The sequence below is a fragment of the Lemur catta genome, chromosome 15, assembly GCF_020740605.2.
Source record: "Lemur catta isolate mLemCat1 chromosome 15, mLemCat1.pri, whole genome shotgun sequence".
Classification (NCBI taxonomy): Eukaryota; Metazoa; Chordata; class Mammalia; order Primates; family Lemuridae; genus Lemur; species Lemur catta.
This window is the reverse complement of record NC_059142.1, coordinates 1,052,793-1,124,233: the sequence shown is the minus strand read 5'-3', so window position 1 is coordinate 1,124,233 and position 71,441 is coordinate 1,052,793. Positions and strand designations below refer to the sequence as shown.

The 71,441-nt window shown below is 45.4% G+C and overlaps 2 protein-coding genes, 1 long non-coding RNA gene and 1 pseudogene across 3 annotated transcripts; 1 reads left to right on the top strand and 3 right to left on the bottom strand.

Moving 5' to 3' along the window:
- Positions 1-10,940: 10,940 nt before the first annotated feature.
- Positions 10,941-11,913, bottom strand: LOC123650560 (spermatogenesis-associated protein 31E1-like). Its single transcript, XM_045569419.1, has 2 exons — positions 11,791-11,913; positions 10,941-11,171 (listed from the first exon to the last, which is right to left on the bottom strand). The coding sequence occupies exons 1-2, from the start codon at positions 11,814-11,816 to the stop codon at positions 10,961-10,963; spliced, it is 237 nt and encodes a 78-aa protein (XP_045425375.1). The 5' UTR covers positions 11,817-11,913; the 3' UTR covers positions 10,941-10,960.
- Positions 11,914-22,194: 10,281 nt separating this feature from the next.
- Positions 22,195-57,931, top strand: LOC123650559. The gene is made up of 6 exons (XR_006739407.1): positions 22,195-22,294; positions 23,121-23,304; positions 31,488-31,619; positions 55,107-55,205; positions 55,946-56,233; positions 56,379-57,931. It is a non-coding gene; the product is annotated as an uncharacterized LOC123650559 (long non-coding RNA).
- A 385-nt stretch (positions 57,932-58,316) lies between these two features.
- Positions 58,317-61,767, bottom strand: LOC123620184 (olfactory receptor 1A1-like). Its single transcript, XM_045525194.1, is given in 5 exon segments — positions 58,317-58,363; positions 58,487-59,291; positions 59,293-59,500; positions 61,217-61,302; positions 61,741-61,767. Coding segments are annotated over 5 exon segments (1,173 nt in total).
- Positions 61,768-67,465: 5,698 nt separating this feature from the next.
- LOC123650558 lies at positions 67,466-68,424 on the bottom strand (annotated as a pseudogene).
- Between the last annotated feature and the right edge of the window lie 3,017 nt (positions 68,425-71,441).

The following is a 71,441-nucleotide window of genomic DNA, read 5'->3' as shown; positions in this document are numbered from 1 at the left end:
ATTAAGTGAGCCTGGGAGTTCAAGGTTGCCATGAGCTGCAATTGCATCACTGCACTCCAGCCTGGGCCACAAAGCCAGACTTTGTCTCAAAAACCAAGACCAAGACAAACAAACAGAAAAATTTGCTCTGCTATTCTTACAGGACAGAAGTACTAGAAAAAGACTTTGTATCTTTACTATAACCTCTATCTAGTTATGTCATAACTTGCAGACACTGTCCAGGAGCTAACCCCAGTTTGGATAGAGTTGCTACCTACAAGCAGGTAGACAATAATCAATTTCTAAGATAAACTGATACCTTTACCTAAACAGCTGACCTTATGCTCTGGGACACACGAGAGAAGCCTATGAAGAAGACACAGCCCACGTGTCTAGAAAGTGGTTTCCATTATCTAGATTCTAGACACTCAGCTAAGGACCAGGGAGGAGCTGCCAAATAAGAGGCTGCCAAGTCCATTCATAAAGAAGGTCCCCACCAGCCTCATTCACTGTTTGTTTATTTTTATTTTCTACATCATTGCAACAAACTCGGTCCCAATTGGTTTTGGTTTGGTTGGGGGGGGTTGTTTGTTTTTGTGCCCTTAGAAGATGAGAACCAGTGTGTTATTAGAAGGGGGAGGGGGTTCCTGCCACAGGCACACGTGGATGATTAGTAAATTACAAATGGGCGCTGAATCTGCTGGATCCGTTTAGGTGGCTTCAGCAGTAAGATTTGTCCTCTCACATATGAAGTCATCCAGAAGCAAGAGGGTTCCAGGGTGGCTCAGCAATGTCCCAAGTCCTCCCGTCTTTCTATGTGGCCGTTTGCATCGTATCAACATGCCTCCGCTCACGGTTACAAGTGACTGCAGCAGGTCCAGATGTCACACGCAGACACAACCGTGTACTGCCAAGAAGGGGGCTATTTTCCTCCTGCACATTGCTTTATATCCTGGAGAAAAAACAGAAGTCCCCAGCAGACTTGCTCAGGCCTCTTGCCCTGCATGGCTTACCACCCCCACCTCTACTACCTTCCCAACCGCTGAAGCTGCTAGATACCAGCTTTTGTGGTGAAGGTGACATTTGCCAGCAGAGTTGGGAATGCTATAGGTAGGAAAAAATGCTTATTTTATTTTGTTGTCTTGCAAAGCCTGTATGCTTTATACCCGACATGGACTTATATTTTGCTTCAATTACGTTAGTGAAGTAAGCTTAGGAGGTTGGCCTAGGCTGGGTCCTAGGTGTAGGACTGCTTGGGATACAGAGCAAGGAGAAGCATTTCAAGTCAAATCGATAGCAAAGTTTGACACGAGGTAGGTTAAGCAGAAGTAAACAAGGGAAAGCAGGTGAGAAAGACAGAATAAGCTCTGCTCTGTGGGTAGCACCTGGAAAACCGCCCCGCACCTGCAGAGGATCCACAGCAGAGCCTGGGGATGGGAAGAGGCTATTAGTGGCTCTAAGCTGGTGAAGACCGCTTTGGTGAGAAGAATCTCCATTAGGTTGCTAGTGTTAGATTGGCTCCATGCCTTGTCCATGAGCTCACTCATTCCCCCTGAGTTTCCTTTTTCATTTCAACATCTGCTTTAGTTACCTGCTTTTTTCCCCCAGTGGAAAAGGCAGCGAGTGGAGTTTAGGTGAGCCGTGAGAGAATTAGCATCGTCAGCATGTGCATCTCTTCCTGTTTGAACCTTCATGACGTCACACAGCAACATAAACTGTGAATGGTAGAGAGAGCTGACTTTAGAAGGCATCAGACGGCACAAAAACAATTTAGGTAACCAAAACGTTTGTACCCCCGTAATATTCTGAAATAAAAATATATATATATAAAATCAATAAATCTGCTACATACTTGCAATAAATCCTTATAAAATATGTCAAAAGTATTATTCACAATAAAAAAATAAAATGAACCAAAATAAACTTTGCAAGAACTATTTAGTACCCAGATGAAGAAAACTGTAAGAGGCCGGGCGCGGTGGCTCACGCCTGTAATCCCAGTACTCTGGGAGGCCGAGGCGGGTGGATCGCTCGAGGTCAGGAGTTCAAGACCAGCCTGAGCAAGAGCGAGACCCCGTCTCTACTAAAAATAGAAAGAAATTATATGGCCAACTAAAAATCTATATAGAAAAAATTAGCTGGGCATGGTGGCGCATGCCTGTAGTGCCAGCTACTTGGGAGGCTGAGGCAGTAGGATCGCTTAAGCCAAGGAGTCTGAGGTTGCTGTGAGCTAGGCTGACGCCACGGCACTCATTCTAGCCCGGGCAACAGAGCGAGACTCTGTCTTAAAAAAAAAAAACTATAAGATGTCCTATACTTTGACCTTGGGGCCAGGGTCGAGGCCAGGCAGCTGCCCTGGGCCTGGCCAGCACCTGGGCGTGGCGGCCGGAGTTGAAAGAGACCAGACATGCGGGGATCTCCCAGGTGTCAGCCATTTGGTTGCCTTCTGGGAGGGAAGAGTGTGCCCAGCCTTACCATAGAATAACCGGAGTCCTCCTGGCCACCCTCTGGGCTGCCTTCTGGACCCAGCACTCCCACTGAAGCTTTAGGTTTCACCTGGTGGGAGGCTGCAGAAGGAGTAGTAGCTAGAAGAAGGTGAGAGGAAGTGAAGTTTGCAAGGCTCGGTGCCCCTGTGACTGGTGCAGTGACCAGGACCTGGAGCCACAAGAGGGTCCCATGGCTGTGGCAGGGGTCAGGAAGCCTGCTTCGAATAAGAGCCCTCTTGGGGACTCCCAGGGGAACAGTAGAAATATGAACACTGGACACTAACAAAGGAAGTAAGAAGGAATGTAAAAGGAGTACAAAATACTCTGTGGTAGGCAGAGTAATCCACCCACCTCCCTCAAGATGTCTATGTCAAGACTGCAGATTAATTTATGGTTCCATTCAGCTGAACTTGAGGGAGGGAGATCATCCTTGATTATCTGGTGAGTCCACTGTACTCACAAGGTCCTTAGAAGTTAAAGGGCACAGAAGAGAGAGCCAGCCTGGTGTGATGTGAGAAATATAGGACTTGGAGTTGACTGCCGGCTTTAAAGGTGGAAGGGGACCAGGGGACAAAGAACATCAATCAGCCTCTTTACAGGCTAGAAAAGGCACGGAGAAGAATTGTCTGCTAGAACTTCCAAGGAGAGTACAGCCCAAAGGACACACTAACTTTTGGCCCAGTGATCCTCATCAGATATCTGACCTCTAAGTCTGTGAGATAGTAAATGGATTTTTTTTTTTTTTTTGGAGACAGAGTCTCACTCTGTTGCCCCAGCTAGAAGGCAGTGGTGTCATCATAGCTCAATGCAACCTCAAACTCCTGGGCTCAAGCGATCCTCCTGCCTCAGCCTCCCGAGTAGCTGGGACTACAGGGACACGCCACCATGCCCAGCTAATTTTTTCTATTTTTTTGGTAGAGATGGGATCTTACTCTTATTTAGGCTGGTCTCAAACTTTTCAAGTGATCCCCCCGTATCAGCCTCGCAAAGTGCTAGGATCACAGGTGTGAGCCACCATGCCTGGCCCAACTGATATTGTTTTAAGCCACTAAATTTGTCATAGCAGCTACAGGAAACTAACACAGACACCAACATATGTAGAAAGATGTTCACCCTCATTTACTATGAACAACCTGGAAACCTGAACAAAGACATCATTTTTTTTTCTTTTTAAACTATTAGATTAGCATCAATTAGTAATATTAAGACATGTGTTAATATACCTGAGCCACTGAGAGGAAGAAAACAAGACTGTGGTTCCTTATTGGTGAAAGAAAAAATTAGCTCAAACATTTAAGAGGAAGCTTTGGGAACATACACAACGATTTTATATGTAGATATCCTCTGATATAGATTAATGGCTAGGAATCCACTGTCCTGTATCTCCCCAAACATGCCAATGGTTTTATTTATAAAGCAACTTTATTGAGGTTGTAATCAGAATACAAAAAAATGCATTTATTCAGCGTGCAAAATTGGATAAAGTCAAATACCTCTTGAGACCATCACCAGAATCAAGAGTGTGAACTCGCTCATGACCCCACAGGTGTCCTCAAGCTCCAGAACATGAATGTCCATCTTCATTTGAATCTGTTAGTCCTGGCCTTCCCAGCAGGGCCACCAGGTCCAGCCGGAGGCAGCGGGGCGGGAGGAGCCGGGCCTGGGTCCTGGACGGTGGCAGGGATTGGGTGGGATGTGTCAGCCCCCCCAGGTGAGGTCTGGATGGGGATCCTGGGGGACCCTAGGACCTCAGTGAGCAGGGGGTGTGGCTCGTCCTGGGGTCTAGCACGTGGGGTGGAGGGGTCCCCAAGTGAGAGCTCCTGGGAGGCCCTGGCCCTGGTGACAGTGTCTTGGCCACAGCACGTTGGGAGGTGGGACGTGCCCCTTGGGGCAGCCCCAGATATACTGCGGTTCCCACAGGTCAGTTAAGGTGCGGGTCTGGGCGCCATCGGCATCTGTGAATTGTACAGACAACTCTGATTTGTCACTTAAAGTCACTTCTTTGCTCCTTTGCTTGCAAAGGGAACACCCCCGAGCCCCGCCCTGTCCCTGTCTGTCTTACTCAGGGGCACACCCCTGAGCTGGAAGAGTTTGCAGCTTTCCCCTGGCAAACCTTGTGAACCCGATCTTCATAGATGCCTTGGACTCAACATCCAGAGCCGAAAACAGAGCCTACAGACCGTCTTTCCACCCGAAGGAGTGGGGTCAACTGTCCCCAGACCTGCATGTTGGGAAGGTGACCCCACTCGACCGGGGAGCTTAGAAGTCCTGTCCCATCCCGATCACAGGGCAGCAGCCCAGGAACACATCTTAGGGGCGCTCCTGCCCACACATTTCCGTGGGTCGTCCCCTACGCTTTGGGAACTTCATTTACTTGTATTTTAACAACTAGAATTTTGAAACTCATGTTTATAGTTGAAAGGTTTTTTTAAAAAAATCAAACAAAAATTTTTAAATTGATTTAGTAAAAGTCAAATGGGGAAGGATGCGGAGGATTTGCCACACTGAGGACGTCAGGGAGTCTTTATCAGACGGTGTGCACCTGCGGCCTCCTCCCTGGGCATCGCCGGCCGCTCAGGACCCTGTGACATTGCAGGAAGGAAGCCACAGACTGGCCTTCTTGTTCCTTGTGGAAATGAAATGGAGAGGGCAAGTCCTCCTGCGTGTTTCATCAGAACTTACACTATCCCTGCGCCTTCCTCCCTCGGTGGGGACAGTAACCAGACTTTAGGCTCCGATTGTCATAATGGAATTTCCAGGGCTAGACTGTGTCACACTTGACTTACATTTAAACTTTGTAAAGCAAAACAAAACAAAAATGGAATAATTTAAAAACCCACAATTTTCCACAATGAGCTCTCCAGGGGACAAGAGGCAGCATATAACCCTGGAAGAGCAGGTCCCACTCTCAGTGCCTTGACTCTGGAGGACGTTTGTTCTTATCAGCAACAGCTGCACAGACATGTGAGGGTTTTGCCTTCTTTTCTGTAGGTTTTGCTTCAAGTAAGACTCTCTCTAAACTATCAGTGTCACATTTCTCCTACTTCTAGTGGAACTTGTGCATGTAACTGTGACAACTCCAGGAGAGAATCCCATGTGAGTGTTTATACCAGGGCTCCAGTGCACGAGGTCACGGCAGAGGGGAAGGCAGGTGGGCATGGGTAGGGGAGGGAGGGCGCTCCCCGCATCGAGGCTGAGCCCAGAGGGGTCAGCAGGGCCTGGCTCTGTCCCAGCCTTAGGTGGGCAGGGTCGTCTGTTCCCCACCACGTGATCCACGGGGGCAGATCTCTCCTGTCTCTGAACCGAGGGCCAGCGCCCCCACCCCCAGAACTTCCCGGCCCACTTGAGCATGTGAGGCTGTTTGGCTCCCACATTCCTGGAGCCCCAGGGCAATTTCAGCCCTAAGAAGCCTCTGTAAACCCATCCCCCACACTGCACAAATTCACTGCAGAGGGAAACCCCGGGAAAGAGAGGGGAGCCAGACCCCAGGGTGGGGTCTCCATTGGGTCTGAGAGTCCCGAAGACTGTCTGTAATGACCGGGTCATGAAAACAAGGTGCAGGGAGGGACCCTGGGGTGAGGGTGGGTCTGCAAGCCCCTGTCAGGCTCCTGCATGCCTGTCACTTCTAGGAGCCACACTCGGTGAGAGTGACACTGGCCCCTTACCTGTGCCCCGGCACCCCATAGACAAAAGCCACCTGCACTAATGAGAAAAAACACATCTATTAGGCACATTAGAAAACAATATATGTCTTGATAGGAGGAAGCCATTAGCATATAGTGGATATGATACCATCAGACAAAACAGGTTTTCTCAGAATGAACCCAACGTCCCTTCTCTTGGAGAAAACTTCCCACCAGGAAAGGCACAAGCAGCATGGTCTGGTTCACCCGACAACCATGTTGTGTGATAGTGAAGGTGGCCCGAGGCTCTTGCCACCCTCAGCTCATGCTGGCAGGATCTGGCTGGGGAAACAGGATCCCTGAGTGGGGAGCCCCAACTGCTGTCCCTGCTTTGGACCCGCCAGCTCTTCATAGGGAGGCTGTGGCCCATGGGGTGGTGTAGTGACTGCAGGTCACATCTTGCATCACCACCTTTTGCTCTGGGTGGGAGGGATCCCTGGCATAGCAGGACTATCCGTCCACCGGGGCCTGCAGTTGCTCCTTGTGACAATTGAACTCCAGGGAACTAAGTCCTTGTCAAACTCCAATTTCTCCACTAGGATCTGTCCAACTACTGGAACGAGTGCCTGGATCTGAGCAGCCCTGCTGTGCACAGACACTCTTCTTGGGGCTGGCCCTGGGCTCTGGGCTGGGGCTGACCCAGGCGTGCCCTTCTTCAGAGATCTTCCTGCCTTTTCCCTTTTTGATTGGTCTTCAGGCACTGCAGAAAGTGTTGCCTTTACTGAAGCGGCTCTCTTCTGGAAGTTTTCTGACAGAAAATGATAGTATTCCCTGATGCGGGCAGCATGGCGCATCATATCCTCTTGGGAGGTCATTGGTCCTGCAGACCTTTGTTCCTGCTCTGCTAGTCTGGGCCTCCCCCAGGGCTCTGTCTTCTCAGTAGGGCCAATCTTCTTGCTCTGACTCTTCCAGGGCACCTTGAATTTCGGGCTGCTGGGCTCCTGCTGCCCCCGGCTGCTCCCTCCCTTCCATGTGGGGTCACGGAGCCCCTGGGAAGATGACGTTTCCCTAGTGGACGCACTCCTGGAACAGGACGGAGGGGCCTGAGAAGGCAACATGTCCGTGGAGGGAGCACGTCCGTGTGACAGCCTTGAAAGTGCAGGCCAGTGGCACAGTCTTGGAGGAGGACACCAGTGTCAGGACCTTGAAGCTGGTTCTCTGACTCTACTTCCACTTTGATCTCAAACTTACAACCTTTGCTTTGAGGCGTAGGTGTGCCGGATCCCGGCTGGGAGAAATTCTAGAGAGTGGGGAGCTCTGACTGGTCCCCAGAGAGGCTGAGCTCAGATTCACATTGACGGCTTAGAAATTTGTGATCATACTTGCTCCCAAGGTGACTTTGTAAGCAGAAGTCTTCTCCTCCTCAGCCTCCATGGTCTCCTTGGCCCTTGAAGATGGGGACCCTCAACTGACCTCCAACACTGCTCCGCCACTGAAGGGGTCTCCTGAGGCCACGCTCTCCTTCCCCTCCCCTGGCACATTCCTGCCCATTGCTGGAGTTGGACTTGTCTCTGCACTGCCTCTCCTGGTCCCTAGGACAGTTCTACTCTGCCAGGTTCTGTACCCGAGGCTGCATGTGAGGGGCTGAGAAAGTCACCTGCCATCCTGTCCAGTGGGAGGGGACTCTCAGTGCCCACAGTTGTCCCCAGACTGGGGCCATCTATGGATACACTCTCCCGCAGGTGAGGAGGCAGGGAGAAAACCAGTCAGTGTGAGGACTGACTTCTCTGTTGTCATCTTCTCTCCTGGACCTCTCCAAGGACGTTCTCACAGGAAATTGTCAACCTCACCTATAGAGTCGTCCTCAAACTCACTAATGGCCCAGGAGGGAAAAGCAGAGTGTGGGAGGTGCACAGGCTGAGGCTTGAGATCTACGGGCTCCAGGGACTGGAGGTTTGAGCCCCACCTGTGCCTCCCCTGGAACCTTCCAGTGTGAGCTTCGAGCATCTGCTGAGTGCACAGAAGGAGGAAGAAAAGCTCCTGGAAGGTGTTCACGCAGCATTTCCGACCTCTCCAGGATGGCAGATTTGTGGATTTTGTGTGGGAAAAAATCTCTGGGAAGGGCTCCATGAGGGTGAAAGGAAACAAAGACTCAGCAGGGACCTAAGGCAAGAGCTGGAGAGAGGCCTAGAAGGTCCATGCACAGGTTCATAAATACCTCACTGAAGGTTCTAGAGGATGAGGAGGAGGAGGAGGAGGAGGCAGACAGTGAGTGGATTAGGACACAGAGCTATAAACGAGGAAATTGTTTACCCAGGGCCCAGAGAAGCAGCGTGTCAAAAGAACCCTGAAACCTCCTGTGGACATACCCCATTGCCAAGGCCTTGGTCCCTGTGCCTGTGTGCGGGTCCTGGCTTCCGCCAGCCCTGCTGTGCCCAAGTCTGACACCCACACAAAACCCACAAATCTACCATCCTGGAGGGGTCAGAAATGCTGCGTGAACACCGCCCAGAGCTTTTCTTCCTCCATCCATGCACTCAGCAGATGCTCGAAGCTCACACTGGAAGGTTCCGGGGGAGGCACAGGTGCCTCCACTGACTGCTCCGCCACTGAAGGGGTCTCCTGAGGCCACGCTCTCCTTCTCCTCCCCTGGCACATTCGTCCCATTGGTGGACTTGGGCTTGTCTCTGCACTGCCTCTCCTGGTCTCCAGGACAGCCCAACTGCCAAGTTCTGTCCCTGAGGCTGAATGTGAGGGGCTGAGAAGGTCACCTGCCCTCCTGTCCAATGGGAGGGGCCTCAGTGTGCCCACAGATGTCCTCAGACTGGGGCCCTCTCTGGACATCCTCTCCCACAGGTGAGGGGACAGAGAGAAAACCAGTCAGGGTGAGGAATGATTTTTCTGTTGTCACCTTCTCTCCTGGACCTCTCCAAGGAGGTTCTCCCAGGAAATTGTCAACCTCACCGATAGAGTCGTCCCCAAACTCACTGATGGCCCAAGAGGGAACAGCAGGGTGTGGGAGGGGCCAAGGTGAGCCTTGAGTTCTGTGGGCTCCAGGGACTGGAGGTTTGAGCCCCACCTGTGCCCCCCCCCGGAACCTTCCAGTGTGAGCTTCGAGCATCTTCTGGGTGCACGGATGGAGGAAGAAAAGCTCCTGGGAGGTGTTCATGCAGCATCTTACCCCTCCAGGATGGCAGATTTGTGGGTTTTGTGCGGGTGTCAGACTTGGGCACAGCAGGGCTGGCGGTAGCCAGGACCCGCACACAGGCACAGGGACCACGGCCTTGGCAATGGTGCTCTGTGCACACTAGGTTTCAGGGTTTTTATGACATGCTGCTTCTCTGGGCCCCTCAGTAAGCAATTTCCTCATTTATATGTCTGGGGCCTAATCCACTTTCTGCCTCATCCTCCTCATCCTCTAGAACCTTCAGTGAGGTATTTCTGATCCTGTGCTTGGATCTTCAGGGCCCCTCTCCAGATCTTGCCTTAGGCCCCTGCTGGGTCCTTGTTTTCTTTCACCCTCATGGAGCCCTTCCCAGAGATTCTTTCCCACACATACCCCACAAATCTACCATCCTGGAGAGGTTGGAAATGCTGCGTGAACACCTCCCAGGAGCTTTTCTTCCTCCATCCGTGCACTCAGCAGATGCTCGAAGCTCACACTGGAAGGTTCCGGGTGAGGTGCTGGTGGGGCTGAAACCTCCAGTCCCTGGAGCCCATAGATCCCAAGGCTTAGCCCCTGTCCCTTCTGCACTCTGCTGTTCCCTCCTGGGCCATCAGTGAGTTTGGGGATGACTGTATAGGTGACGTTGACAATTTCCTGGGAGAACGTCCTTGGAGAGGTCCAGGAGAGAAGGTGACAACAGAGAAGTCGGTCCTCACCCTGACTGGATTTCTCTCTGTCCCCTCACCTGCGGGAGACGACATCCAGAGGGATGTGAGGGGGTCCCAGTCTGGGCACAACCGTGGGCTCTGAGCTCCTGGGCCCCACCTGTGGTTCTGTCCCTGCTGCTTTCAGCTGCACACCCAGGAGGCTGGGAGGGCGGGGAGGCCCCCTGCTTGTCTTTGGCCAGACTCTGACCCCCCCGTAGGAATTCACCTTGGGGCTCCATGAGCTTCCCAGGTGCTTGGGGTATGTGGGAGGGGGTTCTACTGGCATTTGTCTGGGATGAAAGTCCTTTGAAAACTTCCCTCCTGCTGCTCCTGCTGCTCAGGGCTGATGAAAGCCCAGGAAGGGTGGAAGCCGCCCTGTGGCCTGGGAGGCCCAGCTGTCCTGGGGAAGGTCGGCAGTGGGTTGGCTGAAGGCTGCCTGAGTCCCTTTGAGCAGAGAGGGTAAAATCCTCTTCCATCTGTGTCTCTTCTGCAAGGCCTTTCCAGACGTTCCCTTTCCGCTGGGATGAGGAGCTGTGCCTTCTCCGTGGATGTGGGGCAGGTTGTTCTCCAGCCCCCTGTAAGGGCCCTTCACTCTGGGGTGCAGAGCAGGATGGGCCGTCTGGGGAGGTGGGGTTGGAGACGGGCCTGGGTGGGTTTCTCATCCAGAGGTGGGGCTGGGGCTGGGACGAGGTTTGAGTCAAAGGCTGGGGCTGGGCCATGTGCTGGGGCCAGGGCTGGGCCTGGGGAGGCTGCGAAGGTGCTTCAGCCCGGGTCTGCGGTGGAAAAGCCTCAGGGACTTCACTCAATGAAACGGAGCGATGCGGGATGGGGGCTGCTGAGGACCCGGCAGCTGCTCTGGTTTGTCTCTCACGTTCCAGAAGAAGTGTGGGGGCGCGGTGTCCAGCTCCCAGCCCGCTGACTTGAACGTATTCCCCAGAGAAGCCCGGGGGCGGTCTGGGCCCACGTGCTGCAGAAATGACCCCCGCTTTCCGTCCTCCTTCACAGCTGCAGTCCTGCTCCCTTGGTCAGGAGCATCTCCAGGAGCTCTCGGACATCGGGGTTGATGAAAGTGGGGTCCCCACCCTTTATCTGTCTGTGCGTGGGGTCTCCCCAGAAGGAAGCCTCTGGGGGATGGTGGAGAAGACGCTCTGGCTGGGACTGGCTGTGGTGCGAGGTGGGGAGTAAGAGGGCCTTGGCCACCGCCCACCACCTGGAGAGGAACAAAATGATGCGTTCAAGGCCTGAGAGGGTCGAGAGGGGAGGGCACAAACAAGAGTAACCTGGGGATGAGCTGCATGGGACAGTGCCCAGGGGACTGTCTTCAAGTCACACTGGTCTCCGTGAGGTTTTACCGACACGGTGGAGCCCAGAGGAGGAAGGTGCTCGGCCAGGGGAGCCGGGGAAGCCCATGGGGATGAGGTGGTGGGGGAAGCACCTTCCACATGCTCCCCATGTGGCCGGTGGGCTCTGGCAGGTGCTGCCTTGCACCCCTCCCCGGGGGTCTGGACGTGAGAGCTGATGACAGCCCCCTGGTCAGGGAGCTTCCCCAGGCGGCTGCAGGGGACAGGAGGCACAGGCTGCAGCAGGGGAGGGTGGGGCAGGGGTGCAGGCAGGGTGCACCGCCCTCCACTGTCCCCAGCTGACTTCACAGAGCTCTGCCCCTCCCAGGCCCCAGGGCTCCAGTCACATCCCTTTTCCCTCTGAGATCTCCCCCTCCCAGGCCAGCCCCAGGCCCAGGTCCCAACCCAGGCCTTGGTAGAAAGGGGGACAGGGATCCAACCCAGGCCTTGGTAGAAAGGGGGCCAGGGAGACAAGGGACAGTCCCTCACCTCTGCCGAAGTGAAGTCAGGTCCATAGACCCCTCCTCTTCCCTCGGGCCATCTCTACAAGCTGGAAATCAGGAGCCTGGTTGAGGGGAACAGAGGGACCTGAGCATCCTGCAGGAGGGTGAATGTCCCCCTAGGCCAGACCGTGGCGGGTTAGACCCTGCAGCCCAAGCACAAGACCCTGGCAGTGACAGAAAGAAGCGCGGTAGGCAGCGCTTTATCACGTACTCAGTGCTCCACATCCATCCCCAGGGGCCTCACACACCCTGTCAGGGAGAGGAAGGGGGTCACCTCCAAGAGAAACCAGCCTCAGGCAGGTGGAGCCGCTGTGCACAGTTGGCCTGGAGGCCCCACCTGCACACGCAGGTGGTCATGGGTCACCCCCACCCTCCCGCTGTGGCCGCAGCCATGCCCGGCCCGCCCGGCGCCATGCCCGGCGTCATGCCTGGCGCGGGATCTGAGAAGAATCCGGGTCTGGTTGCCTTCCCAGGAGCCCCCCAGGCCTCTGCAGCTGACTTGCTGGAGACTGGTCCCTCAGGAACAGCGAGGCTCAGTCCCCCGGGGGCTCCGGGCCACAGCCTTACCTTGCAGAGCACAGCTCTGCTTCCCGCTCCGGGGCCTCCCTGTCATCAACACTGGACGCTGAGACACAAGAAACACGGAGGGGCTGGGACCGGTCCTCCCCCGCCTGCCCCCAGAGGAGCTGCAGACGGTCAGTGTCTGGAGGACGTGACCTTCCGCATCCACCTGATGGGGCTCTGTCTGCTCTTCTTTCCTTGTAGTCATTTTTAAAGTGGATTAAAGTGTTTTCTGTTATCCTTCGTTGAAACATGCACGGAGGGATTTTCTATGTGAGATGCACCAAGGCTGTCTTCTGTCCCCATTCCTCTGCTGGAGAAACTCAGTGACTCGGGCCTAGGGGCTGAGCTGTCAGGCAGGAGCCTGCTTCCCCAGGAGGCCAGAGGCCACCGCAGCCTCGGATGGGAGGCTCTGGGGGGCTCAGCACAGCCCTCAGGTCACCTGACACAGAGGAAAGGCCGGGCTGAGGCCCCAGCCACGGGAGGGGACTGATGACTGATACACCAGGGCCCAGGGCCTTCCTCCCACACGGACCTCAGCTCTGTCATCGCCTCGTCCTGGCCCCTGAGTGCTGGCGTTTGATTTGCCCTGACGCCGCCTGCACACCTGCACATGTGGTCTGAGAGCTTGGGATAGAGATCCCACAGCACTGTCCCCTCCCTGCCCCACCTGGGCCTGGGAGGATAAGGGCATTTCCCATCTCAGGGGTCTCTAGTCAATTTGGGAAAGTAGCAATAATAATAAAAAGGAAAGAGAGAGTCATTCTTTGTTGGGTCTGGGCCCAGGGTCCTTACCTTACTGATGCTTCCTTTCTGCTCATGCCATGGTGAGGATGGGTCACCCCCGAGGCAGGGGAGTAAGAGGAGGAAGAGCCCCAGTCCACAGGGGAAGCCCAGCATGAGATCTGCCACCCAGGCAGAGGAGCTGGGGCTCTGCCCTGTGTCACTAGGCTTTTCAGAGGTGAGAGATGATTCTCCATCTTCTGAATCGCACTGTTGCCCTCAAGCCCCTAAGGCTGGGAGTCTCCCCTGGGCCTATTGACCAGGGCCCAGCCCTGCATCACAGAACTCTGGCCTGCCTGTCACAAAGGGCTGCTGAGTTGGGGGAGGGGTGGTGAGAGGAGGAGGCTGAACCACAGCCCCTCCCCCACCCTGCAGATCACTGCACCCCTGGGCGTCAAGGCACTGAGAGTGGGACCTGCCCTTCCAGGGTTATATGCTGCCTCTTGTCCCCTGGAGAGCTCATTGTGGAAAATTGTGGGTTTTTAAATTATTCCGTTTTTGTTTTGTTTTGCTTTACAAAGTTTAAATGTAAGTCAAGTGTGACACAATCTAGCCCTGGAAATTCCATTATGACGATCTGAGCCTAAAGTCTGGTTACTGTCCCCACCGAGGGAGGAAGGCGCAGGGATAGTGTAAGTTCTGATGAAACACGCAGGAGGACTTGCCCTCTCCATTTCATTTCCACAAGGAACAAGAAGGCCAGTCTGTGGCTTCCTTCCTGCAATGTCACAGGGTCCTGAGCGGCCGGCGATGCCCAGGGAGGAGGCCGCAGGTGCACACCGTCTGATAAAGACTCCCTGACGTCCTCAGTGTGGCAAATCCTCCGCATCCTTCCCCATTTGACTTTTACTAAATCAATTTAAAAATTTTTGTTTGATTTTTTTAAAAAAACCTTTCAACTATAAACATGAGTTTCAAAATTCTAGTTGTTAAAATACAAGTAAATGAAGTTCCCAAAGCGTAGGGGACGTCCCACGGAAATGTGTGGGCAGGAGCGCCCCTAAGATGTGTTCCTGGGCTGCTGCCCTGTGATCGGGATGGGACAGGACTTCTAAGCTCCCCGGTCGAGTGGGGTCACCTTCCCAACATGCAGGTCTGGGGACAGTTGACCCCACTCCTTCGGGTGGAAAGACGGTCTGTAGGCTCTGTTTTCGGCTCTGGATGTTGAGTCCAAGGCATCTATGAAGATCGGGTTCACAAGGTTTGCCAGAGGAAAGCTGCAAACTCTTCCAGCTCAGGGGTGTGCCCCTGAGTAAGACAGACAGGGACAGGGCGGGGCTCGGGGGTGTTCCCTTTGCAAGCAAAGGAGCAAAGAAGTGACTTTAAGTGACAAATCAGAGTTGTCTGTACAATTCACAGATGCCGATGGCGCCCAGACCCGCACCTTAACTGACCTGTGGGAACCGCAGTATATCTGGGGCTGCCCCAAGGGGCACGTCCCACCTCCCAACGTGCTGTGGCCAAGACACTGTCACCAGGGCCAGGGCCTCCCAGGAGCTCTCACTTGGGGACCCCTCCACCCCACGTGCTAGACCCCAGGACGAGCCACACCCCCTGCTCACTGAGGTCCTAGGGTCCCCCAGGATCCCCATCCAGACCTCACCTGGGGGGGCTGACACATCCCACCCAATCCCTGCCACCGTCCAGGACCCAGGCCCGGCTCCTCCCGCCCCGCTGCCTCCGGCTGGACCTGGTGGCCCTGCTGGGAAGGCCAGGACTAACAGATTCAAATGAAGATGGACATTCATGTTCTGGAGCTTGAGGACACCTGTGGGGTCATGAGCGAGTTCACACTCTTGATTCTGGTGATGGTCTCAAGAGGTATTTGACTTTATCCAATTTTGCACGCTGAATAAATGCATTTTTTTGTATTCTGATTACAACCTCAATAAAGTTGCTTTATAAATAAAACCATTGGCATGTTTGGGGAGATACAGGACAGTGGATTCCTAGCCATTAATCTATATCAGAGGATATCTACATATAAAATCGTTGTGTATGTTCCCAAAGCTTCCTCTTAAATGTTTGAGCTAATTTTTTCTTTCACCAATAAGGAACCACAGTCTTGTTTTCTTCCTCTCAGTGGCTCAGGTATATTAACACATGTCTTAATATTACTAATTGATGCTAATCTAATAGTTTAAAAAGAAAAAAAAATGATGTCTTTGTTCAGGTTTCCAGGTTGTTCATAGTAAATGAGGGTGAACATCTTTCTACATATGTTGGTGTCTGTGTTAGTTTCCTGTAGCTGCTATGACAAATTTAGTGGCTTAAAACAATATCAGTTGGGCCAGGCATGGTGGCTCACACCTGTGATCCTAGCACTTTGCGAGGCTGATACGGGGGGATCACTTGAAAAGTTTGAGACCAGCCTAAATAAGAGTAAGATCCCATCTCTACCAAAAAAATAGAAAAAATTAGCTGGGCATGGTGGCGTGTCCCTGTAGTCCCAGCTACTCGGGAGGCTGAGGCAGGAGGATCGCTTGAGCCCAGGAGTTTGAGGTTGCATTGAGCTATGATGACACCACTGCCTTCTAGCTGGGGCAACAGAGTGAGACTCTGTCTCCAAAAAAAAAAAAAAAATCCATTTACTATCTCACAGACTTAGAGGTCAGATATCTGATGAGGATCACTGGGCCAAAAGTTAGTGTGTCCTTTGGGCTGTACTCTCCTTGGAAGTTCTAGCAGACAATTCTTCTCCGTGCCTTTTCTAGCCTGTAAAGAGGCTGATTGATGTTCTTTGTCCCCTGGTCCCCTTCCACCTTTAAAGCCGGCAGTCAACTCCAAGTCCTATATTTCTCACATCACACCAGGCTGGCTCTCTCTTCTGTGCCCTTTAACTTCTAAGGACCTTGTGAGTACAGTGGACTCACCAGATAATCAAGGATGATCTCCCTCCCTCAAGTTCAGCTGAATGGAACCATAAATTAATCTGCAGTCTTGACATAGACATCTTGAGGGAGGTGGGTGGATTACTCTGCCTACCACAGAGTATTTTGTACTCCTTTTACATTCCTTCTTACTTCCTTTGTTAGTGTCCAGTGTTCATATTTCTACTGTTCCCCTGGGAGTCCCCAAGAGGGCTCTTATTCGAAGCAGGCTTCCTGACCCCTGCCACAGCCATGGGACCCTCTTGTGGCTCCAGGTCCTGGTCACTGCACCAGTCACAGGGGCACCGAGCCTTGCAAACTTCACTTCCTCTCACCTTCTTCTAGCTACTACTCCTTCTGCAGCCTCCCACCAGGTGAAACCTAAAGCTTCAGTGGGAGTGCTGGGTCCAGAAGGCAGCCCAGAGGGTGGCCAGGAGGACTCCGGTTATTCTATGGTAAGGCTGGGCACACTCTTCCCTCCCAGAAGGCAACCAAATGGCTGACACCTGGGAGATCCCCGCATGTCTGGTCTCTTTCAACTCCGGCCGCCACGCCCAGGTGCTGGCCAGGCCCAGGGCAGCTGCCTGGCCTCGACCCTGGCCCCAAGGTCAAAGTATAGGACATCTTATAGTTTTTTTTTTTTAAGACAGAGTCTCGCTCTGTTGCCCGGGCTAGAATGAGTGCCGTGGCGTCAGCCTAGCTCACAGCAACCTCAGACTCCTTGGCTTAAGCGATCCTACTGCCTCAGCCTCCCAAGTAGCTGGCACTACAGGCATGCGCCACCATGCCCAGCTAATTTTTTCTATATAGATTTTTAGTTGGCCATATAATTTCTTTCTATTTTTAGTAGAGACGGGGTCTCGCTCTTGCTCAGGCTGGTCTTGAACTCCTGACCTCGAGCGATCCACCCGCCTCGGCCTCCCAGAGTACTGGGATTACAGGCGTGAGCCACCGCGCCCGGCCTCTTACAGTTTTCTTCATCTGGGTACTAAATAGTTCTTGCAAAGTTTATTTTGGTTCATTTTATTTTTTTATTGTGAATAATACTTTTGACATATTTTATAAGGATTTATTGCAAGTATGTAGCAGATTTATTGATTTTATATATATATATTTTTATTTCAGAATATTACGGGGGTACAAACGTTTTGGTTACCTAAATTGTTTTTGTGCCGTCTGATGCCTTCTAAAGTCAGCTCTCTCTACCATTCACAGTTTATGTTGCTGTGTGACGTCATGAAGGTTCAAACAGGAAGAGATGCACATGCTGACGATGCTAATTCTCTCACGGCTCACCTAAACTCCACTCGCTGCCTTTTCCACTGGGGGAAAAAAGCAGGTAACTAAAGCAGATGTTGAAATGAAAAAGGAAACTCAGGGGGAATGAGTGAGCTCATGGACAAGGCATGGAGCCAATCTAACACTAGCAACCTAACGGAGATTCTTCTCACCAAAGCGGTCTTCACCAGCTTAGAGCCACTAATAGCCTCTTCCCATCCCCAGGCTCTGCTGTGGATCCTCTGCAGGTGCGGGGCGGTTTTCCAGGTGCTACCCACAGAGCAGAGCTTATTCTGTCTTTCTCACCTGCTTTCCCTTGTTTACTTCTGCTTAACCTACCTCGTGTCAAACTTTGCTATCGATTTGACTTGAAATGCTTCTCCTTGCTCTGTATCCCAAGCAGTCCTACACCTAGGACCCAGCCTAGGCCAACCTCCTAAGCTTACTTCACTAACGTAATTGAAGCAAAATATAAGTCCATGTCGGGTATAAAGCATACAGGCTTTGCAAGACAACAAAATAAAATAAGCATTTTTTCCTACCTATAGCATTCCCAACTCTGCTGGCAAATGTCACCTTCACCACAAAAGCTGGTATCTAGCAGCTTCAGCGGTTGGGAAGGTAGTAGAGGTGGGGGTGGTAAGCCATGCAGGGCAAGAGGCCTGAGCAAGTCTGCTGGGGACTTCTGTTTTTTCTCCAGGATATAAAGCAATGTGCAGGAGGAAAATAGCCCCCTTCTTGGCAGTACACGGTTGTGTCTGCGTGTGACATCTGGACCTGCTGCAGTCACTTGTAACCGTGAGCGGAGGCATGTTGATACGATGCAAACGGCCACATAGAAAGACGGGAGGACTTGGGACATTGCTGAGCCACCCTGGAACCCTCTTGCTTCTGGATGACTTCATATGTGAGAGGACAAATCTTACTGCTGAAGCCACCTAAACGGATCCAGCAGATTCAGCGCCCATTTGTAATTTACTAATCATCCACATGTGCCTGTGGCAGGAACCCCCTCCCCCTTCTAATAACACACTGGTTCTCATCTTCTAAGGGCACAAAAACAAACAACCCCCCCCAACCAAACCAAAACCAATTGGGACCGAGTTTGTTGCAATGATGTAGAAAATAAAAATAAACAAACAGTGAATGAGGCTGGTGGGGACCTTCTTTATGAATGGACTTGGCAGCCTCTTATTTGGCAGCTCCTCCCTGGTCCTTAGCTGAGTGTCTAGAATCTAGATAATGGAAACCACTTTCTAGACACGTGGGCTGTGTCTTCTTCATAGGCTTCTCTCGTGTGTCCCAGAGCATAAGGTCAGCTGTTTAGGTAAAGGTATCAGTTTATCTTAGAAATTGATTATTGTCTACCTGCTTGTAGGTAGCAACTCTATCCAAACTGGGGTTAGCTCCTGGACAGTGTCTGCAAGTTATGACATAACTAGATAGAGGTTATAGTAAAGATACAAAGTCTTTTTCTAGTACTTCTGTCCTGTAAGAATAGCAGAGCAAATTTTTCTGTTTGTTTGTCTTGGTCTTGGTTTTTGAGACAAAGTCTGGCTTTGTGGCCCAGGCTGGAGTGCAGTGATGCAATTGCAGCTCATGGCAACCTTGAACTCCCAGGCTCACTTAATCCTCCTGCCTCAGCCTTCCAAGTAGCCGAGGTACCACCACATCCAGCTAATTTTGCTTTTTATTTTTGTAGAGATGGGGTCTTGCTATGTTGCCCAGCCTTGTCTTGAACTCCGAGGGTCAAGCGATCATCCCGCCTTGGGCTCCCAATTTGCAGGGATTGCAACCATGAGCCATGGTGCCTGACCGCAAATTTTGTGTTTTAGAATTGAATTGAAAAGTAGAAAAACTACTGCTTTGGCCCTTTTTGTATATATAGAGTGGTGTTTTTCTTTCTTTGCTCATATTAAAGGGAACTTGTCTCCTTATCACGTTTCAAGTTTTATTATATCACCTTCTTGCATATTACCCAATAATAGAAGAGGACATCTCCAAAAAAGGAAGGAAGTACAAAGTCATTTATAATAAACCCCCAAAGATATGTTGCTGGTTTTGAGAAGATTTTTAAGCCCAAAGGTCATGAAACTCACAAACCCAGTTGTCTGATTTTTGTTTTTAATTGAAGAGGCAAGTCAGTAAAGTATGTTTATATAAACCAGAAAATAGTAGGAAAAAAGGCTTGTGGTACGGTATTTAAAAAAATAAATTTTTTTTTTTTTTTTGAGACAGAGTCTCACTCTGTCACTCTGACTAGAGTGCAGTGGCATCAGCCTGGCTCACAGCAACCTCACACTCCTGTGGTCAAGCGATCCTCCCGTCTCAGCCACCTGAGTAGCTGGGACTACACGTGTACACCACCACGACCGGCTAATTTTTTTCTACTTTTAGTAGAGACTGGGTCTTGCCCTTGTTCAGGCTGGTCTCGGAACTCCTGATCTCAAGCATTCCTCCCTCCTCGGCCTCCCAGAGTGCTAGGATTACAGGTGGGAGTCACTGGCCTGGTCGATTTGCAATTAGGAGCAATCCTTAACACAGCACAGAGTGAGAAGTGCTTAGACCCAAATTCTCAATAAATGTGGAAGATGGTTTACTCCTACTGGAAATAAAAGACTTTTTGAGAAAACATAGTAATCAAGAGATTTATAAAAAATGCAAGCCAATGCTTTAGAGAGGGTAATATATTAAGACAGATATTGTCATTACTGCCAGTAAGAATATAAATTGGTTTAATGTTTTTGGGAATGTGATTTGCATGCAAAGCCTTAAAACAGCCAATTTTAGAAATTAATCCTAATGAAATAATTTGAAATACAGATGCTGTCATTTGTAATAGAGAAAAAGTATTTAAAAACCCCTAAGTATACACACAACAAAGGAAGACTAAGGTTTATCTTGATGAAACCATTTAAAAGGCTGTATATTTAGCTCTTATTAACATGAGTAAATGTTTTAATTTCAAGTTTCATGAGGACACAGCCCTTATCTAGCTTGTATTTACTGTTGTATCCCTAGGGCACAGAATAAGGCCTAGCACATAAATGTTTGATAAATATTAGCTAAATAAATGAAAAAGTAATGTTAAGTGAAAAGAATATAAAATTTTACAACATGTGATTTCTGTGACAAATCTGTATAGGAAAAGAATTGGAACCACGCACAACCAAATGGGAAAAGAAGTCATGGGCAATTTTAAAAAACAGCTATATTGAGGTATCACTTGACATACTATAAAACTCACCGACTGTATGTGTACAGTTCAATGACTTCATTTATATTGGGTCATTAAATATTAAATGTCTGATTTTGAATCAGAACTGTAGTTTATTATATCTCAAACAAGAAGCAGTACAATGCATCAAAGTATGCGCCTAAACTATTGACATAGTTTTGCCATCTTAATGGCAGCTTGTTTATGCCAGCAGCGAAGAAGCCTGGAGAGCGAGTGGTAATGGAATCACAAAAGGCATTTTCCACAGCTTGTTGAGAGTTTAATATTTTTCCTTGCAAGAAGTGGTCCAAAGCCTGGAGGAAGTGTCAGTTGGTGCACGGTCTGCTGAATACAGTGGGTGACAGAGAGTTTCCAAGTCCAGTTTTTGTAGTTTTGAACAGCATTGTTTGTGAGACATGTGGTCAAGCGTTGTCTTGCAAGAGGATTGGCCTGTCTCTATTGACAAATCTCAGCTGCTTAATCGCAAGCATCCTCATCATTTTGTCCAGCTGGTTGCAGTAGACATCCACTGTAATCAACTGACCAGGTTTCATGAAGCTGTAGTGCATAACATAAAACCAGCGCTGGACCACCAAACAGACACCATTAGCTTTTTTTGATGAATATTCAGTTTTGGACTGTGTTTCGGCACTTCCTCTTTATCCAGCCACTGTGCCAAACACTTGCAATTGTCAAAAAGAATCCATTTTTCATCACATGTAACAATATGGTGTCAAAACGGTGCCCTTTTGTGTCGTGACAGCAAAGAAAGGCAAGCTCCGAGATAATACGTGCGGAACCCACGTACCCAGCTTCTTTACCTGGCGCATTCGTTTCAAATGGTCCAAAAATGTTGGAAAATAACGTTAAACCTTGCTGCTAATTCACGTGTAGGTTTACATGGATTCGCTTCCACTACAGCTTTCAGCTCATCATTATTATCCACCTTGGTCTCCGGTCGCCCACGCAGCTCATTTTCAAGATTAAAATCACCAGAAGGGAACTTCTCAAACCATAGACTCCCGTGCGTTCATTAGCCACATCCTTCGCAAACACTTCGTTGGTATTTCGAGTTGTCCGTGCTGCACTGGTTCCACGATGTAACTCAGATTCGAAAATTACACGAAATTTTGACTAATTTGAAAGATAACCACAAGCTAAAACGTGTGTTTGCAAGACTGAGGATGTACCTTCACAATAAAAATAAAATGTCACAGTGAAACGTCAGAGATATCAACCGTCAAAGTTAGTACTTAAGGAAATCCGACGTTTCATACTTAATAACCTAATACACCTGTGCAATTATCCAAGAATCTAGGCTCATGGTCAATATTCGTTTTGTCACTTGACCTTTTCTGTATTGCAAAGGACCTATGCTTTGAAACTTTCACGGAAAGTTGAGTGGAGTTGAAATACCTACAAAATTACTTTCTAATCTTCTGAGTTCACTTCTTCAATTTGACACACGCATGAGAGGGGACCCCCGCCGCCCGGCCTAGGGGAGACTCCAGGGACCAGGCGCGGCGCCAGGCAGGAACTCGGCCGCGGTAGGAGCGGCGCTCGGCCGGCAGAGGGCGCCGGTCTCCAACGCTCGGAAGGAGGCGGGGCGGAGGGGGCGGGTCTAAGTCAAGATGGCGGCGGCGGCGGCGGCGGCGGCTGCGGCTGGAGGCAGCACCCGGTGCGCCGCGCGGAGCGAGGTCCTGGCGTGGGGCCGCGCGACGGGGCCGCGTCCTGCCCCTCAGGCCCGGGGCGCGTCGACTCCCGCGCTCCGCCAGCTCCCGGTGAGCGGGTCCCGGCGCCGGCAGCTCCGGCCTCCGCGCGCCTGCTCGGCCGAGGGCGCCCAGGACTCCCGCCGCGGGGTCGGCTTCTCGGCCGGGCGAGGGCGCCGCAGGCCCGGCGGGTCGGGACCGGTCCCCGCCGCCCGGCCTCCTCCCTCGGCCGCCCAGGGGCGCGTCGGGGCGGCGGGAGCTCGGCCGGGCGGGGGAAGCTCGTGGGGTTTGGAGGAAGAGTGGGCTGCGGGGCCGGCCCGGGGCTGTCCCGTGCGGGGCCGGGCGACGCGGGGCCGGGCTGGGGTCCCCGCAGGGGCGGGCCTGGGCTCGGCCTGGGGCGGAGTCGGGGGCCGACTGGGGAGCGCGGAAGGGGCCAGGGAGGGTGACAGCGCGGGACAGGTGCGTGAAGAGCAAATAAGTTCCCCTTTCTAACCAGACCACTTGCAAGGGGGCAGGGTGGGTCGCGGTGGAGACGGCAAAGATCCGAACCCTGTGCCTTCCGCCGTGCGTTGTTGGTGCTTTCACGTGTGAGGTCGGTGAGCCACTTCTTTTTGGCTCAGGGGGAGTTGAGAAGCTGTAGTTGAGAAATCGGCCCTAATGGAGAAGAGATGGAGTTCTTCCAATAAACTGGATCAGAATAGTCATGTATTGGATGGGAATGAAAAGTATTTGCTCAGAATGTGTCACTTTTCTTTCCATGATAGTTGCATGCTTCGGTGGCTCTTCAAGAGAGGAGTTAACCTTGGAGAGTAGTGGTATGGGTGATTCTAACCTTTGGGATTAGTGTATTCACCTGCATCAGATTTGCTTCCCTAATTATATCCTCACTATGTTGCAGTTTACATTGCTTGTGTGCACCCTGGTGAGGCAGTGATGGGAGGCGGAACATGGCAGTGTGCAAAGAGCAACAGGCCTGGGAGTTTAAAATGCTACGGAGATTCATTCATTCGTTCAACTTACTTGATCAACAGCTGCCCAGGCTGGGTCACATCATGGTCCTATGGATAACTGAAGAGTTGATGGTATTATTTAATTTTCAGTAGCTTTTTGAAAATGTTTTGATGTACCCTTTCTTAAAGGTGTTTATTGGATGAACCAACTTGTACTTGCCTGGGCTCCGGAGCAGACCAATTTTAGAATCTTATTTAGACATGAGTAAAAATTACAGAAGTAATAACCGCAAGTTACTGGAGGGAGAGATCGTGCATCTGATTTTCTCATTCTGTTAAAACATAGTGGAGGTTTATTTATTTTAATATTTATAGTACCTAGTTGCTTTGCCTTGCTTTAAGCACGCGTGTTAATGGAAATCAAGTTTTTTATATAGATATCGATGTATATATATAAAATAGACTAGGAAGTGATTGCTCACAGTATCAAAATACTCTTTCCTTTTACAAAAGGCTTGCCATATGTTGATCTACTCCCCCAGAGAAAATATAACAGAAACAGTCTCTAGTTTTGTAACTAACTGTGTGACATTTTGGAACTGATGGACCTTTCTGTGCTTCAGTTTCCTCATCTGTACTAGTAGGAAAACGTTTGCACTCCAGCAACAGAGTTGGCTGTTGTGAGCCTAGAGGGAGTTAATTGTTATGAAATCGCTTTCAACAGATGAAAGGATCATGTTTCTGTGAGGCAGTAACATCTGCACATCTCTCAGGGTGCTTACGCTTTCTACCTTGTATTGTTATTTTATCTCCTCTTGAGAGCAAGGTTGGCCCTTCTCTGATTTTTATCTTTATGTTTAAGGCATGGAGTAGGAGAGTGTGTGTGTGTGTGTGTGTGTGTGTGTGTGTATGTTGGATATTGACACTGCACATTTTTGTTGAATAAACAGGATTCAAATCAGAAAAATGTATTCACGTTACACTTTATCAGAATACACCTGTTAATCTGCCAGGACACATCGATAGCTGTGATTCTCTCCATGGCCTCTAGAGGAATATAGATTTTAACTGGATATCTTGGTGAATTTAAAAAAATACAGTCACACTTAAGTGTTTGGCCTGTCTTTTTAATTTTTTAAAAAAGCACGAAATGTTGGAAATTAACTTTTTAAAAATTTAATTCAGTAAAAGTTTGTCCCAAGGCTAAGCAAGTTTACGTTATTCAAATTGTTTAAAACATTTTTTAGAAATTTTGTGAAATGGTGAGATTTTCTTGTCATTGCTATCTGCCGTAGAAAGCAAAAGGCCTTTCGACAGACCAGGGGTTGATGCAGGTGAATGGTAGGCAGGCTATTTGTTACTCAAGCTTTTTGTGTGTTTGTTTTTGTTATTCAGTTTAAATTGTATTCTGTGATGTATCTTAGTTGTAATTTCGAATTTTTATTGATGTCTGAGGATGATAGAGCTTGAGCATATTTAGTTATTTCTATCTGTTCTTTCACTTCAAATATTGGATTTTGCTAGAATATGGCATAAAGCAAGAAGTAAAGGTTGATTAGAATTTATAATGTACAGCCTTAAAGATTCATGTATTTTCGTTCACTAACTTGTTCAAACAGTGTGAAGTAGCTTTTATGTTCAGGGCGCGTTACTCAGTGCTGAACAGGTCCAAAGCATAGTTCAGCAGACCAATTATATGCACAAATAACTAACTCCATAGATTGTCTCATATTTTGTCCTTTTCACGTTTGATGATGCAGAAAGTACATTTAGATGGTTAAGGAAACATTTCTTTTTCTATCAGGACTTCTTAGGAGTTTGGAAAACCTTGGAAGGCCAGGTGTGGTGGCTGAGGCCTTTAATCCTAGCACCGTGGGAGGCCGAGGTGGGAGAATCCTTTGAGCTCGGGAGTTCCAGACCAGCTTGCCCAAGAGTGAGATCCTGTCTCTACTGAAAAATAGAAAGAAATTAGCTGGACAACTAAAAATATATAGAAAAAATTAGCCGGGCATGGTGGCATAAGCCTGTAGCCCCAGCTACTCGGGAGGCCGAAGTAGAAGGATTGCTTGAGCCCAGGAGTTTGAGGTTGCTGTGGGCTAGGCTGATGCCACGGCACTCTAGCCAGAGGGACAGAGTGAGACTCTGTCTCAAAAAAAAAAAAAAAAGAAAGAAAAGAAAACCTAGGAAAAGCTTCTGTAATGTAGCAATAACTATATGTGGAGCATCTGTTTTTTATTTCGGTATTCTTGTGGTGGTATTTTTCCTTGAAGTGTTATACTGTGCTACCATTTTTTCCTACCACAGGAGCTTAAGTGGTCAAGATATTACTTGGATAGTCTTCAGATATAATCCATTTTTTTTTCTCTTTACATTTGAACGTCTGAGAATGTTCCTGTGGATTCTTCAATTTGCTTCTTCTATGTGTGGTGCCGTTACTTTTATTTTGCAGTGATCTCAGTTGGTTAAAATAAAATGCTAGTAATTTATAGAATGTAGGGTCATTTAGATGATCTAGTCTTACATGTTTTTAACTTTGAATGAATTTGAGGGTCACAGAAGTGATCTGCCTAAGTTGTTGCCATTGGACAGTAGCAGAATCCAAGTGTTCTCCCATCCAGTGTAGTGTTCATTCCATCACACCGTGTCATGCCGGGGTGATTCAGTGTGATAGCTGACACTTACTTAAAACAAAAATTGTAGTGAAGGGGGAATGAGAGATCACTTTGGATATTCAGCTTAGGTATTGAATTTAAGATACTTCTTAACGTTAAATTTCTGCAATGAAAATATAGTTTGAAAATATTGGTATTGATCTATGTCACTGATACGGTAATCACTGGGAATTATTTAGTTTGCTCAATTTTAAACCTGCTTTGATGAATATCTTCTTAACAAAAATGTCTTTGAGGTTATCTGGACCTAGCGATGCTTCATGGAATTTAAGTATTACAGTGATGGGAGTTTATGATACCAGTGGTTAGGTACCTCGAGACCAAAACAAATAGGTGAAATTATTTTATAAATTAGCAGTTTCTTGTTTCACCTACTCTCAGACTTGTGGAATTTTTTTTAAAGTATGAGATGCTTCAATTGTTACATAAAAGCTTAGATAAATAGCGCGGATACAAACTGTATACTTAATGTTATATTGAAAATCTCATTTGTGATATCAGTTTTCTATAGGTAGCCATGCCATATAATTTATTTTAAAGAAAAAAGCATATTCTCTTTAAACTGACAATCTTCACATAAATACTGAAGCATGACATATTTCTTTATTCTCTTTGGGCTATTAAATATTATGCTTATTTTGTGTTACATTAAGAAGCGTTGTTTTTGCCCATACTGTACTCCTTTCTGGAATCCTCTTTTCTGCCTTACCCTTCCAAACTCTACTACATCTAAATACTCCCTATTTTGAAGCTGACTTGGATATTCTTGTCCAAGAGGAAATGTGCTAGAATAGCTCTGAAAGTTTTCAAAGGAGCAGCAACAAAAAAGCCCAGGGAGGGGAAACTTGGCCTATGGGATATAAAAATCTCATAATGCTGTCATGATTTGAAAAGTGTGGCGTTGGCACAAGAAAAGACAACTTATTAATGGTGAGCGTAGTGTCGTGTATAAGTGGGAATATACTTGATAATAAAGATGTGCTTTTTTTCCTTATTTACTGTTTCAGGCCCACAGAAATATGCAAAGAGTGATTTAACAAATGTTCATCTACCACTATTGGTGATATAGAAAACATAATGTTTTATCATACTTCAGTTTTGGTGTCGTTTGTTTGTTTGTTTTTTGAGACAGGGTGTCACCCTGTTGCCCAGGCTGCGGTGTAGTGGTGCTATCGCATACCTCACTGCAACCTCCAACTCCTGCCTCAGCCTCCCAGGTAGCTGGGATTACAGCTGCACGCCACCACGCCCTGCTAATTTTCAGTTTTTTTTTCTGGAGACGGGGTCTCACCACGTTCACTCAGGCTGGTCTCCAGCTCCTGGCCTCAGTGCATCCTCCAGCCTCGGTCTCCCAGAGTGCAGGAATGACAGCAGTTTTTATTTTAAGAAATAAGGTGTTACAGATTGTACCTCTTCTTCATCTTTCTCCTTCCTTCCTTAGGTGTAACTAGTATCCTAAAGTGGATGTATATCTCACATGTGTTTATGCTTTTATTATATATGTGTATTGTAAATTGGTAGTATTGTTTTCTGTGTTGCTTACATGTGAATATCATTTTGTAAATTCTCTGCTTTTTTGAGGTTTATCTGTTTTGAAACAGTGAGCTCTAGTTAATTCACTGTAACTGCCATATAGTATTTTAGCATATGACTATACCACAATTTATCCGTTTTATTTATAGGCATTTAGGTTTTTCTCAGATTTTCCTATTGCAGTGCTGCAGTAAATACCTTTTGTAAGAAAGCGTGTGAGTTTCTCTAGGCTGTATACCTGTGAGTGAAATTGTTGGGTTGTAATAGGATGGCATTTCAGTCTGGGCAGGAAGACAGTCATATTCCTTACGTGTTTTGTTGGGATAATTGACTATCGATTAGGAAAGAAAATACAGCTAGATCCCTTTTTAGAAAAAAAAATCAGGCGATTAAGGAGCTAAATATAAAAAAATTAAAACTTTAAAAAGTATAAGGAATATGTAGAAGAATATTTTTGTAATTTGAGAGTGGAGAAGGTCTTTGAAAAGATGAAAGAAGTTGTGGATTCTGGAACAAATATGTATAACAAAGGCAGAAAAGGGATGAATATTCAGAATATACACAGCAGGAGAGAGAGAGATTTGAGCGATCTCTCAAAGCCCCGGGTGCTCTCCCCTACCTGTTCTAGGGCTCACCCACTCTGTCCCTCTCTGCCTCCCTCCTTCAGCCTCCTTGACTTGGCCGTTTGCTTTTGCCTCCAGACTCTGTAGTGCCTCCTCCTGGAATGTTCTTGTCTGTCCTAGGAAAGAAGAGGCGGATCTGTTTTGAAACATGTAACTCTTCCCTTCTTATCTCTCAAGCTTCAGCACAAAAGTCACCTTAGAATATAATTTGTTACCGAAAGGGGGACAATTTTTAGAATGAAATGGAGCATAATTAATAATTGCACTGGGACAAGGGTATAAACTGGGACTGTTTCAGGAAATCACAACGTATGGTCATCCTAGCTGTGATTTCTCTAATCGCCTGACCCCCTCATTCCTGTTGCCTCTTGGCCAGTCCTGTTGACCTATTACCTTGTTTTATTTATAGCACTTTATCGTATTATTTCATGATTATTTACAGTCTGTGTCTCTTCACAGTAAGCATATTTTGGTCACCCTTCTATGTCAATGTTTAGAACAGTGTTGGTACATAGTAGTGTACTACTTAATATTTGTTGACTATATAACATTTCTACTGTTGGTTTTAAAACCCTACTGTGGGCCGGGCGCGGTGGCTCACGCCTGTAATCCTAGCACTCTGGGAGGCCGAGGCGGGTGGATTGCTTGAGCTCAGGAGTTCGAGACCAGCCTGAGCAAGAGCGAGACCCCGTCTCTACTAAAAATAGAAAGAAATTATCTGGCCAACTAAAATATATATAGAAAAAATTAGCCGGGCATGGTGGCGCATGCCTGTAGTCCCAGCTACTCGGGAGGCTGAGGCAGGAGGATCGCTTAAGCCCAGGAGTTTGAGGTTGCTGTGAGCTAGGCTGACGCCACGGCACTCACTCTAGCCCGGGCAACACAGCGAGACCCTGTCTCAAAAAAAAAAAAAAAAAAAACCCTACTGTGAATATATGACAGAGACCCAGGAAAAATTGAATAATAATGGTATACACGAATTATACTTTATAAAAATAAAATTTTCTCATTTATGTGGACTTTCTCATTAGCTAAACTTTAAAAAAAACCATAATTTTCTTAGGTTTATGTGTTGCATATTTACAACAATTCCTTAAGAAACATTCTTAATCTTTTATCATTGGGTATCTCTGTGTTGAATGACGAGATGAACTCCTAGTGGTGGAATTGCTGTGGTAGAGGGTGTGCATGGTTTTAAGGCTTAGGTGTATATGGCCATTCTTCAGAAAACAATTTGTACCAGTTTACATACAAACTGGTAGTGTGTAAAAGAATGCCTCTTTCTCCAAACCCTCATCAACACTAGGCATTATTATTTTCTAATACTTTGCCAGTTTGCAAAAAATGATTTTGTTTTGCTTTTTTGTGATTATTGATGAAATTGGCTTACTTCATTTCTTTGATTTCCTTTGTTAATCCCATGTCCTGTCTTGCCTTATTTTTCTCTTGGGATCATTCATTCGGTTATTGATTAGTAAGATATGTATTTATATTGAATAGATCAAAATTTTGCCATTTGCAAGAAATATGTATATACTGGATAGACCAAAATTTTGCCATTGCACTGTTCTAGTTTGTGGTTTGCCTTTTTCCAATTTTAAATTTTAACTTATTATGGGAACATAATAGTTGTATATATTTATAGGGTGCATGTGATGTTTTGATACAGGCATATAATGTGTATTAATCAAATCAGGGTAATTGTTGTATCCATCACCTCAAGCATTTCTTTGTAGTCACTTTGTTGTGCTATCAAGTATGGTTCATCCCGTCTAGCTATCCAGCTATATTGGCGCACCCTTTAAGCATCCCCACTTTATTGCCCCCCTCCCATCACCCTTTCTACCCTCTGGTAACCAGCATTTTCTTTTCTGTCTCCATTAAATCAATTGTTTTACTATTTGTCTCCCACATATGTATGAGGACATGTGAGATTTGTCTTTCTGTGCTTGGCTTATTTTACTTAACATAGTGCTCTCCACTTCCACCCATGTTGTTACAAATGGCAGGATTTCATTCTTTTTTATGGCTGTATAATATTCCGTTGCGTATATGTACCACAATTTCTTTACATAGTCAGCTTTTGATGGACAGTGGTTTGCCTTTTTAAGGTGTCTTTGCTGTAAAGAAAAATAAAAAATATATTTTATAAATGAAAGATACCAATCTTACTTGTGTTTCTGAGGTCGTGTTTAGGATGTCTTTCTCTTCCTAATTTACATATGTATGTCAGGATGTTTGAAAGTACTGCAAATATTACCTGATCTTTTAAAGGACTACAGACTGGAAATCCCTTTGAGAATATGAGTGTCCTTGATTTCCTTGCTTTATCATAAGAGTCAAGGAAGAAATTAAAAGGGAAAAAAGAAAATAAAAGCAAATGGTAATTTCTGCAATTACTGGAGAGCTTTCCAGGGGGAAGATTTAGGACAGAAACCAAATACTGATGTAGTGACTCTCTGATACTATATTTCAGCAAAAAGATATTAATTTACCTCTAAGATAAAGTGCTGCTAATTAAACCATAAAATGTCATTGATTGTAGGATGCATATTGACTTTAGAGTCGTTAAGAGTTGAATACAATATTTCCTCTGCGCAAATGCTTACCTTATAAATACTCTTGAATTCTTTTTATGATTGATTTTTTTGTAGTGATGGGGTCTTGCTGTGTTGCCCAGTCTCATCTGAGATCTCCTGGGCTTAAGTGAGCCTCTTGCCTAGGCCTCCCTCCGTGCTGGGATTCAGGCATGAGCGGCTGTCCTGGGCCTACAGTTGACTTTTTCACAACTCTGAAATTTAGAACCATGTGTTTTTGTTTTTATGATGTATTTGTTTATTAGGTATTTATAGAATGACATTTACTAAACAGCTGCCATGTGCCAGGTCCTATGGTAAGATTTTAGATACATATTTTTACGTTACGTAGGTAATTATATTATTTTTCATATATTAAAAAACCTTTTTATTTTTTTTGAGACAGAGTCTCACTCTGTTGACCAGACTAGAGTGCCGTGGCGTCAGCCTAGCTCACAGCAACCTCAAACTCCTGGGCTCAAGCAATCCTACTGCCTCAGCCTCCCGAGTAGCTGGGACTACAGGCATGCGCCACCATGCCCGGCTAATTTTTTCTACATGTATGTTTAGTTGGCCAGATAATTTCTTTCTATTTTTAGTAGAGACGGGGTCTCACTCTTGCTCAGGCTGGTCTCGAACTCCTGACCTTGAGTGATCCACCCACCTCGGCCTCCCAGAGTGCTAGGATTACAGGCGTGAGCCACCGTGCCCGGCCTTCTTTTTTAAATATAAAGGAAATGACTCATTAATGTGTTTCAAACCTCAGGAACTTCCATTATATTAAGTAAATACATGAGATAAAGCTGTTATTGATAATTGTGGTTTTATTTATGTAGCTATGGTTATAATTTATTGGAAGTACACCTGGTGGTTTAGTTCTTATCAGTTCTATGTTTTCTCATCCTGTTTAGGTGGTTTCCCGGAAACATGATTGTTGGACTTGATCTCACAGCCTGGTGAGGACTTCTCTACTGCGAATGTCAAGTTCAGGTTATCCTCCCACCTCTGTCTAGTATACCTATCCCAACACCCACCACCAGCAGGTAAGGTGTGCAAATGTGGATGTATTTTTCTTTACTTTTCCTATTTAATTCATTTGTTGGTGAGAAACCAAATATACTTTTTTTTTTTTTTTTAATGACAAGAACCATTCTCAAAGATGGGGAACCAAAATTTGGGAATTAATTATCCCTGTCTTTTTACAATGGTTTTATGCTAGATTTCAGGGATTGAACATGTCTTTGCTTTTGCTTGTAGGAGTTGTTGATAGAAAAGTGTCAGTTGCCTAGAGTTTCTGGGTTAAGACCTATGTTTATAATCCAAGTTCCAGTTGAGTTTTAAGCTGGCCAGATAACTTGGTCTCTCTTGAGTCGTGGCCAGGATAAAAGCTTCTACCTTCTTGAGATTTGCAGGTAGGAGGATTTGTATTGTATGATGAGTTTGTATGATTGGTTTGCCTTGTGAAAAATAAAATGAGGTGAAATGGTTAGCTGAGAGTGGAGCAGAGATAGGGGTGTAAGAAGTTTTAAGAAAATAGGAAAGAAAGGAATGAAAAGTGGTCATCTCCAAGAATAAGCAAGCAGATTTCTGAGCAAAATATAGTTGAGTACTACTGGATACTACTGACGATTCCTTTCAAGTGTGGTTGTGGTTACAGAGTGAGAATGGACGTCCTTAACACTGGTCCTGCGTAGGGCGACATTTTCTCTTTCACTAGTAAGTGTAATGTTAGTTGCATGTTTTTGTCGATATCCTTTTTTGGTTGAAGAAGTTGCTTTCTCTTCCTAGTTTGAGAATTTTTATTATGATCGAGTGTTGAATTTTTCTTGTGGATCCTCCCTACACCAATATTCTTCGTCTGATTACTAATTTTCTAGATCATTGTTGCTGCTGCTTTTTTTTTTTTAAAAATCAACTTTGTAGTTTAGTTTATATATACAATAAAATGTACTCATAATATGTATACATTGTAACAACTTTTGACAAACTTTATGTACCCGTAAAACCATCACCAAAATGAAGATAAAGAACAATTATATCACCCCAGATAGATCATGGTACCCCATCTAGGTCAGTCTTCTTCCTCCACTTCCTACTAACCGCAGCTCCCAGGAAACTACTGATCTACTTTCTGTCATAATAGATTGTACTTGTTTGAGTTTCAGATGACTCTTTTGTCTATGGCCTCTTTTGCTTCCCATAATATTTTTGAGATTTATCTATGCCTGGCATAGATAAATAAGTAGTTCATTCCTTTCTGTTGCTGGGTATGGATATACCACAGTTTGTTTATCTAGTCATCTATTTCAGTTTTGGTTATTATAAATAAAGTTATTCCAAGAACATATATGTTGTATCTAGATTATTGAAAGAAGTATTGCCTTATTTTTGTAACAGTGTCCTTTGGAGAGCATGTGTGTTTACTTTTTCTCAAGTTCAATTTATTATTTTTGTATTTTGTGCTTTTTGTGTCATTACTAAGAACTTTTTGCTAAACTCAAGGTCACTAAGATTTTCAGCTATGTTTTCTCCTCTAAGTTTTATAATTTTAGGTTTTACGTGTAGGTCTATGATCCATTTTGAATTAAATTTTGTATGTGGTGTGAGCTAAGAGTTGAGGTTCAGTCTTTTGCCATTAAGAATGGTGTTAGTTTGGGAAATATTTCCTCCACCTGTATTTTCTTAAAGGTTTGTAGGATTGGTATTTTTTCTTCCTTAGATCCTTGATAGAATTTAGCAATGATGCCTTTGGGCCTAGAATTTTTTTGTGTGGAGAGAATTTAAAATATGAACTCAATGTTTTTTTTTTGACATAATGTCTTTCTTTGTTGTCCAGGGTGGAGTGCAGTGGCATCATCATAGCTCACTGTAACCTGGAACTTTTTGGCTCAAGTGATCCTCAGCCTCCTGAGTAGCTGGGACTATAGGCACATGCCACCATAACTGGCTAATTTTTTTATTTTTTGTATAGATGGGGTCTCACCGTGTTGCCTACGCTGGTCTCAAACTCCTGCTCTCAAGCAGTCCTCCCACCTTGGCCTCCCAAAGTGCTGGGGTTACAGGCATGCGCCATAGCGCCTGCCTTTCAGTTTCTTTAATATTTATATTCAGATGCTCTATTTTTTCTTGAGTCAGTTTGGGTCGGTTTTAGTGTGTAAGGTATCATATTTATTGATGTAAATTGTCACAGTATTCTCTTATCATTTTCACGTCTTTGAGATGTGTTGTGAGGTTGTTCCTCATGTTGATAATAAGTGTTTTATTCCTATTTAATCAATCTACCTAGAGGTTTATCAATATAGTAGATTCTTTTTTTGAAGAACTAGCTTTGGTTTCAGTGATTTTAACTTTTTTTTTGTATTTCACTGATTTCTGCTCTTTATTATTTTCTTTCTTCTATAATTGCCTATATATATATATATATATATATACCATTTCTTACGTCCTTTGTTCCTTTAAATATGTTCAAGTTTCCTTCTGGTATCCTTGTATTTTCACCTGAAGAATTTTATTTCTGTTAGTACAGGACTCTTGGCAATGAATTCTCCCAGCTTTTGTTTGCCTGGAAAAGTTTTTATTTCAACTTTATTTTTGAAGACTATTTTCAGTCGATATAAATTCTAAATTGATAGTTTTTTTAGCACTTTAAAAGATATCATTTCATTGTATTCTGGATTGTATGGTTTCTGACTAGAAGCTTGTGGTCATTGTTATCTTTATTCATTTATATATGAAGTGTATTTTCTCCTCTCTTGTCATTTTTAAGATTTTTTTCTTTGTCATGGCTTTTTTCAAAATTTGATTATTATGTGCCTTTGTTGTGCTTTTTGAGTGAATATGTTATTGTGTTTGGCATTCACCGAGCTTCTTGATTCTGTGGATTCATAATTTTCATAAAATTTGGGCAGTTTGGGGCCATCATTTCTTTAAATATTTTTTTCTGTCTCCTCTCCCCCTAGTTTCCAGTTACTCATGTTTCATCTTATCCCACAGGTCAGTGGTCCTCTATTCTTTTTTTCTTTCCTGTGTTGTTTTTTTTTTTTTTTTTCCAAAATCCCTTAGCTTCATTTTGCTATGGTTTCATGGTCAATGATCTTTTCTTTTATAGTTTCCAACCTTCTGTTAATTTCATCCAGTGATACTTTTATAGCAAATGTTAGATTTTTTCATTCTTGATTGGAATATGAACATTGAAGTTTACACTTTTTTAATGCGGACTTTCATTGTATTCCTATGGAGTTGGATTCCCCTGGTAGGCAGTTAAGTTACTTTTGAGGCTTCTTTTGAGTTTTCCCTTTTCTGGACATTTCGTATAAATGGAATCGTACACTTCTTTCATTTAGCATGCTGTTTTGGAAGTGTATCCATGTTGTAGCATGAAGTTCGCTGGTTTTTATTGCTAGTTGTATTCCATTGTATGGAAATGCTACATTTTTTAATCTATTCACCAATCCACAGACATGGGATTTTCAGTTTTTGGCTATAAGGTACCATAACGTACAAGTCTTTCTGGCAAGCACATATTTTAATTTCTCTTGAGTATATGTCTACCAAAGGACTTGCAGGATTGTACGGTAAGTTTAAATTTCACTATTTTGGAAAGTTATCACACCGTTTTCCAAAGCGGCTGCACCATTTTATATTCCCACCAGCAACGTATCTGTTTCTCAGCATCCTCGTCAACACTTATTTTATTTCTTTTTTATTATAAGCATTTGTGAATGTGCAACAGTATCTTTATGATTCTAATTTATATTTTCCTAATGACTAAGGATACTGAGTATCTTTCCATGTGCTCATTAGCCATTCCTGTATATTCTTGGTGAAATCTCTATTCTTTTAATGGGATTGTTTGTCTTCATATTGGGTTGTAAGTGTTCTTTATATATTATGGGTATAAAATCTTTTATTAGATACATGATTGTAACTACTTTTTTTCAGTCTGTGGCTTGTATTTTCACTTTCTTAATATTGTCTTTGGAAGCGTTAACATTTTTAATTTTAGTGAAGCTCAAATCATTTTTCTTCACCTCCCTGCTTTTGATGTCATATCAAAGAACAAGCTATCTAATGTAAGGTCACACATTTTGTTCTAGAAGTTTTATAGTTTTAGCTTCTATACTCAGACAATCCATTATGAGAAATCTTTGTTTCTGGTGTCAGGTAAGGGTTTAAATTCTTAGGTTTGCCTGGGGATCTCCAGTTGTGCCAGCACTACTTGTTACAAAGACTGTCCTTGCTCACTGAATTGCCTTAGCACCTTGTCAAAACTACATTGAACTAAATGTAAGTGTTTATTTCTGGACTCTCAGTTCTGTGCCTTTGATCTATAATACCTCTTTTTATGCCAGGAGCATGCCATCTCAATTCCTGTAGATGTACAGTCAGTTTTGCATAGGATAGTATATGTCCTCCAATTCTGTTGTTTTTCAAAATTGTTTTGGCTGTTCTTAGTCCTTTGCATTTCCATATATATTTTAGGATCCGCTGTTAGGTCTACACAAAGCCTGTTGGGATTGTGCCGATAGGAGATTGTGTTTTATATGAGATTTTCATGGGGATTGTGTTGAATCTACGGGTCAATTTCAGAGAATCACTCTATTTACAATATTGAGTCTTCCTAGTCACAAACACAGTGTGTCTTCCCAGTTAGATCTTCAACTTCTGTCAGCAAAGACTTTTAGTTTTCAGTGTAAAAGCCTTGTATTTCTTTTGTTAAATTTGTTCCTGAGGTTTTCTTTTTAATGCTATTATGAATTGAATTGTTTTCTTTGTTTCTTTCTTTTTTTTGGAGACAGAGTCTCACTCTGTTGCCCAGGCTAGAGTGCCCTGGCGTCAGCCTTGCTCACAGCAACCTCAAACTCCTGGGCTCAAGCAATCCTCCTGCCTCAGCTGGGAGTACAGGCATGTGCCACCATGCCCGGCTAATTTTTTCTATATATTTTTAGCTGTCCAGATAATTTCTTTCTATTTTTAGTAGAGACGGGGTCTCATTCTTGCCAGGCTGGTCTTGAACTCCTGACCTCAAGCGATCCACCCACCTCGGCCTCCCAGAGTGCTAGGATTACAGGCGTGAGCCACTGCGCCAAGCCTTTTTTTTTTTCTCATTTATATTTTTAGAGATAGGATATCGCTCTATTGCCCAGGCTGGAGTGCAGTAGTGCAGTCATAGCTTACCATGACCTCCAATTCCTGGACTTAAGTACTCCTCCTGCCTGAGCTTCCCAAGTAGCTGGGACTACAGACATGCACCACCATGCTAAGCTAATTTAACAACAAAAAGAATTTTTTAAGAGCTGGAGTCTCTCTATTTTGCCCAGGCTGGTCTCAAACTTCTGGACTCAAGTGATCCTCCCACAGCACTGGGATTACAGGTGTGAACCACCATGCCCTGCCTGAATTATTTTCTGAACTTTATCTTCAAATTGCTTATTATAAGCATAAAGAAATACAATTGATATTTATGTTTTGATCTTGTTTCCTATAACCTTGCTGAACTCATTTATTATTTCTAATATATTTTTGTGATTTTTTGAGTTTTCTATATTTAGGTCAAATTATCTAAGAATAAGATGATTTTATTTTTTCCTTTCTAATCCAGATGCCTTCTATTTCCTTTCTATTCCTACTTTCTTGAGAATTTTTATCACAAATAGGTGTTGGATTTTGTCAGATACCTTTTCTGAGTCTATTTGGATGATTACATGGTTTTTGTCCTTTATTCTGCTCCGAATTGGTATACTACATTGACATTTTCAAATGTGAAAGCAATTTCGCATTCCTGGGATAAACCACATTTGGTCAAGGTGTATAATCCTTTCTATATATTACTGGATTTAATTTGCTAATATTTCCTTGAGGATTTTTGTGTCTGTATTCATGAGGGATATTAGCCTGTAGTTTTTTGGTTCTTGTGATTTTTTTTTTTTTTTTTTGCTTTTCATATCAAGTTAATACTAACTTCGGGAAAAATGAGAAGTTTTCCCTCCTCTTCTAAATCATGGAAGAGTTTGTGAAAAATTGACATTATTTCTTCTTTAAATATCTAATAGAATTCATCAGCGAAGCTAGCTAGGCCTGACTTTATGAGAATTCAATTACTAAGTCAGTTTCTTTGATATAGGTTCATTCAGATTTTCTGTTTCTTCCTGGATTCATTTCAGTAATTTGACTCTAAGAATTTTTTTCCGTTTCATCTAAGTTATCTCCTTTGTTGACATAAATTCGGTCATGGCATTCCTTTGTAATTCTTTTAATTTCTGTTAGGTTGTTATTGGTGTCATTTATTTCTGCTCTAATCTTTAGTATTTCCTTCTTTCAGCTCGTGTTTGGTTTAGTTTGCTTTTTCTTCTAGTTTCTTAAAGTAAAAGCTCAAGTTACTAATTTGAGACCTATCGTCTATCCTAGTACAGGTATTTAAAGCTCCAAATTTTCCCCTAAGCTTAGCTGCATCCCACAAATTTTGATACATGTGTTTTCATTTTCATTCATTTCAAAATATTTTCTAGTTTCCGTTGTGATTTCTTCTTTACCCATGAGGTATTTAAAAGCCTTTGAGAATTTCCCAGTCTTCTTTCCACTGTTGTTTTCCATTGCCGTTTAAAACTTCACTGTGGTTAAGGACATACTTTTTATCATCTGAATCCTTTCAAATTTATCAGTGGTTTTATGGCCTAGTATATGATCTATCCTAGAGAATGTTCCATTTTGCACTTGAGAAGAATGCATATTCTGCTGTCATTTGTGGAATGTTCTATTGAGAGTGAGAGATTAAAGTCTGTTATTGTTCAATTGTCTATCGTTCCTTTCAGTTCTGTCAATGTTTGCTTAATGTATTTTGGGGCTCTGTTTTAGTTGTGTATTCACTCACAATTGTTATATCTTTCTGACAGATTGACCCTTTATTCATATGATATTGCCCTGGTGACTCTAGTCCTATTTGTAGTTTTCAAGTCTATTTTGTCTGCTATTAATATAACTATTTCACATCTCTTACTGTTAATATTTGCTTTCAACTTCTTTAAATCTAAAGTGTGTCTCTTATAGAAAGCATATTGTAAGATTTTTTGGATTGGCTGGTGCCAGAGAAAGAAAGAGGAGCAGAGTTGAAAGGGATAAGTAAAGAGGCTTTATTGGGGTGCTCCTGGGTGAGGGTAACGGGTCCCAAGAGAGGGGGGCCCGGGCGAGATTCTCGGGTCCTAGAAGAGAGAGAGAGACCCAAGAAGTCGCATCGCCCAGAAGTCTGAGTGGGTTTATATATGTTTTTAGGGCAGGGGGTAGGGGTTTCTTTGGCAGGAAGATTTATGGTGGGGAGAGCAAGGAATTTTCCGTTGCACTTTTAGGGCCGGTATTGAGAAATAGGAGGGGCTGGTGGTATGTGTGGACTCTAGGAACCGAGACTCTTATCAGGGCAACCATCCAGGTGTGGTCATCCTTTAACTTAGCTGGGCCTTGCAGGCATTGTCCTTGGCAGGTCTCGTGGGCTTCTTCTTTTTCCATTAGGGAGGGGAGGGGTGCCTGCCACCAGCCTTACACATATATTTGGATCTTGTTTGGTTTTCTTTTAGTCAAGTCTGACAATCTCTGCCTTTTGATTGGATTGTTCAGTTCTTTCACATTTTAATAGAATTATTGATGTAAGTAGATTGAAATCTGCCATTTTCCTATTTTGTTTGCTATATGTCTCTTATGCTATTTTCCTTTTTCTCTTTTACTGCCTTCTTTTTGTTAAATAAATATAGTCTATCAGTTTTATCTTTTTAACTATACATGTTTTAGTTATTTTTTAGTAATTCCTCTTGGAATTACAATTTACATTATAATTTATCACAATCTACTTCAAGTTAATACCAACTTAATTCATATAAAATACAGAAACTTTGCCCTAATGTAGCTCCATTTCCTTCTCCTTTGATACTATCCTTGTCATGTGTATCACATCTCTATGTGTTATAAATCAACAGTACAGTGTCCTAATTATTGTTTTATGCAATCTCACATAAATCTTTAAAGAAGGGAAGAAAAGAATAAAATGTAAACCTATACAATCTTGTATGTTAATCTACTCCTTTACCATTCACAGTTCTCTTTATTTCTTTCTTTGTACTGATCTGAGTTGCCATCTGGGCTTGTTTTTTCTCAGCTGAAAAGACTTCCTTTAGTATTGCTTGTAAGGCAGGTCAGCAAGCAACAAATTCTTTCCGTCTGTTCATTGAGGAAGAGGCTTTGCTTTGCTTCTTAAAATTTCATGGGAAGAAAGAAAACTAATCTCCATAAAGGTCAGTTTTTTAGTTAGGAAGGAGATCGACCTTATCTATGTATTAATTTCATTTCTAACTATTTATATATAATACTTTCAAGGCAGTGATTGGTGATAGAGGGTAAAGATACAAGATTAATTGTTTAAATAAATATTTTGAAATAGATGTTTTGTGTAAAAGTGTGGAGGTGATTTGGTTATTTGACCAAAGCATGTGATGTTCAGGACCTTGGTAGGAGTAACAATCTCACTGGGTGACAACGTAACCAAATTTTAACCAAGTACAGCAACAGATACACTATAAATAATATAACAATATAATTCCACACTTTGTTATACAACCAGCAGGGCCAACTTTTAGCTCTGTTTGCTTTTGAGATCTTAAAGGCTAGAAAACCAAAAATAAAGGGGAGAGTGTTAACTCATATTAACCAATTGGAAAAATTAGAAAAGGTGGGAAAAATTTAAAAAGGATCATTAATAAAAATTAGAATATTAAACTGACAGTCTTGTTCATTTGAAGAGAAGTGTGTGTGTGTGTGTGTGTGTGTGTGGTGTAGGTTCAGGAATAATCACGTGAACTACGCGCTCCACTTTATGGGAATTATCCATATTACACATGCTGGATGGATTAATGGTTTATAAAAAAAAGTCTGGTAGCTTGACTTCCTAAAGTTCATTTTTGCTTGTGCTGTCATATGATAGCTCATCTTCAGTAAGTATCTGTGCCTTTGGACAAGGCCTCCAGGGGCTTGGCACATAATTCATAACAATAACGGAACTGACATGCTTAGTATTGATAGCCTTGGGACCCCGGCATATTTGGAGAGAAGGAGAAGTTATATCACCTGCAAAAAGGCTAATGAGATAGGCAGATTTCAGGGGAAAATGATCTTTTTGTGCTGCCCTTTGACCTTGTTCTACCAGTGGGACTCGTGTCTGAAGTGTAATGATTCCAGCACGCCCTTCCTGAGTGTGAGATTACAGGACATTCGGGGTGAGTTCTGCAGAAGTTGGAGCATTCGCCAGTAAACACCAACTTAATTGGATGCCTTAATTATGTCACCTTCACTCCCAGGACATAACCCCAGGGACAGTTTGAGGACTGGATTTCAGTTCAAAATCTGGGTCTGTTCTCCAGCTTTCAGTATGGTCTTTCAGACAGTTAGCCGTGGTCCTCTGCAACTTGGAGAATATTCGTATATTTGGCAGGTGGAAATGCAGTTCTGGGTCTCAGGAGAGAATTCGGGGGAGGAGGAAGCGATGTGAGAATACGTCTAAACCGGGTTGGCCTGTTTTCCAAGGCAGTTCTCTGGGAGACAGCCATCTTGAAGCAGGTGGCACTGCCAGGACGCTGCTGGCCCTCTGCTAGCAGGTGGATTACTCCCTCGGGTCTCCAGACGTTGCATCAGCACGGGACTGATTCAAAAGGAACAGAGAATCTGTGACTGTTTCAAGGTTTCTGAAACCTTAGGATCTTAAACATGAAGCCATTCTCCAAGCTAGCAATGTGCTAGCTAGTAGAACACAGGAACTAATTGGAGAAAGCGGGCATTTGGGGTACATTAGAAATTCAATATCAGCTTTGTAAAGTGTTTAATAATTAGCCACAGCTTTTGTCTCTCTCCCTGCAGCTAGTGACATGAAAGTGATTAGGCTTCTAAAAAACAGTTTAAGCTTACGAAATGTATTAAGTAACAAGGTTTTTAATCAACAGTTCATTGATTCCAGCAGGACAGTTGTGAGAGCAAAAAGCTCTGGATGCTGGTAGCATAAATCTGTAGGCCAGTTCGCTGCTACTTAAAAAAATCAGAGCAAGAGATATGGTAGAGGAATTTAATCCCCCTCCCCCTGCCTTTAGTAGTAACTTTAAGACAAGGGGAAAAGTTACCATAATACTAAAAATATTATTCCGATGTAAAACCAGAAGCTTTGTACCTTTCGTTTATCCTCCTTTTCACATTTACATTTTAGATAAAAGCGGTTTACAATGTGTCACTTTTATTATCTGTACTCAATAAATATTTCATGAGATTTCCAATTTAAAATACCATGCCTAAGGCAGACGACTAAAATAATTGAGAATTGAGAAATATAAAAATTTGTAGGCCAGGCGCGGTGGCTCACGCCTGTAATCCTAGCACTCTGGGATGCCGAGGTGGGTGGATCGCTCAAGATCAGGAGTTCGAGACCAGCCTGAGCAAGAGGGAGACCCCGTCTCTACTAAAAATAGAAAGAAATTATATGGACAACTAAAATATATGTGTAGAAAAAATTAGCCGGGCATGGTGGCTCATGCCTGTAGTCCCAGCTACTCGGGAGGCTGAGGCAGTAGGATCGCTTAAGCCCAGGAGTTTGAGGTTGCTGTGAGCTAGGCTGACGCCACGGCACTCACTCTAGCCCTGGCAACAGAGTGAGACTCTGTCTCAAAAAAAAAAAAAACAAAAAATTGTAACCATACTAAAAATGATAAACAATATAATACCCGAAACTTGGAGGAGTCTCGGTAACTACGAGGCTGATAGAACTGGATTGAGAACCACATCTCTCTGTTTTTTCACCTGAAACAGAAACCTCCTACAAACAGACCTGAAGATTCTTCATTTCTAATTTTCTGCAAGCAACTCGGGAGTCCGGGGCTACACCAATCAGAAGACCAGGCGCCAAGCCTCTCTCTTGGGACGGTGACTTTCTGAGGAAGCCGTGTCCCTGATCCCCATCACCATGCCCATCGGGTCCCACCTCCTGCACCCACTCCAGGATGGCAGCTTGCAACAACTGGGTGGGAAACCGAGGAAAGTGGTGCTGAACTGTGTTGCCTGAGCTGCGTTGACCACTGAAGTCGATCCTGCCACTGGCTATGGGGGTTCCAAAGCGAACAGAGAGGATGGGCACAAAATGATCAAAGTGGAATTTTCCAGGACCGAAGGGTTACAAGTCTAGAGAGACAGGAATTTTTACATTACAAAGGGCTACAGACTGCCAAGTAGGCTGAAATCTTCTCACATACCCTTGTATGCTTTTAAAGGAAAGGGAAACCAAAGAATTTTGTTTGTAATTAAGGTTCTTCCTGGGAATGGGAGTGTGAAGATGTTTCATTTTCCATCGTCTATATTTCTATATTATTTGGATTTTATTCTGACAATGACATTATAATCCAAAAATTAAAAATATTTCTATTTAAATATAACTAAAGGCCAGGCATGGTGGGTCACACCTATAATCCCAGTATTTTAAGAGGCTGAGGTGGGAGGATTGCTTGAGGTCAGGAGTTCAAGACCAGCCTTGGCAACATAGCAAGACCTCGTCTCTAGAAAAAATTAAAAAATTAGCCCCGCATGGTGGCACATGCCCGTGTTCCTAGCTAGCAACTCAGGAGGCTGAGGCAGGAGGACTGCTTGTTCCCAGGAGTTTGAGGCTGCAGTGAGCTATGATCTCTCTCACAACTGCACTCCAGCTTAGCCACAGAGCAAGACCCTGTCTCTAATACATATATATATGTATATATGTGTGTGTGTGTGTGTGTGTGTGTGTGTATATATATATATAAAACCACATATATAACTAAAGATACACTTTAATCAAAAAATGACGGAGGCTGAGTGTGGTGGCTCATGCCTGTAATCCTAGCACCCTGGGAAGCCCAGGTGAGGGGACTGCTTGAGCTCAGGAGTTTGAGACCAGCCTGAGCAAGAGTGAGACCCCATCTCTGCTAAAAACAGAAAAAATTAGCCTGGCGTGGTGAGGCGTGCCTGTAGTCCCAGCTACTTGGGAGGCTGGGGCAGGAGGATTGGTTGAGTCCAGGAGTTTGAGGTTGATGTGAGCTAGGCTGATGCCACAGCACTCTACTGGGGTGACAGATTGAGACTCTGTCTCAAAAAAAAAAAAAAGAAAGAAAAAGAAGGAAACGTAGGGGCTAAGAATGAGGCAGCTAAGGTATAAAAGATGTGGCAAAGGAGGGCTTATTTGTTGTAAATGTGCAAAAATGAATGTAAATGTAAAAAATCATTCTTAAACCAGAAGATGTGAAATGTACTGATAATCTCAGATGATATAAACATTTTTTTTAGCATAATAGATACAGAAAGCAAGAAGAAACCATATAAATTGCTTAATTTTTCATGTTTTATACGGGAACTTAAAAATATTTATCATTGAATAACTCTAACAGTTAGGAAAATATAAATTAAACATAGATTGTTTTTAAATTTGTACCATTATATACAATATATATATTTCGAGAACACTCAGAAAGAAAGATCACAACAGAAAATCTGTATAGACGAACACATACCTTAAAGGAAATAACAAGGATATAGCATAAAACAAGGTTGTAGAGGTGAGACAAACCTGTCTAATAAGAAGCAATAAACTATTTTAAAGTTAACAGTTATTTTTTAGGCCTCATAGTTCTTGGCCTCTCAGAAATCGTGAGTGTTACTAACCACGCCCTTGTTAAGACGCCTTTCCCCCTGGACCTGCACAACACCACATTCTCCTGACAGCTCTCCATCTACTGCTCGTTCTCCTGGTTGACTTAACCTTAAGTACACAGACATTTAATACTGACAGCCCTCGTGGTTTGCTTTGACACCTGCTCTCAATTTGGTAAAGACAAAGGCATATGTACCCGCAGCTCCAGCCACCATCTGTATGAGAGCGACCCTCACATTTGTCATTGAAAAGCAGGCCTTTCTCCTGAGCTCCAGACCCACACAGACCTCTGCCCACTTGTCTTCCCTGAGAACGACTCGAAGTCACCCCCACACAACGTGTCTGACACTGAACTGAACTCCCAAACCTGCTCTTCCCTGAAGAAGACAACCACGTCTTCCCGGTCTCCATGAAGGCCGTCGCCAGCACGCAGGTGCTCCAGATAGAAACCCACGTCATCGTGAATGCTCCCTGACATACTTAGTGAGCCTCCCCGGACACATGGCCCCTGCCGCCCCCTTAGCCATCACCTCCCACGGGGTATCCTGCTCGAACATGCTTTCAGATCTTCTGACTTTCAGTCAGATACCATGCTCAGTGCTTCTCCATGCTGCAGCCAGAGCAATCTTTTGGCAACACAAATCAGATAAATGGCCACTTCAAGCTCTTTGGTGACTTTCCTAGTTCTTTTGGGACAAAGCCAAAATAACATGTCCTACAAAGTCCTCATTGTCTGTCCCCTGTCTACCTTTCCTATCACCCCCTCCCCCCTCCCCTGCCCTGTCTACGCTAAAAGGGTCCCGTTCCCTCCTGCCACTGGGCCTTTGCATATGCTGTTTCCGCTGTCTGGAACGCACTTCTTTCATCTCTTCATTCAGTTAATTACCATTCAGGTTTCAAATTAAGTGTCATTTCTCAGAGAAAACTTCTCTGACTCCCAGGCTAGTGCAGGTCCCAGATATACACCCTCACATAGTACCTTGTACTTTCCCATGAAAACATTCCTTTCCATTTTAATTATATATGTGCTTGTATGTTGTTTGAATAATGTCCATCTTCTTCCTCTAGACTGCAAGCTACATGAGGCCAAGGATTATGTCTAGGAAAGTGCTAGACATACATTATAAATAAATTTTTCCTGAATGAATTTATTTATACATATCATACATTCCTATAACCATTCACTCATTTAGGAAGTGCTATTCTGTTCCTTTGGAGAGTAGAGAAGGACCTTGGACTCAATGCGTTTCCAAACAAATCATCATCAGATTATGTTTCTAAAAGGCAATGTCTTTTTCACTCACAACTGTGTTTCTGCAAAACAAAAGGGATTTTATTTTTAGAGATTCTCTTCTCTCTGAAATTAGAGCAAATCAACAGGTGGAGTATCTACGGAGTCCTTCGGTCCGTCTGTCTAGGGCTAGTGAGCATCTGCCTCGTACTGCTTATTTCCACTCTACATTTGGGCCAGAGCCTGGATGCTTTGCTTTCCACACACACAGCACAAATCAACAGCTATGGTTGTTCAGACGGATGCATTTTTCCATTTCTATTGGAGACCAATGAAGAGTTCCCTATGGCCAGCTCTGAAACTTGATTTGCAAATGTGCCTTTGTGAAATGGGGGATACATCAGGAATTTGGTGCTGTCATCAGGTGCTTTAAATTCTGCATTTGGATATTGCTGTCATGAAAAATAAAGTTTGTACAACTGCATATGAAGGCCACGTTAGAGCCTGTCTCAGAACAAAAGCTGCGGACAGCATAAAAAAGCGTAGGAGAAACTGAAGGCCTGCCACATTGTGATGTTACAGTAGCTTGCTTTCCAGCTCAAACAAAAAAATCCACGATTGTCTTCAGGACCCATGGAGGTAATAGGGATGATCTCTGTTGTGGAAGAACACAATTTTATGGGATCCCTAAGGGAACTGAGGAATTTTTTGGTTAGAACAGAGGTGCACTCAGGCCAAGTGTCAACCTAGAAAATACGGTAAAATATTTAGCCGCACTGAAATTGGAATAATTGAAACAAAAAACAGTTCTTTCAAAGCAATGAAAAATTTGCAATGTATATGAGGAAAACTGTTTAAGTATATACGTACAAGAATTACACTGGAAACCTATTAGAATGGCTAAAATTAAAAAGACCGACCACACCAAACGTTGGTAAGGACGGGGGATAGACTGGAGCTCTCAGCACTGCTGGGAATGTAAAGTGCTGCAGCCACTTTGGAACAGCCAGTTGGCAGTTTCTTAAAAGTTGAATAGACATTTATCATCCCACACTAGTTACTGATCCAAGAGAAATAAAAGCATTTGTTCATACTAACACTTGAACGCAAATGTTCACAGCAGTTTCATTTGTGCTGGTCAAAAACTGGAACCAGCCCAAGTGTCCATCAGAAAGTGAATGAATAAACCAATGGTGGTATATCTGTACGATGGAATACTACTCAGCAATAACAATGAGTGAACGAAAACCAAAACTGGATGAATCTCAAAATAATTATGTTGAGTAAAAGAAGCTAGAACAAAGAGTGAGAGAGAGGAAACAGACTACATGACTTAATTTGATACAAAGTTCCAGAAAATGCAAACCAATTTATAGTGACAGAGAGTGGATGAGTGGTTGCCTGGTGACAGTGTGGGTGGGTGGGCAGGCAGAGGTGGGAGGAAGGATTACCAAGGGGTGTGAGGAAACTTCAAGAGGTGATGGATGTGTTAATTTTCTTGATGTTTATGGCTCTGTAGGTGTATACACTCACCAAAATGTATCAAATTTTTCACTTTAAATATAAGCAGTTTGTTGTATATCAATTATACCTCAATAAACCTACTTTTAAAATGTGTGAGCACAGAAAAAGAAAAAAAGAGAGGAAATATCAACAGTCAATTCTCATGAGAAGGAATATAATCTTGGGAAAAAATTTAAAAAACTCAAATAGTCTTTAACTAGCAAAATAGAAGATGCAAACCAAAATAATGATATATAATTTTCTTTCTATCAAACTGGGGAACTGGAGGATTGTTTTCAAGTGGTAATTTGAGTGCCAGGGACTGGGAGGGGTGTGTGTAAATGGTGCAACTTTTTTCTAGGGGACACCTTTAGTGACATCAAGTTCACATCAAGGCCCTTAAAATGGTTTATCCATTGATCCAGTAACTCTATTGCTCAATTTCTAAGAATGCATACTAAGGATATAATCAAAGATGTGCACAAACACTTGCATGCAAGGATGATGTGCTTTTCAATGTCTGGCCTGTTTGCTGTCAGATTCATGCCCACCTTTATTGTCCTGTTTCAAATTAAAAAAAAGAAAAAAGAAAAGAGAGAACACACATTTCCCAGGCTCTGTTGTCCTTAGGTTTCTGGATAGTTGTCACCATGCGAGGCACTGGCAGCAAATCAGGAGATTGGAGGCTGGGAGAACTGAAGGTGCATCTCAACTCTCTCTCTGCTTTTTGTGGCCTCACCAGAAGCAGCTCTGTCTTTTCCGTGTCTCAGCTAGCAGCAGACAGGAAGCTCTTCCTTGTGTTTCCAGCACTTTCCAAGCAGTGCCTGCCAGAGTCCTCATTCCTACTAGAGAGTTCTATCTCACAGCTCCTCACATCGTCACTTCACCTCTGAGGCTTGCCTGCTCTCCCTAGATACTGAGTTGCTCACTGACTTTGGCTTCTCAGTGCTTCCACCAACTGAATAGCAAACTCCCTGTGTTAAACTCCCTCTGAAATACCTGGAGCAGTGTCTCATTTCCTGGCCAATCTCTGACTAACACAGATATTGATCATAATGATAATTTTCCTACCACAAATGTTAAAGTTAGGTATCTAGTAAGAAGTCATTTGATAAAATGTATTATGGTATATCCAGACGATAGAATAGTTTACAGACAATAAAATCATGTTTTCAAAACACATTTAAGGAATTTTTAAAATGTGACATGAAATTGTGTGATAAGATTTTTAAAAAATGAATTATTGCTGGTGAGAATGTGAAATGATACAGCCACTCTGGAAAAGAGTATGGGTAGGTTTTTTTTTTAATATATAAAGTTCAATATATGCCTACCATATTATCTGTCAATCCTGCTACCGGGTATTTATACTAGAAAAATGAGAATGTATGCTCTTACTAAAACCTGTACATAGATGTTCATGAAAGCTTTATCTGTAATAGCCCAAAACTGGAAACAACCCAAATGACCTTCTATGGATGAGTGACCAAACTGTGGTACAACCACACCGTGGGGTATTAGTTAGCAATTAAAGGGTCCACGTCACTGACATACACACCAACTTGAATGGATCTCAAGGGCATTACACTGAGCAAAAAAGACACACTCTCAAAAGGCTACATTTCATCCAATTCCATTTATATAATATCCTCAAAGTGACACAACTGTAGTGACGGATAACAGATCATTGTATGCTGGGGCTACAGTTAAGGGGAGGGGTAAGATGAAGGAGTTTCTTTGTGTTTTATATCCTGGTTGCAGTGATATTAATAATAACACAAATCTACACAGAGAATAAAATTTCAGTGAAATACACACCATGAAAAGGTGCATGTTCCAACCCATGGAGGAGCAGGCAAAAATAGCAAAAAAAAGAAAAGAAAAGAAAACAAAGAAAAGGTGCATGTAAAAAGTGGTGAAAATCAAGTGTGCTCTGTGGTTTAACAGTTAATAGCATTGTACCAATGGCACTGCCCTGACTTTGACATTGTACTATGGTTGTATAAAGTTGAGTAAAGGCTTCACAGGAACTCTCAGTGCTATTTTATAACTGCTCTGGCTTTTAAACTGTTTCAATATAAAACAATTATAATAAAAAGATGTATGACCTTGTGCCCTCTGGCCTCAAGCAGATTGCTGGAGACACAGCGGGGAGGTCTGTGAGTTTGATCTGGGTAGCAAGGAGGCCAGCGTGGACGGATGTCACAGCAGAATGCTGTGGGCTTCCGAGGTGCCCTGGGCTGGGAGAGTGCCCGCGCTCCCGCCCCCCGAAGGAAAACCTCCGTGTTTGCCTAGGGCAGATTCTATGGTGAGGGACTGTGCAGCCCCGGGAGCCAAAGCAACCAGGTGCAGGTCATTCAGGTGCTGGGGCTGACCAGGAGTGGCAGCCCCTCCCCCACTGTGCCGGGTCCCACCAGGGCTCTGAGACAGGCAAGACGGAAGCCAGTCCCTGGGGCAGCCCGTGGAGAAGCTGGAGCACTTGCGTTCTCACTGAGCTGAGGAGAAGGTCCACAGCAAGTTATTTCTCACCAGTCCAAACTGCTGTCTGTGCCCCCAGGGCTCCTGAGTGTCTGCAGTATGGTGGCTGCCATGTGTGCTTCAAGACAGGCGTGGCAGAGGCCAGACCCTCATGCAGCCTGTGGGAAAGGTGGAGTGTTGGATACATGGTCCATCTCTTTCTCATCCCAGGAAGAAGCTTGGATTTAGGGTTCTTCACCCACCCACTCTGGGCTGAGCCAGGGACAGGGCTGTAGGGAGTGTTTGTGGGCTGGTCCAAACTGCCATCTTTGCTTTCAGTGGCTCCCAAACTGGAGTCCTCTCCTGTCAGTGCTCAGATCCAGGCAAGACATAAACCAGTCCCCTGGGCAGCTCTCAGAAAAATCAGAACCTTGGATGTGCGGTTCAGTCCTTGCCTTCCCTTCCCAGGGAGGAGCTGGGAGCTGGGGGTTTCCTGCCGATCATGGGGCACGTGCGGAGGGGAGCGATTGTGCTTAGAGGGCTTCTTGGCCTTTCCTGTGGGCTTCAGTGCAGCTGGTTTCATGCTGGCCTGTGTGTAGGAGCCTAAACTGGTTCCGGACTTCTCCCAAGGGAACTGCTGTGTGTGTCATTGCTGGGTCTGAGTGCCTGCGCCAGGGAGAGGCCAGGACTTCCTGTGCTGCCAGTTTTCTGCTGTCACCTACAAGTGTTTTCTTTTTGATTGGTTTTCTTTCCCTTCTTTCTCCTTGTCCCTGCATCACTGAATTCCCTCCCACCAGGTCACCAGGTTTCTAAGGAAACACTGCCCTTTCTTTGTTGGGTCCATTGTAATCCAGTCCTGTGTAGACCTGTAGACTTACGTTCACATACATATTTATCTGTCCAAATTTGGCACTGTTTACAAAAATGGGGGTGTATATATGAGCTTTCTGCATCTTGATTTTGACTCAGCAATACCTTGTATAAATTCTTTTGATTTACCAGGTATAGTTCTGTTTTATAGCAGTCATTATGAAATGTCAGTAACTGTGTAGCATTCACTATGAAAGGGTACTATTATTTATTTAGTCATTTTCCTGCTGAGGGCATTCGCTTTGTATCTACTTTTTTACCGCTAGGAACAATAGCACGTGTGTTTTCGGGTACACTGGGGCTTTTATTTTAGGAGGATAAAGTTCCAGGAGCGGCGTCTCTTGGCCAGGCGGTCTACAGCCCGCCACTCGGCAGGGCTGCGGCCGGTCAGAGGGGGAAGGCAGCAGGCTGCCCGGGCGGCCGGGCTGGAGGACGGGCCGGGCCTACGGCTTCCTCTGGAGCTCCTCATGTCCCCCGGGCAGCAGTACAGTCACTGTCCACGAGGGAGCCAAGATATGGGTTTAGGGGCGGCTCCTGGCTGTGGTTTGGGTCCCGTGAAGGACCGTCCAGGCCTGCCCATGCCACTGGTGACCTGCGCTGACACACTGCTGCCACTCGCTGCTCTGCCCCCAGCATGCCCCTTCTGGAAAGAGATGGAATTCTTCCAGGAGGCAGGAGGAGACCGAGGCCAGAAGATGACAGCCTAGGAAGGAGGGGTGGTGTCCATGGCATCGGGGTCAAAGGCCGGCGTGGACGATGGTATAGCAGAGGCCCTGCCCGCTGGAGCGGGGGCGACTGGAGGAGCCGTGGTGGGGAGGCTCGTGACGACAGGGGCCCTGGGAAGAGAGGCTCTCTGCTGCTGCCCGGCAGGGCTCCCGAGTGTGGGCTGGCGGGTGGGGCCGCGGCCCCTAGGTGGAGGGGGGTGGATGGGGACTCTGTTCTTTGCAGGGACGTGGGGATAGACCACAGTAGGGGTTGGGGGAGAGGTGAAAACATGGGCGGCAGAAGGGGGAGTGGTGTCCATATCTGTGACCTCAGCGTCTAAATGAGGTCGCTGGGTCACACGGGCAGATGGGCTGCCTTGGACGGTGGACTTGGCTGCTGGGGAAGAGATGAATGTGCCCTTGGGCAAAGGAGGGTTCCTGGGGGAAGGGACTAGAGGACCAGTGGGGAAGGAAAGAGTAGAATGGGTACGGGATGAGGGAGAAGAGATGGGGAGGGAAGTGGGAGGAGCGGAAGGTAAGGAAAGGGAAGAAGGGGCGTGGAAGGAAGGAGGAGGCTGGGAGTGGATGTAAATGGGAGGACGAAAGGTGAAGAAAGGAGGAGGGGAAGGGATGGAAAAAGGAGGAGGGATAGAGAAGGAAGAAGGAGGGGAGGAGATGAAAATGGGAGGTCGGAAAGTGAAGGAAGGAGGAGGGGAGGGGACAGGAGGAGGAGGAGGGTTGGGGAGAGAAGAAGGGGGAGGGTTGCGAAGAGGAGGAGGGGGAGGGTTGGGGAGGGAAGAAGGAGGAGGGTTGCAGAGAGGAGGAGGGGGAGGGTTAGGGAGGGAAGAAGGGGGAGGGTTGGGGAGGGGAGGAGGGAGAGGGTTGGGAAGGGGAGGAGGGGGAGGTTTGGGGAGGGGAGGGGGAGGAGGGGAATCCACAATCATGGGAGTGGGGGACTCGGTTCTGCAGTGGGGCAGCACCAAGGAGGGCAGGTGGGGAGGAAGGTTGGAGAAGGATGGGGAAGGAAGGGAGAAGAGGAAGGGAGGAGGGTTCTGGACGGAAGGGGCAGGAGGGGAATCCACAGTCATGGGAGTGGGGGACTCGGTTCTGCAGGGGGGCAGCATCAAGGAGAAGGGTAGGGGGCCAGGAGGTGCGGGCAGGTGCGAGGCGGGAGGCGCTGCGGGGAGGCCTGAGAGGGCAGGGCTTCCGTCCCCCTCAGGTGGGGTCCCTGCAGCAGCACTGGCCCTACGGGGAGGAGGAAGGGCAGCAGGAACAGGCGCAGGGCAGCTAGGAGTTGTGAGGCTTGCGGAGGAAGGTGGAGGGACAGGAAGGACCACAGGGGCAGCAGCCAAGTGAGGGGTGGGAGGACCTGGGTCGGGGTCAGGAGAGGCCCGGGGCTGGGAGGGGGCCATCCGAGCAGCAGGGGAGAGAGCGGGGGCAGGCTGGGTGGCCCCGCAGCTTCCCAGGGCCTGTGTCTTATCCTCCCAGGCCTCTGCTTTGTCCCGCACGACCTTGGTGTTTCTTTGATCCCCGATGCTCTCCCCCAAGGCGCCTCGGTCTTCCTCCGCGGCGATGGCAGGCAGCTTCGCAGGTGGGGGCAGCTCACCTCTGTGCCATGACAGTGGCCCCAGCACAGGTGGTGGCAGTGGCAGCAGCGGTGGCATGGGCATTTTTCTCTTGAGGGGCCTCTGCCTGGTGGCCGAAGAGCCCCCACTCTGTTCGGCCTGTGACCCAGACACGGGCGCCTGGAGCGAGGCTGCAGAGCGGGGCCTTGGTGGCGCTGGTGGTTGGCCGCCGCCGGGAGGGCCCGTCTCCCCGTGCAGCCCGGGGGTCTCCGCGACATCCTCCGCCGCCACCCGCGCGGGCTCCTGCTCTGGCTCCTGCTCTTCCTCGGGCCCTTCCTGCTGCTCCTCCTGCTGCTCTGCTGTCACCTGGGCCCTCTCCTGCTTCTGCTCCTGGCAAGACATGGGGAGGTGGCTGGAGGTTAGAGGCCTGGTAGCCCTGACCTCCGGCCCCCGTGGTGAAGGCAGGAGGGTCACCTGGCGTCGCTGGAGCGGCGGGATCCTGACGGCTCTGTACCGTCGGATGGTGGCCCTGATGGAGGAGGCAGGAGACAGCGCGGGCTTCTTTCGGGCCTCCAGCCAAGCTGTGCTGGGGAGGGTCCCCAGGGGGCAGCGCGCCCTCGGGAGAGGAGCATCCCTCCTGGGGGCTATGAAGAAGCCCCCGGACAGAGGCCGGCGACCCGCACTGGGGACGGGCGGCCTGCGGACGGGCCGCGAGGCGGGCCCAGGGGCCGCGGGGTGGGCGCGGACCGGCGCGGGGACATCGCGGGCGACAGGGAAGGGGGGATGGCGGCCCGGCGGGGGCCGGCGGAGGGTGGGGAGATTCAGCTTCCTCAGCCAGTTGCCCATTAGGGCAAATTGTGCAGTACGTGTCTCTGGAGAGCAGAAGAACTGGAGAGACCTCTCCGAGCACCCAGCTCTCCCGGAGACCGAGCAAGCACTGGTCAGCGGGGCGCTTGTGACGTCCCAATGGAACCGGTGACAGAGAGAGGCCGCGCCACGGCCAACGCGGGGGGCGAGCGCGGGGCCCAGCCCAGGGCGCAGAGAAAAGGCGCCAAAGGGCAAAGGGCAGCTCCTGCTGCTGGCGGCAGGTGTCTGGCACGAGATGGGCCACCGCGTGCGACTGTGGGGAACCGTGGGGCTCCCCGGGCCAGAGCCCTTCCCGCCTGGGCGCCGGCGCTGCGGGCTCCAGGGCGCCCGGGCCAGGGCCCCGCGCGGGCTGCCTGTGGCCGTGTGGCCGCCCTCTCCCCCGTCACAGGCGGTGGCAGGGCCTGCTGGAGGCCGAGCCCGGGGACAGCCCCGATCCTGCCAGGCTCCTCCGGGGACCTCTCCCCTGCCTCTGCGCTGCCACAGGGATCGCCAGCCCAGCTGCGAGGGTTTCCGAGAAGGGAGCACGGGGCCCAGACCAGGTTGGATGCTGCCCCCTATGACATCCCTTCCTGGCAGGCGGGTTCTGCTCACTTCTTTTCGCAAGTTGGGTAAAAGGACAGTTAAGCCCTAGAGCATTCCTGAGGTCACACAGGAGGTAGTGGCCCAGCCAGGCTTTGAACCCAGCCTGTGTGGTTCTAGAGCGGTGCCTCCTGGGCACGTACACTTCATGTATTACCTTTTTATTTTTCCTGTAGTTTTTAGGGTGCTTATCAGCATGGCATAGCTGTACCAAGCACGTGCACACCGAGGAGGAGGTCTTTACTTCAGCTCGAGTTGACCATGGCCCACACTGGGCTCCAGTCTCCCCAGAAGATGTAGAGCAGGTCCACCCACTGCCAGCATGGCATCAGCCCGCATTTCTCTTCTGTTGGAGCCTTGCATCCCAGATTTTCTTTTTGGTCTGGCTTGAAGGATCACAATATGTCCGGATTATTGTCTACATCAGTTTTGGTCTATCCTGAAAGAAATTCACCCGTGGATTATTCCATATGGCTGAGAAGCCAGTTTCTGTGGCCTCTTAGAATTTGTCTAGAAAAGCAAATATATCTATTTACAGGTTAACAGTGGAGCACTGTATTGGATGCAAACAGGGTCATTGTTACCATGCCAGCAGGGTCCACTCTTCGCCACACATTATGATCACCTAAATGTAACTCTAGATATTCTTATGCCCAACAGAGGAGACATAATTTTGGGTGTCAGGGTAAAGGAAACCTGAATCATTGTCCTAGAAGCTGGAAGCTTCAGGATGACAAGAAACATTAGAAAATCCTGCAGGTGACTTTATCTAGTTTCTATCTTGTTTCTTTGGCTTATTTCATTGGAATATATTTCTCATTCATGGGGCTGATGATTTGTTGTAGACTTGCAACATGTAGGAGTTTCAGAATCAAGAATCAGAGATCAGTAAAAATGTTTTTATGCACTTTTTAAGTTTAAAAAGATCTGTTTAAACAACATTGGGCATAATTAAAATACTACAAAATTGGTTTTAGCCCTTTGCTCATAAGATTCCTTTCACAGTGTGTCCTTGCCTGTGCTCTGACACCATTTGATTTTTCCTTCTCACTTACTCACAGGAATGATTCTAAAATCTACACATGATCTTGTCACCTTTTTGCTTACGATGTCACACTTCCAGGAAAATGGACCGATGCCCCAATGCCTCGTCAAGGCAGGTAAGTTTGTCCCCATTCAGCCCTCCCTTGTCATACGGTACAGGTGCAGCTCCCAGTTTTGGTTTCACTCTTCATCCACATCAGGCCACCTTTCTGGCATCCCACTGGCTGGTCTCCCTTCCCTAACCTTTTGAAAGCTACTGATTTGACCAGGAAGGAAATAGTCCTTCTCCGTTTGTGACTATCCCCTTCTCCTCCTTGAAGGTGCAGTTCATGTTTCATTCCCCCAGAACTAATGTTCTTCTTACCTGCCCCTATATCTCAGTGCTTACCCATCCTTTTGAAGTTTTGGTCCAGCCATCTGTCTTCCCCACTGCATTGTAAATTGGTCTGGGACAAAAGATGTCTTTCAGTTCTATTTCTCTACAGCCTACCACAGAGTTTACTGTAGAGTTATCATTGAACAAATGTTTCATGAAATTACTTAGAAGCTGAGGGAAATGTTTATAGTTTTCCCTTTTTCCCATCTTCAGATATTAGTAGTTTCCCTGGGTTGTAAAATGCCTTAGACAATATTGTATTTTCATCAATTAAGTCTAGCAAAGACCCAATAGAACTGTAGGTTGGCCCAACATGGGTATATTTAGAACTTTTGTGATGTGATTTCTTATTGGCTTAGACTAGAGCTAGCCTAGTTATTAAAGAGAATCATTTTTGAGCAGCATGATAAATTCTAAGTATATTTAAATTTTCAGTAATGGCAGCACAGACAAGAGTTCTTCCTTTCTTTGCTCTTCTAGATGCAAGAGGCTGGATGCCAATCCCAGCCTCCCTGAGTGACTTGGGAATGTGTGAGGATGACTGGCCTAAGCTTAAGTTATAGAAAAAGACACACAACAAAGAGACATTTAAACATCTTTAAATATTAATACCAAAATCAGAAAGTGTGTTTCCTTGGAGGAGGGGCCCAGGTGGCGGGCCAGAAGCAGACTGCACACGCTGCTTTCACGAAGAAGATCGAAAGTGCTCAGTGGATATTCACTTTCAGATTGGTGATCTAAAAGAGAACATTGGGAATCAATATGAAGGTGAGAGGAGGCTCCCAAAGTGAGGGGGAGGGAAGAGATGCAACCCACTCTGTGGGATCAGAGGCACCTAGGGAAGGCATCTGCGTGTGGAGAAGGGACAGAGGAGATGACCCTCGGCTTAACCCTTCTCCCGTGCACTTTGCAGTCTGAGCTGTGTAAGGGACCCTCCACTGTAGCAGGCTGCTGGACTGACAGAGAGAGTTGACTGGAGACTGTGCCGTGGTGCGGCTTTGGTGAGAAGTCTTGGCAGGGCCCCACTAGCGGGAACCCTGGGTGGCATGGCTGGTAGCATTTTGAGATCACAGCCCGAGAGCACTGTGTCTATTAGGGGTCAGGTCAACCATTGCTACTGCCTCCCCAGTGCCCCTGCCAGGCCAGGGAGGGAGCAGAGAGGCTGGGGGCTCTTGCATGGCCCTTGGGCAGGTGCCATGTGCCCCCACCACTGGTGGGGGACTTGGGTAGTGTCAAAGATTGGGCCGCCATGTGCTGGTCCCTGCTGCCACTGATGATCTTGGGTTGGGCAGTGCTTAAGCCACCATGGGCCAGTGAACACTGCTGCCCACAGACATGAGTGGGGCAGCACTAAGGTAGACACGAGCAGACAATTGCTATTCCTATATTATGTTGTTTCTGTTTCCACATCACCTTTTCATCTATATTGTCTTTATCCTCACTTTCTCTTCTCCAGATTGCTCTGTGAAATGCCTAATTAAACTCTTGGTCTCATTACTCCACACTCTTCCCTTACCATTTTCTAGTTATCTAATCCTTGGCTCAAGACTAATTCTTATCATTGTTTCGTGTAGAGCTTTTATTTATTTCCTGTGTCTATCTGTCTGTCATCAATCATCAATCTGTTGATCTATTCATAAGGATACATTGTTAACACTCATTGATCCACCATCCGACCTGAAAATTAGAATTTAGTAATAGCCTACATCAACTAATTGTAGCCCCACTTTCATTCCCTTGTGTCTGCTCTTACGAATCTTCTAGTCTTGAACCTATATTCATCTTCCCCTTGCTTTTGTTTTTAATGGACTTTTATGGTATCTATCCTAGAAAGTGGTTTTTTAAAAAATCGTGTTAGTTATTTATAGCCTTATAAGAATTTATCAGTAATAATCTCTGGATATACACTTTTTAAACTTAAAATTATGCTGCTAAGATCAGCCAAATTGGGGCATTTCTCTATGAATCATTCAGGGGAAAAAAAAGCTATTTCTCCACTGGTTTGAGTGACTGATCCCAATTACCCAGGACATTGTGTTGCTGCTACACAATGAGGGGCAAGGATCACAACCATGTCTCGGGTGCTTCTTAATATTTCCATGTCCAATAGCAAAGATTAATAAAACCTGCGGTAACAAAAATAAAAAAGTAGTACTATGGCAGTTTCAGACCCCTCAAAAATAAAAGTTTGGGTCGCCTCACTAAATAATGACCAAATGGCAGCTGTTTAGCAGCTCCCCTCAGAGATTTGGGGATCGGATATGTGGTCATCCCTCCTCTGAACTCCTAGGTTCTGATAACACCACTCTTCCCTTTTTCTACCCCTAGTCCTGGTAGAAGTAACATATTTCTACAGTTAATAACTTTTGAGTTATAGTAGAACGTTTTTCACCTTTAGTCTCTTTCAGAATACAACTAAGTATCTAATTCTCTGTTTTAAATCGTTTTGTTTAAAAACACTGGGTGATTTCTGTTTACAGAATGGATTCTAACTGATCTGTATGGGAAAATAAAGTCCAGTCTATGTCTAATCACTAACAGATTCCATTTCAAATATGAATATTTTCATACATTTATTCCACTTCCACCAATAATTATTGTATGCATCTTATATGATCAAGACTGTGAGATACACAGTGTGGTATATTAAGACAGCTTTTGCCTTCATAATTTGACACAAAGTAGAGGTGCTTAAACATAATAGTCCAATAAAAATTGACCTTTGTATAGTGATTTATAGCATTTAAAGCATGAGCTATTGTGATCCTCAAACCCAAGGATAGTGACAGGGCAGATATTATTATTCTGATATGTACACAAGCTTCAGACTTTCCCAACTTTATTCTGTTAGTCAGTAGAAGCACTGGCACATGTGCCCAATATTCTTATGCTGCCGCTCTGCCAAAAAGAGCAAAAATGTGTTAAAAGTGATAATCTCAATGAAATATCAATTTGTTCCAAGATTTCTGAGAAGAATTTTCTGGCTGCCAAGGTCAAAGGTGGCTTCCTGGAGGGAATTACGTTGAGGGTGGACTTTCAAGTGCATGTTGCAGTCTCCGAGGCGAACCCTCACCCGGCATGAGGAGATCCTCTTGCTGAAGAGTTTCCACCGGGCAGCCTTCGTGTCCCGATTTCTCAGACTAGAGATGAAACGATTTAACTTTGGGGTCACTGCCATGTACGTCACAGTTATCACTGCATCCTTTAGACTGTACCTAGTCAGAGGACATAAATACATGCCCATGATTATCCCATTATACAAAGAAACAACTCTGAGGTGAGAACCACAAGTGGAGAAGGCTTTGAGCACACCCGTGGTGGATGGAACCCCTAAGACTGTGGAAAAAAACCAAATATAAGAGATAACAATGCACAACAGTGGCACAGAGAAAACACCAACCTCCAGGTACATCATCTTCACATTAAGGTGGATGTCAGAACAGGACAGCTTGAGCAAAGAGGCAATGTCATGGTAGAAGTTGGCCACTTCGTGGTTGCCACAGAAGGACAGACTAGCTGTGAGCAGAGTGTGGGGGAGGGAATTGGTGTTTCCAACCATCCAAGACCCAACAAGTAGCAGGACACAAGACTTTGGACTCACAATTGTTGTGTAGTGGAGTGTGCAGCTGATGGCCACAGCTCGATCATATGCAGTCACAGCCAACATATGGCTGTCTGTGTTAGCCATGGCAAGCATGAAATACTTCTGTGTTAGGCATCCTCCAAAGGAGATGATTTTGCTGCCCAAGAGATGGCTGGCTATCACCTTAGGGATGCTTACAGGTGAGAAGAAGATGTCAACCAAAGAGAGGTTGGCAAGGAAAAAAATACATTGAGTTGTGAAGGTGAATGTCAGAGTAAATGGCCAAGATGATGAGCACATTTCCAATCAGTGTCATGGGGTAAACAAATAAGAAGAAGGAGAAGGAGAAGAAGAAGAGAAGAAAGAAGCAGAAGAAATCTGGTTCCTGTTGACCATTAACTCCCAGGAGGATAAATTCCAGGGTTGATGACTGATTACTTCTCTCATGGATTCTTCAGCAGGAAAGGGGAGAGAATTCAGAATTATTAGTAAACTATTTTTGTGAAATGATCTTCCTTACCCATCACTTTTGACTCTGGGAATCAGATATGTCTATACCTGGTTTTACTAAATCCACAGTAATCTGCAGTAATTTCCCAATTTCATTGGGAAAATTCTGGTTGATAACTGAAACTCATTGACAGCTAGCCCTGGACACTTATGCCTAAGAAAGGAACAATCTGTAATTCAGAAGTGCTCATCCTCCTGAACCCCAGCACCACCCCCAAACACCTACAATTTAGTCATTTAGCAAATAGTTAAATTTCATACCGTGTGTGTTGCACACTTTGGTAAGCCTTGTGGAAAAATCATATTTGACAATAAGTTTATTCATCTGTTTATTCAATGAAAAGACATTGTCTCTGCTCCCAAGGATCTTACAAATTAATAGAGATGCCAGAATCCTATACTAATTTTATTACACATGGATGAGGAAAGGATAGTATCGTGAAGTCTTTGAAAACAACACTTCAATGCAAAGAATGTGTAGTACAAGAGTACCTGGATAATGAAAAATGTTCCAGTGATCAAACTCAGAGTGAGCCCAGAGGCCAGGAGGCAACAGGTGTCTACATTGCCATTAGAAGACTATAAATCACAAGGAGCACAAAGTAGATTTTCAGCATCTCTTTTGATATGTTTTAACTCTTTCCAAACCCTTAAATATATGGGATCTACTGTTTTTCTCTCCCATCTTCTCTCCCTTTTATTCATTGTTTCTTTTGGAGACTCATCTAAGTCCATAGTGACATCAACTACTGCTTAATAGACTCTCAGATCTTCACCTGAATGTTTGATCTCTTTTCTCCATGTTTCCAATATTAAGTCATCCTGCCCACATGTCTGACCAAATCCCATGCCCTTCACATACAACCTATGTAGACTATAAACTTTTCTTAAGGAGGAAAATATCATCTGGTTTATTTTTATCTCCTCCAGAAACATTAGTTTGGAATATTGTTCATTTAAGGCTCCAATAAGTTTTTACTCTATAATTCTTGAGTTGGATCCAGGTTTACTTCATGATTTCCCCGCATGAGGGGAAGACAGAGTATAGAAAGTATAGTACACTCTCAAGGTCAGTAGAGAGCGGATCGTTCCAATAAGGGACAGCACCATCCCAGGGTTAGGGTGTGTCCTTTATGCTAATCCCTAATAATATGTTAAGCTGGAGGTGTAATATTCATGTCTTTTCAGGGAAATGGGTGGAGATTCCCAGAATCATGTATCCTCCCATTTTCTGTCCTTGTATGGCTGGCTCCGGAACTGTGATGGCGCTAGGGGAGGTGAGTTTTACTATGTTAATGGGGGAAGGAACTCCTGGACAGGTTCTCCATTCCTCCGCACATGCCCCCAAGGAGGGAAAGTTGCTGAAGCACCATTTCCCACTGTTGTGGTTTCTACTCTTTATCCTCATGGTCACCTGCATACCCTCATCTCTACCTAACAGGAGCAAGAGTCTAGAGTGGTCCTTTCCAACCAGCATTCCCTGAGGGATTTAACCTAATGCCATCCATTCTATGTGATAGGCAACTCTGACCTATGCATCTAGAATGTTGCTAGTGTTGCTAGCTGTGTCTCCTTGGGAGAACTGAGAAAACAGTGAACCCAGTTGAGAAATTCGAGTATAAAGAATCTTATTAAACTAATATAGGTCACATGCCTACCTAGAACCCTCCCAGTGGCCAGGGCAGTAGATGCTCTGATCCCGCCACTCGGGAGCCATGGCTGGAACCACACTCCCTGGAACCAACTGGATGCCAGACAGAAATTGCCAGCTATTAGAAAGGGTGTAATAGAAGTCAGACAGACCATAAGTAGTCATCACAATTATCAAATAATAAAATGTGGACTTCTGTTTTATGCTCCAACATGCAGAGAACTTGGAAGTCATCATTCCCATCCTCACAACAAGAAAAAAGCTGAGAAAACTGGAAAGCAACAACTCTTCTTAGATTCCTCAGATAACTGAGGTCACGGGGCAAGCTGTTCCTTGGAAATTGGAGAGAGGTTGATAGACAGAATCCCAGCTCATCTGGAGCAGAAGCCACTGCTGCAGACAGCGAAGGTAGGAGCACTTAGACTGCAATCGACTAATTGCTGGAGAATAGAAGTGTCCTAGCTTGAGAGTTAAGAAGTCTGGGTTGGAAGGACAGTGTTAACAGGACTCCCACACTTTCCCGAGTTTTACCTCCAGGAAGCCCATCGGATTCTCCATGCGAAGGTTGGGAAAAAAATCCCTTTATGCTTCTGGCAGGCGGAGGGGAAACTTGACCATATTGAAATACGCCGAGAGTATATTTCTTTAACAAAGTCTTGCCCTCAAGGGAAACTGTTTTATCAGAGCCTAACCAAGTGTGGGATTTCCCAGAGGCTAATGGACAATGTGGGGAAAGAAAAGTATCCAGCCCCCTCTAGCCTTCCACATGGGAAAGTAAATACTTACCGGGACTCTAGCCTTCCTGTCCCACCTAAGTGGGGGAGGGAGAAGGGTAGCACTGTGAAGGTCACAGCCCAGGGACACAGACTTGCCGTGAGTCCTGAGTGAGACTGGGGTCTAGTCACAGGATTATCGAATGCTTTCCCTGCCCCCATATCTTACCACCACATCAGTAGGACTCCTATATAATAATGCAATTATGATGGAAAGAACAGCACGGCTCAGATCCTGTTACAGGAGGAATGGCTAGGGAAACCCAAAGACAGCAGGGGGACAAAATCTAGGACAGCAGGGGAAATCTTAGTGTCTGATACCTACAGCTACAGCAAACAGTAAACACAATCTAACCCCTGGGCAGATAAACACAAAATTTCACACCAAAGGCCTACTTACTACAATTCCTTTTACCCAAAACATCATGTCCAGCATTCAACAAAAAATTATTAACACAAGGCATACCAAGAGCAAAACACACAGTCCGAAGAGATAAAGCAAGCACCAGAACTAGACTCAGACGTAACAGAGATTTGGAGTTAAGACTGGGAATTTAAAATAACCGTGATTATTATGCTAGGGGTTACAATGGAAAAGTGGACATGTAAGCAGAAAGATGTAAGCTTTAAGAATCAAAAGGAAATGCTAGCAATCAAAAACACCATAACAGAACGAAGAACGGCTTTGATGGGTATATAGACTAATGTTTGTCTCCCCTCCCCTCAATTCATATGTTGAAACCCAATCTCCAGTGTCACGGTATTTGGAGGTGGAGCCTTTGGGATATGATTAGGTCATGAGGACGGAGCCCTCATGGATAGGATTGGTGCCTTTACAAGAGTGGCCCCAGAGAACTCCTTGTAACGTATCAGGATGCAGCGAGAAGACAGCCATCTAGGAATCAGTAAGTGGGCTCTCCTCAGACACCAGATCTACCAGCACCTTGATCTTGGACTCACCAGTTCCCAGAATTGTGAGAAATAAACTTCTCTTGTTCATAAGCCGCCCAGTGTATGGTATTCTGCTGTAGCAGCCCAGATGGACTAAGACGATCGGCTCATCAGTGGACCGGACAAGAATGAGGAAAAAAACATCTGTGAGCTTGACGATATGTAAATAGAAACTTCCCAAACTGGCCGGGCGCGGTGGCTCACGCCTGTAATCCTAGCTCTGGGAGGCCGAGGCGGGTGGATCGCTCGAGGTCAGGAGTTCGAGACCAGCCTGAGCAAGAGTGAGACCCCCGTCTCTACTAAAAATAGAAAGAAATTATCTGGCCAACTAAAAATATATATACAAAAAAATTAGCCGGGCATGGTGGCTCATGCCTGTAGTCCCAGCTACTAGGGAGGCTGAGGCAGTAGGATCGCTTAAGCCCAGGAGTCTGAGGTTGCTGTGAGCTAGGCTGATGCCACGGCACTCACTCTAGCCCGGGCAACAAAGTGACACTCTGTCTCAAAAAAAAAAAAAAAAAAAATAGAAACTTCCCAAACTGAAAAACAAATTTTAAAAAGGCATGAAAAAGTGGAAGAGAATATTAAAAAATTATAGGACAATTACAAAAGGTGTAACGTATACATAATGGTAATATCAGAAGGAGAGAAGAGAAAAAGGGACAGAAGAAATATTTGAAGTAATAATGACTAAGAATTTTCCAAAATTAATAACAGATAACCACAGATCTAGGAAACTCAGAGAACACCAAACAGGATGATACCAACTAATCTACATGTAGAAATATTATATTTAAACTTCAGAAAATGAAAGACAAAGAGAAAATCTTGAAAGAAGCCAGAAGGCGGGGGGAACCCCACTTTACCTATAGAGGAACAAAGATCAGAATAGTACCTTGGATGCTGGTCAAAGAGCACAATGTTTCCATTAGACAAGTGGGATAAGTTCTGGAGTTCTGTCGTACAGCATGGTGACTATAGTTAATATCAATGTATTATGTACTTGAAAACTGCTAAGAGAGTAGATCTTAAATATTCTCACCACAAAAAAGAAATGAGAACTATGTGAGGTGATGGATATGTTAATTAGCTTGATTGTGGTAATTGTTTCCTGATATATACATTTATCAAAACACCATATTGTGTACCCTGAATAGATATAATTTTTCTTTGTCAATTATACCTCAATAAAGCTGGAAAAATTTCAATACAAATACTACAATTTCTTAATCTTCAGATTGTAAAACTTAAAGATATTTATTTATAACCCCCCTTAGTGGCATGGATTTAAGTAAATAGATATTATCATTATTTAGTGAACTATAAATTAGTGCAAAAGTTTAGGAAACTAAGAGCGATGTGTATGTGTGTGCATGTGTGTCTCAAATTTACTTTTGTAAATTTACTTTACAATTGTACTTTTTAAATCTGATAACGTTGTTCATAGGTATTAATCCTAGAAAATAATTGCGTAAATCTGGAACAAGAGCTCTGTAAGGACATTCATTACGACATTGTTTGTTACTGCAAAACAATTGGAAACAACCTGATTATATCCATAGAGATTTAATTAAATAAATTATGGTCTATATGTTTAATGTTATACTGTACTACCATTAAAACAGATAAAGCAGGAATTTAGTCTTTGCCATGTAAGATACTGCATTGCCTAAGTGTAGGATAAACAAAAAGCCGATCACAGAACAGTATAGTTCTGCTGATGTGAAATGAGCGTATCACATATGCATAAAATCCCTGGAGGAATAAACACAAAATTCTTAAGAGGTGTGAACTCTGAATAATGGGATTTTTGGTGCGGTGAAGGAACACTTGGATTTTCATTTTATACTTGACAAAATAATATTTTCTGAATGTTTCCACTGTCAGGTGTAGCATTTCTGAATGATCTTAAAGTAAATATATTTACATTTGGGAGCACTAAGAGAAAACTCCCCAAGGAAACGCAACTTCCCCACTTGTTAAGGAAACCCCTTGGGCCTGCAGAACAGGCAGAACACAGGAAAGGGGTGAATGCTCAGGAGGAAGCGATGCCAAGGCCTGGGGACCTTTGGGTTCATAAACAAGGTTAGTTGAGGCTGTGCTAAGTGCCCATGGGGTAGACAGGGAGGTGGGAGTTGTAGCGGTCTCAAAAGGTCTCACAGTGTTTTCTGATGTGTTCAGACCTGGGGAAAAGTTCACTCACGCTATTATGACTGATCGTTAAATGTGATCAACTGTGGAGAGACAATCTTGTCCCAGTCCCTTATGGTACAGGTGGACCCAAGCCCAACCATAGGCTTGGAAATTTACCAAGCATGGTAAGGAAATTTCTAAGATCACAGAGTGGCGGATGAGTGGAGGTGCTGCAGTTATAACCCATATTCCTGATTTTTGTTCACAAGAATTTTTCCTTTGAGGGAAACACATTCTCTTTAATCCTGAAGCGTCTGGAGACCCACGAGTATCATATTTCATCTCTGTTCTCTACACAAAATTGGCAGGCATGGCCCCAAAGGCAGGGAGGCTGAGGACTTTGATGGCACATCTTCCTCCCTCTCTCCCATCTGTCAGTCCTACTTCTGTCCTTCTATAATCATCTCCTAGCCAGAGGAAGCAGGAGTACCCAGGCTACTTTATATCATCACACCTTCAGGAAAACCTAAGTTCCATTTTTTTTTTCCTGGTGGGAAGGGTGAGGCCAAGTGCTAACATCAAAGGCACAGAAGCTGGTTATTATACGGCCACACGCTGATGGGAGGTGATCCCACAGTATGAATTTTATTCTCATCCCCCCACCCCTTCTCATTCTTCGTGTATTGCGTGTCAGTTTCTTCATCTCATTGACATTCCCGAAGCATCTTGTTGGAGGCCCCTACCTCCCCCATTCTTTCCCAGCTCCCATTTTCTATCGTGCCCTTTCCCTCACTTCCACCCTTCCTTCCTGCCCCTTTTGCCCACCATCCTGTCCCTGTGTCCTCACATTTCATCCTCCTTGCTCCACTCCAGTCCCGTCCTGCCTCCCACTCATAGCTTCACTTCCTCATCTCAGCTCGTCTTTCCAGTGCCTTGACCCCAAGAGGAAATGACAGAGAAGCCAAGCTCCAGGTGCAGCCATGGGGACAGTGTTAGGAATGACACAGCAGAGGCAGAGTAGAATTGCCAGGACAGGGTGAGCAGCCTTCCCAGGGAGGCTGAGCAGAATCAGAAATGAAGGGGCTGAGGGCTGGATGAACGCGAGGGGGAGGAAATACTGTGGGTCGGAGCTGCCCTGATGTACTAACAACACAGAGCCAGAAAGAGGCATCGCCAAAGGGACAAAGGGTGTGGTGTGTACTTGGTAAACACCTTTGTGAAGTGGAAGAGAATAGTAATTCAAGTAGAGATCACAACACATACTTAAAGACAAGTTTTAATGTATGTATACGACACCTTTGTGTTCTTTAATTTAAATAATCAGCTCAGTCCATGCAAGAGAGAGAAAGGGAGAGAGGGAGAGAAAGAGAGAAAAAAAAAGACAGATTTTCTTTCATGAACTACATTTATAGATACGTATTTTGCAAGCAAGGAGCTTTGGGAGAGAAAAGAAAGACTTTGGAGGAAAAGGCTATGTTGGGTACTCCACAGTGAAAATTCTAAGGACCTAAATGGAGTATAAATGCTTACTCTTTCAAAGGCTTTATCATGTGTGTGAGGAAGGTGACATTAAATAAGAGAAAACGACATGGCAGGGGATGGAACATCCCTTTCTTGACTTTAGGATATATCATGTGTGCATTAATGCAGTTTCATTTAGTGGGCTCTTTTCCTCTCTAGACGCATCTGTCCCCTAAATATCCAGTGGGATCCATGTGGTAGTGGAGAGAAGAAACTGGTTTTCTTGAAGGTGAAAGGCAAACAGCTGAATGAAATAGTGTTTGGCACTGGGCTCACGGTTTTGAAAAACTTTCCATACTCTGAGCTGGAGGGAATCTCACATCCCCACCAGAAGGAAACTTTGCAGTGACGTTCTTAGTTACTTCAGCTGTGACTAACCCAATGGCCCTTCCCCAGGAAATGCTGCTTCCCAGGCATACCGGGCTGCAGGGCTTCAACTCTGCCCAGAAAATGGGCACAACTGAAAACAAGGCAGCCACGTGCCCAGGAGGCTTGCTTGGCAGTGCCCAACTTCATATCCGCCGTCTTTGTTTTTCTCCATAGCACGGATCACCGTGTGACACACTACACGTGACGCTTTTTTTTTGTCTACTTTTATGGCACGTGAGATGCATGAGTGCAGAGATTTTTCTCTGTTTCATTCATTAATGCTCTAAAAGACTGGATCATGGAAGCAATTCAATAAATCTTTGTTGAGTGAATAAAGGAATGAATTATGCAGGGTCTCCTGCATTTGTATATGACAAATACAGAACACTGATCTTCAGGCATCAGGAGATAAGAAAAAATGGTTATTGACTAATTTTTACTGGTTACTGCCTTCCTGGGAAATTTCCCTCAGTCCAGAAGAGGCAGGAAAGGAGGGACCTTGTCACCTCTCAGGTCAGTGACTGCCTCCCCACACATATCCGCCACAGAGCGCCCTGCACATCAGTGTTTCTGAGGCTGTAGATAAGTGGGTTCTGCATGGGGTTGATGACAGTGTTGAAAATGCCAACCCCTTTATCCTTGTCCAAAGCTTCCTCGGAACCCAGACGCATGTAGCTGAAGACCCCCGTCCCATAGAAGAGGAACAGCACAGTGAGGTGGGAGCCACATGTGGAGAAGGCCTTCTTCCTGCTCTCCGCTCAGCGGATTTGTAGACCCGCAGCTGCCAGGTGGATGTAGGAGGCGAGGATGAGAACCACAGGTGCACCTGCCATCGAAAGACCCAGAGCAAAGAGCAGCAGCTCACTGAGTTGGGTGCTGGAGCAGGAGAGCTGGAAGAACTGTGGGAGGTCACAGTAGAAGTGATTGACCTCTTTAGGGCCACAGAAGTTGAGGGTAGTTAAGGCAACAGTGTGGGTCAGTGCATTGGTGAAGGCACAAGTCCAGGACGCAGCCACCAACATCCTCTGGACCGTCTGGCTCATGCGGGTGCTACAGGTGAGGGGCCGGCAGATGGCCAGGAACCGGTCATAGGCCATGGCGGTCAACAGGAAGCAGTCCATCGCAGCCAGAAGGTGGAAGGAGAATAGTTGTGTAAGGCAGGCTCCCTAGGAATTGTACGCTTGTGGGACAAGAGATGACTCAACATTGCAGGAACAGGGACAGTGATACATCCAACATCCAGCACTGATAGGTTCCCCAGGAAGAAGTACACGGGGGTGTGGAGTTAGGGTTCCGCCAGGATGGCGGCCAGGATGCTGAGGTTGCCCCCGACTGTGACCAGGTAGGCAAAGAGGAAGAGCACAAAGACCACAGACTGCATCTCTTCTGTTTCCACCAGGCCCAGAAGAGCAAACTCAGCAACAGCGGTTCTGTGGGTCCCAGGTTCTGGCTCCATGAGTTCCTGTAAGGAAATGTCCCAGCATGGGAGCCATCAGTCCGCTCATTCACTTACTCAACATAAACATTTTCAACCGTTTACGTTCAAAGCCCCATGGTGAGTTCCCAGTGTCTAGGTGAACATTTTCCCAGGACCCGGGCCATCCCTCACGCACTGACCTCCACCACCTCAGTGCCTTAGCCCTGCTCTTAGCTGAGATGCCCAGTGCCACCACCACCTTGTCCCTCCCATCCTCTGCTAGCTGAGTGGATCACGATACTTGGGAAATGAATTAAGGTAAAAGATCTAATGTACAACATGAGGACCAGGGTTAATAAAGTGTATTTAGGGTTTTGCTAAATGAATAGATTACAGCTGCTCTTGCCACGGGGTAACTGGGTGAGATGATGGGTGTGTTGATTTGTTTCACCATAGCAACCATTTTACTGCATGTGTGCACCTCATAACATCATGTTGTTTACCTTAAATACACACAATAAAATTTGTTTAAAAAATGATAAAAGAAGGCTTCCTCTTTGAATGTAGTAAGATTTAGTTGGAATTTCCTCATTGTTTTCTGAGGGATGAGCCGAAGCTAATAAGCAGATTTCAAAATAGAAATCCAGAGAAACTGGAAAGCATTTAAAACGTAACCCGGGTTTAAAGGGTTCTAGAAATAAGTGCAAATCAAGTGAAGGTACGGCAAGAATCAGACAGAAAACACCCATGATTGTGGGTGTCAGACCAGCTGAGTACATTTCTCCAAGGTGAGGGACCCTACTGTGATGTATACATTTAAAACCCCTTGTTCAATAAATCACTAGTGTTATTACTGTTACTTAAGCCCTTATATTGGACTTTGTTTAATTTAAAATTATTTATTTCGTGTATGTTGTCTGCTACTCCTCTCTAAGGTCAAACTTGCGAGCACAGCCTGTGGGTTGGCTGCTGACAGGTGGAGTTGGGACTCTGCATTGCACAGTCAGTGACTGGATTTCCACTTGTCCTTGACTCAGGCGTGGTAGATGGACCAATGGCCCTAAGGATACGTCCTCAAAGGAAGAAGGCATATACTTGGAAACCCAGACTGAATTAAACCTTTCAGATTTTATGTCAAGCTCTGGATCACAAAATACCAATGTCTCTGTTGCCCATGGAATAAGCATGTCTGGAGATTCACTAAGAGCATTGTCATTTCCTTGCACAGAATTGCTGGGAATCAGGATGGGAAGTATTTGGAGTCTGTCAGCTCTAACAGAAGGGGAAGGGTGATGATCACCTGAGCGGGGGCTGTGAAATTCGGGGGCAGGAGTGGTTAAGGAGATCCCAGAAGTCAGAGGTGCTGTAGCAGTAGGACTGATATGACTGTCTGGGGATATGGTCACCAAAAAAGTTTTTTAAATCCCTTGTTGATAAAAATGGGAATTGAGTGCACACACTGGTGGCATAATCTTGTCTGGTCTCAGTTTGGATCCGAGAAGCAGAGGAGGCAGTACTGAATGAGAAGCCCCCCAGCAAGCGGATTGTGCAGAGTTTAGGTGAGACTGCAAGAGCAAGAAGACTGCACTGTCTGATCTGACTCTAGAGAAGCCAAGGCAAATGCGCTCACACAGCTGAGAATCGAGGACAGTGCAGCGAGTCTCAACGTCGGCTGCGCGTTCGAATTATGTGGGACCTTTAGACAACCACGGTGCTTGGACTTCACCCCCAAGCCAGACTCTCTGAAGGCGAGACTCAGGCACCAGGACTCTTCACAGCACCCGCCTGATCACTGCTGCCTCAGAGTTTCACTCAACAGCTGCTTCCAACCAGCAGCTCCTTCTCGCCACTCCCTCAAATTAAGACGTAGTCTTTTTTCATTTTCCTTTTACCGGTAATCCTGAAGGGAGAAGAGACAGTTTGAAAGACCACCCATAAAAGTTACAGAAATTTCAGGTATCGTACAGAGATTTGGTGGTCAGTATTTCCAGCCGCAATTCCTGACCGCTGTTAGACCAGATGCTCAGCTCCCTTGATTATTGCAATCACCTGGGAGGCTTTAGGAGGAAAATACAGATTCTCAGTTCTTTCACCAAGAATTCTGATTTAATTGGTGACACCTGGGTATGGGTACGTCCTTCAACCTTCCCAGGTGGTTCTAATGTCCAGCCAGGACAGAGAACCTCTGACAGATTTGCAACCTTGGGAGTGTGATAATGGCTTCTTGCTCCCCTCTTCCCTGCTCTTCTCTTTACCGGATGTAAAAGGGCCCTTCCAGGTTGTGTAGCCCCTTCCACAAAGACCCCTCCACCTAGGCTCGCAGTCAAGGCAGTGACCACAGACCGACCCACAGTTTCAAGCGGACAACATGCATCTCCCTGGGCCCTCTATTACAGCAAGAGGACGTCTCCAATGTGAGGCTGTCTCAATGACCAGCCTCCCAAATGAGGCAGAGGGGAGACTGCAGGGATGCGGAGGTCTCTAAGATGTCCTTAAAGTTCCAAGTTTACTTGATTTGGGGTAGGGCAGAAATCATCCTCAGGCCTGATTATCATTGATAACCTTGGTAACTAATAAATGATTTGCAGATGAACAAGTCAATGGTTGGATAACAGCTCTTTACATATGTTATATTAAAACCAGTTCACTACTCCCATTTCCCCACATTTTAACTCAAGCATTAGATTGTTACTCTAGGATTTTCCACCCTTGCTTCTGCTGTGTTTGCTTCCTGCAATGCTTTCCTCCAACTCCACATGACCGAGTATTTCAAGATGTTGATTCAAATGTTAGTTGCTGAATTTATTCTTCCTTGAAAATTTCCCATCTCTCTCTTTCTCTCACACTGTCTCTCCTATCTACCACTACAAACTGTTTTTCAGAACTTATGACTGTGTGCCTTCTAGCTCAGTCATTTCTCTATAGAGCTGGTCTCTCCTACTTCTTTATAAGGGACTTGAGAACAGAATATATGTTTGATTGATTTTTTCGATAGCAATGCTCATCATAATACTAAACACATAGTAGTTACCTGATATTTCTTAAATAAATAAATGGATGGTTCTAAT

Bases quoted from the DNA above. Each gene is read 5' to 3' on its own strand.
- LOC123650560 (XM_045569419.1), bottom strand. From the start codon at position 11,816: ATGGACCTGACTTCACTTCGGCAGAG. The intron at 11,172-11,790 runs GTGAGGGACTGT...GTTCCTCTCCAG, and splicing joins CTGACTTCACTTCGGCAGAG to GTGGTGGGCGGTGGCCAAGG.